This window comes from Ochotona curzoniae, unplaced genomic scaffold (assembly GCF_017591425.1).
Source record: "Ochotona curzoniae isolate NIBS_2020 unplaced genomic scaffold, NIBS_Ocur_1.0 contig_2723, whole genome shotgun sequence".
Lineage (NCBI taxonomy): Eukaryota > Metazoa > Chordata > Mammalia > Lagomorpha > Ochotonidae > Ochotona > Ochotona curzoniae.
This window is the reverse complement of record NW_024465573.1, coordinates 878,407-937,272: the sequence shown is the minus strand read 5'-3', so window position 1 is coordinate 937,272 and position 58,866 is coordinate 878,407. Positions and strand designations below refer to the sequence as shown.

General features: G+C 39.2%; 1 protein-coding gene across 4 annotated transcripts; it reads left to right on the top strand.

Moving 5' to 3' along the window:
* The first annotated feature begins 1,029 nt into the window (after positions 1-1,029).
* CCDC15 (coiled-coil domain containing 15) lies at positions 1,030-57,171 on the top strand. Of its 4 annotated transcripts, none has more exons than XM_040976768.1 (13): positions 1,030-1,527; positions 4,269-4,418; positions 4,915-5,106; positions 13,179-13,292; positions 24,478-24,600; positions 25,265-26,209; positions 27,080-27,199; positions 29,265-29,387; positions 37,732-37,818; positions 38,834-38,937; positions 54,885-55,061; positions 55,376-55,524; positions 56,642-57,171. In XM_040976768.1, exons 1-13 carry the CDS (start codon positions 1,348-1,350, stop codon positions 56,761-56,763), a joined length of 2,586 nt encoding a protein of 861 aa, XP_040832702.1. In that variant the 5' UTR covers positions 1,030-1,347; the 3' UTR covers positions 56,764-57,171. The 4 variants fall into 4 exon arrangements, with proteins under 4 accessions (XP_040832702.1, XP_040832701.1, XP_040832704.1 ...); XM_040976767.1 differs by having other exon boundaries at positions 27,077-27,199; XM_040976770.1 differs by lacking the exon at positions 4,915-5,106 and having other exon boundaries at positions 27,077-27,199.
* Positions 57,172-58,866: the final 1,695 nt, after the last annotated feature.

Below are 58,866 nucleotides of genomic sequence, written 5' to 3'. Positions count from 1 at the left end.
AGACTACATTGACCTTGGTCCCCAGTGAAGTCTCCAGGAAAAGCATCTTGAAGAAACCTTCTTCAACATCCAACATTTCCCCAACCTTGCATTCTTTTTCTGCTTTGACAACACAACGCGCATCAATATCAGACATATGCATTGAGGTTTATTTGGTTACTTCCTTTTACTATATTGTAAAGTTCCAGGAGCACAGCAGATTTGTTCTATTCACTTACGTATATCTCCAGTGCCAACAACACTGTGTTATATAGAAAGGCTAAAACAGGGGCTGGCACAGGTAGGTGGCAAGCTAATCCAAGCCTTGCGGTGTCAGTATCCCATACGGGCCCTGATTCGTGTCTCTGGCAGCTCCATTTCTGATCCAGCCCCCTGCTTGTGGCCTGGGAAAGCAGTGGAGGACGATCCAAAGCCTTGGGACCCTGTACCCAAGTGGGAGTCCTGCAGGAAGCTCCCGGAAAAAACGGCTCAGCTCCGGCCACTGTGGCCATTTGCGGAGTGGACCAGAGGATGGCAAAGCTCTTTGTAACTTTCAAACAAACGTGTATATATTAAAAAACTCAAAATAATAGTCGTTGATTCAGTGGGTATCCCACAGGGATAATGAAAAATCCCTGGATTACAGCGGAATTTAGAGTAGAAAGGCTACGATGTTCAAAAATATGCATACGTTCGACACAGCGATGTAGGCGTAAGCAGTTGCACAAATGGATCCGTGCCATTAATCTTAATTTTTCCTCTAAGAAGCCTGTGGTGTCCACCTTCCTGTGGCTTGTTCCGTGCTTCATTTAACCGAGACCCACGGTCCGCTGCTCATTTGCTCACTAGAGCATTTGGGATGGTGCCAGCGTCGACACCCTCCGCGGCTTCAGGAAACTCACTCTCCCCGACCCGCGGTCGGACAGGAAGCGGCAGTGACGCACACCTGGAGCCTGCAATCCCGCCCCTCGGGCCTGTCGGGACCCGGGATTCGGCTCGGGGCCCGGAAGGGGCGGGCCGAGACCGCCCAGCGGACTGTGGCGGTTCCCCTGAAGCTGTTACCTTAGCGCCGGAGTCGCTGGGAGCTGTGGCGAGCAGCCGACTGTCCGCCGCTGTGCCAGCCTGTGTGTCGCTCGTCGGTGCCCACCTCGGTGTGCCCGCTCCTGGCGCCGCGCTGAGCCTTCTCTGCAGGGAAGGAGTGGTGGCTTGTGCGTCTTCCCGCTTCCTTCCCTCCCTTCCCCTTCTCTCCAGATTCCTTGCTTTTCCACTCCTCGCCAGGGGTCTGCCTCTTCCAGGACTTACTTTCTTTGGAAGATCTTAAGGCTTTTGTTTTCGTTTTTCCTCCCTTCCCTCCTGATTAGGAGTCAGATGCCAGGAAATATGGCGCCCCTCAAGAAGCCTCCAGATGCCACAAGGTTGCCCCTTGCCTTAAACCCGCGTAAGAGCAAGGCCATCCTGGCAGTGCTGGCCGAGAGGAACCAGGCCGTAGTACCAGTTGGAGCTTGGGTGGAACCCGCTGTCCCAGACAGTTCCGACATCCCAGCCTATGTGAGTGTCAGATGGACCACTTCCCCGAGCTCTGAGCCTCCTCTAGTCCGTGACGTGAAAAGCCGAACCTCTGCCCATGCGCTTTCTATTCTGACATAAGTAAACAAAAACTAAAAAAAAGCCATGGGATTATTAAAACCGGTCTTTTGACAGTGTTTGTTGAATGAGTACGTGATGACATTTGAGAGCTTTTTCAGAGGTTTGTAGAAAAAGAGAATTAAAAACGAAGTTTATTTTGATAAAAAAAAAATTGAGATCTATGCATAGTTTTGGATAATATGCATTTTCCGTGAACTTCTTCAATAGTCTGTGGTGGACCTTAAAGAATGGTGATGCAATCAATGCAAAAGATGGGTGGTAGTATTTCAAATAGAGGGAGTTTTTTGCAGTGTTAACATGAGCATGTTTTCACAATGATCCTCCTGTTTCAGTTACGTGGGGACAGTTTTGTAAGTTTTGACAGTCTTTCTTCAAATTTTCTTGGGACATTTGCCATCCTGTTTTATGGTAGGTGGCTTATAGATGTATATTTTCTGATAGATTGTGAACATCGTGAGCATTTGGAACAAATCTAACAAAAAATCTTTACATCGTTACTTTTATCTTGAATAAATGCTGCCTGATAAGTGGAGACAGTAAATATGGAATGCATAGAATGTGTGAAGAAGGTTTACCCCCACCCTGCCGATTTCCAGAAAGGCTTTTGAGAGTCTTAGTAGGATATAAGGAAGTGCTCAGAATATGATGCTTCCTCAAGAAAGAAAGGTGGGATTTTTGGTTTGATGCAGTCTGACAGAGTTTAGTGAAATATTTGGATAATTAGAGAAGATGATTCTCAAAGGGAGATGGGGACAGCAGGAAGTAGAGGATTCTAAGGGGAGTTGGGTTGGAATGGAAGTAGAGCAATGTATTAGAACTGGTTTTGAAGTCGAAGTAGCCGACTGTAGGAAGTGCAAAACTTTGGAAAAGATTAACTTGTTGTAATATTTTCAGGTGAATTCCATGACTAAGTTGTGTCATGAAATAGACACTGAATAGAGCCTGTGACTGTGATAATTTAGGCATGAATTATGATAACAAAACTTCCTTGGTGGCCAAAAATTGGGGGAAAAGACCATAGAAAACAGTGGGTAAAGAGGGACTGAAAAAGGGTGAGTGCCAAGAAATACCCCACAAGACGCATTCATATTTGGCACACAGATATTTTTGGCTCTTAAGTTACTAATTTTAAGTTACAGTTTTTAATTGCTTAAGTTATGACATATTTATAATGTTAGTGCAATCAAAATATCTAAATTTGGCATCGTTAAGTTTTTTCTGATGTTTCTCTACATTATAACTCACATGTGTATAACACGTCTTATTTTCTGAAAAAACTGTGGTCGTTTTGAACTGGGGGAGTTTAAGTATCAGGTGCTTATTGCTTCAGCTTATCTAATGTGGGAGTCTGAGAAAGGACTGTGTGAGCACACAAATGCCAGGAAACTTGATGCTCTGAAAGGAGGGGAGAGCGTCTTTAGAGACTCTTGCATGAACTAAGTGTTTGTTTCATTACCTGTGAATTACCTAACATGAGGTCTTGGCTTCTTGTGAGAAGCACTTCATTTTGTTACCTCCTTGACAGCCACTAGGGTGTGAAAAAGGCTGTGAGAGTGAGGCTGGTGCTGTAGCACAGTAGGCTAAGCCTCTTTTTGAAGTGCTGACATCCTACGTGGGCACCAGTTTGGGTCCGGGCTGCTCCACTTCTGTTTCCCGCTAATGTCCTAAAAAAGCAGTGGAGGATGGCCCAACTCCTTAGGTCCCAGCACCCACATGGGAAATCTGGAAGAAGCTCCTGGCTTCAGACTGGCCCAGCTCTGGGCCATTCAAATAAATTAATAATAAATCTTGAAAAAAAATGGCTTGAGACTGGTGTGATGAGTCACCAGGCTAACCCTCCACATGCAGCTTTGACATCTGTATGAGCACCGATTCTAGTCCTGGCTCTCTATTTCTAGTCCAGCTCCCTGCCTGTGATCTGGAAAAGCAGTAGTGACTGACTCAGGTTCTTGGGATCCTGCACGCACAGGGGGAACCCAGAAGAAACTCCTGGTCCCATTAGGGCTCGGCTCCAGCTGGTGTGGCCATTTGGGGAGTGAACTGGTAGATGGAAGATCCCCGTCTCTGTCTCTCCTCCTATCTAAATCTGGTTTTCAAATAAAATAAATTTAAGAAAAAAATTGTTTTTAAGATTTGTTTTTATTTTTATTGGAAAGGCTGATATACAGAGAGGAGGAGAGACAGAGAAAAATCTTCTGTCCAATGATTCACTCCCCAAGTGGCCGAAAAGGCGGGACCTGAGCCAATTTGAAGCCAGAGGGCAGGAGCTTTTTCTGGGTCTCCCATGTGTGTGCAGGGTGCCAAGGCTTTGGGCTGTCCTCTGCTGCCTGTCCAGGCCACAAGCAGGGAGCTGGATAGGAAGCAGAGCTGCTAGGATTAGAACCACCATCCATATGGAATCCTGGCATGTTCAAGGCAAGGACTATGACTGCTATGCTATTGCGCTGGGCCCTTTAAAAAATCTTGACAGGCTATACACCACACTGTTGGTAATGATTGCTTCTCTATATTTTTTGGGGGTCTCTTACTCTTCTGGTTAATAGAACTGAATTTTTTTTTTTCAGAACTGTACCCTTACTGCTGTGTTTTAACAATTGCCCCAAGGGACAAAACGACTTGTTTTCTGTCTTTTGTCTTTAAAGACTTCAGCCCGTGTGATCGAAGAAGAACTGAAGGAAAAACTAAGAAAGAAACAAGAAGCTCTAAAACGTTTCCAGAGACAAGTCAAACACAGAGTAAACCAACAGATTAGGCTGAGGAAAAAGCAACAGCTTCTGAAGTCGCGTGAGGTAGTAAGTTGAAAAATGGGGCCGACTGAAGACGGGTGTGAGCTATGAGGCCCACCCAGGAAGTAACACAGTTAATTCCGTGCTTTCTCTAATCTAGGAAGGCAGTGGGTTTTCATTTAGGGGAGCTTTTATTCTTATTTCGTTCGGACTATTTTGTTTAAAGTAAAACCAGGATTTTTGGATCTAGAGTTGACTCTATTAGGTTGGTGACTTTGGGCTGATTTCTTAACTTTCCTTATTATAGTCTGTCTCTTTGACTCTAACATGGCAATATGATATTTGTTTCATTGGGTTGTGTGACAATTAGGTGAGAAAACCTGAAATATTAGCAGATAGTAGGCACCTGGTAAATGTTAATTTCTCGGCCAGCTGAAGCGTTCCCTCTACCTAATTGAAACATCTTTTTGACTACTTAGTAGAGGCCTTGTTTGATTGCACTGACTTGGAGAGGGATCTTACCACCCTTCCTGAACCCCCATCGCCTTCCTCCTTCATGTAGGCAGAAAAAGAAGGTTCCATGGCCATGCAGTCTTCACATCCAGCATGCTTCACTCCTAAATCGACAAGTATTTTTCCTAAACATTTGAATGCTGTTGTTGGAAGTCCTGGCTTAGTTCCCTCCCAGGTACTTGGAGATGGGCTACAAGATGCTGAGAATGGCAGTGAATTATTCCAGCAACAAGCCCAGGCAGTGAGTACATACTGGTTTGATTTTATGTCTATGCTTTTTTTTTTTCTATCCTCTAAACTAAAAATGTGGGGGATTGCAAGATAATATTTAATTTTTTTGTATGTATATATCACGATTTGCACTTTTGGGAGTAAGGCAATTTTAGAGGCATCTAAGGAAAAATGCCAACATATTAGAGAATTTAGAACTTATTACAAAGTATTTCCTGGAAACAGATTTTCCCAATTTTACTGAAGTTTCATTTCAGATGTCAGTATCAACTAGTAGCATACAGACAGAGCTAAACCTTTGTTGAAGAGAATTCTGGTACACATAAGGGTCCTTTTGTTTATTATTTTTCTTTGACTCTTTCTCTTATTTATTTTAATTTGATTACCACAGTGGATGGATCTATACTTAAAGGTCAGGTAATAATATAGCAAAACTTCATATCTGTAGAATTTTGGGAAGAATATAACTTTTATTCGCTGATTTGTGCTATAGGCCAAATATTTTAGAAAGTAACCACTGCGAGGAGACTCATCCACTCGGATCACTTGTTGCATGCATTGGCGTGTCAGCAAGTTGACCTTGTGGGTTCATGGGGAGGAGATGCGACCGAAAATCAATGGGGAACAGTGTTCTCTTGGGCAACTGACAAAGTTTATTTCCAGGGTTCCCGTTTACATACATTTAGCAAAGCAACACTTCAAACATAGTTCTGCTCAGACATTGGTTACAGTGATCAGGTTTGATATGCAGCTCGTGTCACAGGTGTGTAAGCAGGGAGTTCCAGGAAAGCTACCAAGGTACCAGGATCACAGCGCCATTGGTGTGAGAGATTGATGGGGAGCACTAACTTGAGCTGGGATAGTAGGCTAACTAAGCACAGATGTTCTCCATGTATCAGGGGAGCATGAAGGCACATCCAAGGACTCACTGAGTGTGAGAGTGCACTCTGGGTGAGAGGCCCTCCACCTCCTCTGTCCTGGAGCCTCTTCTCAACAGGATCCCGCAGGCCTGCGCTGTGCCAGCTACCTCGTTGGATGTATTCTGACACATGTCACTCCTTAATCTCTGAGCCAGTGCTGAATTGATGAACTCTTCAGCTCTCCTTGGGTCGTGTTCTTTACCTTATTCAAAAACATTGTTGGGCCTGGCACGGTAGCCTAGTGGCTAACGTCCTCGCCTTGCACATGCCAGGATCCCATATAGGCACCAGTTTATATCCCAGCTGCTTCACTTCCCATCTAGCTCCCTGCCTGTGGTCTGAACAGGCAGTAGAGGACGGCCCAAAGCCTTGGGATCCTGTACCCACATGGGAGACCTGGAAGAAGCTCCTGGCTTCAGATTGCTGTAGCTCCAGCCATTGTGGACACTTGGAAATGAACCAGCAGACAAAAGATCTTTCTCTCTGTATCTCATTCTTTCTGTATATCTGCCTTTATAATAATAATAAAAAAAATCTTTAAAAAATATATTCCTAGGGATAGGAGGGGAAGAGAAAGAAAGTGGGATATGATGATGATGTTTTATTGCCTAAACTAACATGGTTGGTTATAATTCAACTGGTCTGTTATTATAAATAGGAAAGCTTTGGGAGCATATGTTATCAATTGAAATACTGATAATATTTTTGTCTTTTTCCACAAGTTTGTCTTTTTCTTATTATTTGATTTGTAGCAATCTTTTTTTTTTAGATTATATATTGGTCAGGAAATATTTATTGAGCTAGGCACTGCAAAAAGTAGAAGGGGATACAACATTGACTAAAATGGACACAGTCTTTTCCTTCCTGTGACTTTAAGTGATAAATTGAGGACTTTACTTCATCTGTGTAGGAATGAGTAGAACTCGCCAGCCAGCAGATATCTGAATATGCATGTTAAACAGTGTGGAGATTCTAAAGAAGTGTGAAATAATTCTATGGGTTTGTATTTCCAGGGAGAGATAAAGATAATAAATCCACAAACTAGAGAATAGTATAGAGACATTTACTGTGTTTCACGGAAAAAGTTGTTCTCTGGGAGTTTAGAAATTTTAAAATTCCAGCAAAAAGGTAGAGGAAGAATTTATGGGAGAAAACAGAATTTAAACTGTACAGTTTGAATTGGTAAGTTGAACTAGTAAATTTGGAAAAATATTGAGATCAACTTGATTAAAAGCCTAAAATTTGCAATGAATTTGATATATTTGAGAATGAGTAATAGAGCCTTTCTAATTGATAATTTCTAAGAGAGTAACAAAATATGACTACACAGGTGAGAGTAAATTGGGTTGCAAAAGCCCTTAAATGTTCAATTTTTTTTAATTGTAAAGTCATATATATATAGAGAAGAGGAGAGACAGAGAGAAAGATCTTCCATTCACTGATTCACTCCCGAAGCAGCTGCAATGGCTGGAACTGCGCCAAACCGAAGCCAAGGGCCTGGAGCTTCTTCCAGGTCTCCCAGGCAGGTACAGGGTCTCAATGCTTTGGGCTGTCCTCGACTGCTTTCCCGGGCAATAAGCAGGGAGCTGTTGGGGAGCAGGGCTGCTGGAATTAGAATCAGCACACATATGGGAACTCAGCGCGTTCAAGGCGAGGGCTTTAGCTGCTAGGCCACTGTTCCAAAAAGCCTTAAATGTTATACCTTGTTTTTCTGTTGCTTTTAGTTCTGTTTGTTTGTTTTTACCTTTGGTCAAAGCTGAACTGATTTTTAACTCTTTAACCTTCATATGCTGCTAGCTACCTAATAGATTGTTTTAATCATACCAGTTCTGTTAGTTTTTATCCACTAGATGTCACTGTGACACTAGACAGTGATGCAGTTCCATGGTGACCATAATTGTCTTGTTGAATATAAGTGAACTTTGCAGTTTTCTTGTGTGCTAGAGCTGTAGAAATATGAAATCTTAGAGGTAGAAAAGTCTTAAAAGATCGTTTGACACAATGAAATACTTAATGTTGAAATAACTTGACATTTGGAATGTTATTAAAAATATTTTAGGGCCCAGCGCAGTGACGCAGTGGTTAAGGTCCTCTCCTTGCACGCCCAGGATCCCATATGGGCGCCGGTTCTATCCCGGTAGCCCCGCTTCCCTTCCAGCTCCCTACCTGTGGCCCGGAAAGCAGTCGAGGACAGCCCAGAGCTTTGGGATCCTGAACCCATGTGGGAGACCCAGAAGAGGCTCCTGGCTTCAGATCGGCATAGTATCGACCCATTGCGCTCACTTGGGGAGTGAATCATCAGACGGAAGATCTTCCTCTCTGTATATCCGCCTTTCCAATAAAAAAAAAATAATAAAAATAAATCTTTAAAAAAAAATTTTAGGGCCCGGCGCCGTGGCGCAAGTGGTTAAAGGTCCTCTCCTTGCACGCCCAGGATCCCATATGGGCGCCGGTTCTAATCCCAGCAGCCCCGCTTCCCTTCCAGCTCCCTGCCTGTGGCCTGGGAAAGCAGTCGAGGACGGCCCAAAGCTTTGGGACCCTGCACCCGCGTGGGAGACCCGGAAGAGGCTCCTGGCTTCGGATCGGCATAGCGTTGGCCGTTGCGCTCACTTGGGGAGTGAATCATTGGACGGAAGATCTTCCTCTCTGTCTCTCCTCTCTGTATATCTGCCTTTCCAATGAAAAAATAATAATAAAAATAAATCTTTAAAAAAAAAAATTTTTAAAGATGAGGTAAAGTAGGGAGCTACAGATTGGGCAGGGTTGGTTAGGAGTTGAAAATGTTAAAGCTCCTTAATATGTCCATGAAGGTTCATTATGTAATATTTTGTCTGCTTTTGTACATGAAATTTTCATATGTTTAAACTTTTTAAAAATTTATTTATTTTTATTGCAAAGTCAGATATATAGAGAGAGGAGGAGAGATAGAGAGGAAGATCTTCCATCTGATGATTCACTCCCCAAGTGACTGCAATGGCCGGTGCTGTGCTGATCTGAAGGCAGGAACCATTTCAGGTCTCCCACACGGATGCAGGGTCCCAAGGCCTTGGGCCATCCTTGACTGCTTTCCAAGGCCAAAAGCAGGGAGCTGGATGGGAAGTGGAGCTGCTGGGATACGAACTGGTGCCCATATGGGAATATGGGATTCTGGCATGTTCAAGGTGAGGACTTTAGCCACTAGGCTATCGTGCTGGGCCCATGTTTAAACTTTGGTTAAACATTTAATAAAAGACACTGTCTTGTTCAACCTTTCTTTATTTTCATTCTATGTCTGTAGATCGTCATCTTACTTCTGCTGAAACACTTCTGCTTTTAGGTGATTTCATTGGTTTCTTGTAGTTGCTTCATATGTGGAAGACGTGGAATTAAAACTGTTTTCTTCAATATATTGAGTCAAAAAGTTCCTCCCTACACATGACCTTAATTTTAACCCCATCAAGTATTAAACAATAAAATCCATCTTAGAGCACTTCAAGTATTTAATTATGGTTATCATTTTTTTTTGGAGTTTCTATATTCCCAATGCCTTGATTGGTTTCTCCCAAATGCTATTCAGTTTTTCATTGCTCTTAAATATGGTTCCCCAAACTAAACATGATACTGCATTTCAAATGGGATTTGTCTAGGATTTCTCTTATTCTCTTCTATCCAGCGCTCTGCCCTCCAACACTCGGTGTTACTTGTTCACAGATGAGGCAAGAGGTAGGCATTGTGGCACAGAGGCTTAGGCCACCACTTCTGATACCCACGTCCCATTTTGAAATGTTGGTTTGAGTCCCAGCTGCTCTGTTTTAATTCCAGTTTCCTGGTGATGTGAATGGGAACCTAGTGGATGATAGCCTGAGCACTTGGTCCCTGCTGGCCCCTTGGAGACCCAGGTAGAGTTCCAGGCTCCTGGGATCAGCCTCAGCTCTCGGGTGTTTTGGCGAGTCAACCAGTAGATGAGAAATCTGTCTTTCCCCACCCCCTCCCTTTTCTTACCCCTTCCCTACCCTCTCTGTGCACTTTTCAAATAACTGAAAAGATCAGTCTTTTAAAAACAAAGACTGGATAAATCAAGTACTTAAAATTAGGAGTTAGAATCATAGAACTGAAAGTCTTAGATTTATTTGATTTATTTGAAAGAGTTAGAGAAGAAGAAACAGATATTGCCTTTGTTAATTCACTGTCCAAATGGCTGCAACAAGTAGGCAATAGCCGTGCTGAAGCCAGGTGCAAGAAGTGTCATGTGTGTCTTCCACATGGGTGCTAGCCACCCAGTGCTTGGACTGTTCCGTAACAGTGTCATAGTATATATCATTGCTAAACTTTTTCCTATGTGTGTGTTTGTGCTTTAATTTTTTTTAGCTTCGTTTTAAATTCTTCTGTTTCATTTATTTGAAAGGCAAAGAGAGAAAGACCTTCCATCTGTTGGTTCACTCCTCAAATATCTCTAGCAGCTAGGAGCTTAGACCTCAATCCAGGTTTCCCATGTGGGTAGCAGATGCTACAAGTACTGAGCCATCATCTACTGCCTCCCAGGGAATGCCGTAGTAGGAAGCTGGAATCAGAAGCAGAGCTGGGACTTGAACCAGGCACTCTAAGATGGGATGTGAGCATCCCAAGTGACATCTGAAACACTGCACCAGATGCCTGCACCCAGGTGTTGGCTTTGGGTTTTAAGGTTCAAATCTCAAAATTCATTTTAAAAGGACATCAGAGGTAATTAATAATACATAGCTGTACAAAATGGACCTTTATTTTGTGTATGAATTGTGCCAGGAGCTGTATTTATGAGTATTTGATATCCTACCATAGCTGTCAACCCAGCTAACTCTAAGGTTAGGAGGAAGCTACCAGAGGCTGCCCTTTACTAGGGCTTGGAAGAAGGGCAGTTTTTCTTTAAAGGTCCTTTTATTAGTACATTTGGGTATAGCTCTAGAGTTCAGTACAAATGAAATTGTGTTGGCAGTAGTTTTCCTCCTGGAGGGAAGAAAATGTAGGCTTGAGGTGACATTGTGGTACAGCACTTTAAGCTGCTACCTGGGATGCCCACATCCCATGTCCAAGTGCTAGTTTTAGTCTCAGCTATTCTGCTTCTGATCTAGCTTCTTGGAAATGCAGTGGATCGTGGTTCAACTACTTGAGTGCCTGTCACCTGTGTGGGAGATTCGGCTAGATTCCCTGGCTTTTGCTGTGTCTGTTTGGCAAATGACCACTGAATGGAACTAGATATCTCTCTCTCTGTCTGTGTTTCTCTCTTCTCCTGTCACTTTGCCTTTCAAATAAATAAATAAGTAAAAACTTTTAAAAAGAAAAATATAGGCCTGCGTTCTCTAGGACATTCCTGGGTTCTGACATTATATATGTATCTATTTGTATATATATAATCTGAGAATCCCTGCATCTACATGCTTACGTGAAGAAGTGACTTGATCTTAATTTTTATCATTGTTTTTTAAAGATTTATTTATTTTGAAAGAGTAATTAGATAGAAGGAGAAAGAGAGCAAGAGAGAATAGACTTTGCATCAGTTGGTTCACTGCCCAAATGACCACAATGGCTGGGGGTGGGTCAGGCGAAAGCCAGGAGTGAGGAAGTCCGCCTGGCTTTCCCACTGAGTGATAGTGACTCAAGGACTGGGCCATCTTCCCCTGCTTTGCTGAGCTCATGAGCAGCAAGGAGCTAGATCAGAAGTAGAGCAGCCGCCAGCACTTGAATGGGTACTCCAATGGATGCCAGTGTCACAATGTGCCTTACCCTATTGGGTCACAACACCAGCCACTCTATGTAACTTCAAGTGCATGTATATCTCTTGGCACTGTATTATAACTCTGTCTTCACACTCTGCAACCCTTTTTAGTGTAAAAAAAATAGCAGTGTTTCAAGTTAATTTCTTTAGCTAGGTGTATAGACCCCTAGAAGCAAGGACAAAGGACAGCTGATGTATTGCCAGAAAATGGGGCTGGTAATAAGAGATAGTGTTTTTATTCCTAGCTTATTAGTGGTCTAAATCATAAAGTATTTATTACTTAGATTTGTAAGTCATAGTCATCATTTCCCTTCAAGGAACAGGTTATGTCATTAAACTTTTAGTGACTGCCTGTGGTCCTAGTTTTGCCATCATTTCACTGAGTAGTTTCAAGATGTGCTTTTCTTTTACACAATGTAGCACTTATCCTAAAATATGGTAGCTATCTTTCCTTTTCCCTAAATAGGGCATTTTGGAGCAGATATTTTTTTTGAGAAAGATCTATTTATGTAGTTGAAAGGCAAAATGTCAGAGAGGGAGAGACATAGAGAGCCTCTGTTTTGCTAATTGACATGTCAGTGGCTGCAGCAGCTGGGATTTGGACAGGCCAAAGTCAAGAACCAAGAACCCCATCCAGGCCCCCCATGTAGGCAGCAGGAACCCAAGTACTTGGACTATCTGCTGCCTCCCAGGCTCATTAGCAAAAAAGTTGGGTTGAAGAAGAGATAGGATTTGGTCCTAGGCGTGCCAGTAAGAATGTGTGGGTCCTAAGTGGTAGCTTAACCTGCCACATAAAACACTCACCTTAAAATACTTAATTTTAATAGTTATTGCCAGATGTTATTTTGAGTGGAAACAGAAGGGTTGGTTCTGTTGGGATGTTTAGAGTCTATGTTCTAAGTTAGTAAGGAAGGAGAATCCAAGAATGTTTAAATAACTGATCTTCAGATTTTGGAGTGGAATGGTGATTCATGAAAATGGGAAAAAGAGTTTAAGAGAAACTGGGAAGAGAATCTGGTAATACAGAATTACTGAAAGCAATTAACTGTGCAGAGACTAGCTTAAGAAATAACTCCTTACAGAAAACATAAATAGAAGATAAGGAATATATCTGTTTAATGATTACCTAGTACATTAATTCAGACTTTAAGTTCTGATATTTTTGTGTACATACTTTATGAGCAAAACATTTAAATATCAGCTGTTAAGTACAGTACAGTGTCTTATGATAATAATGTTGTAAAACAATCAGCGGATCAAAGTCTTCTTGGCAGGTAATCCTCTTGTCGTAAGCCTGGATTTTGCCTGTTTTTTTTTTTTTTTTTTTTTTTTTTAAACAACAGGGACCTGTTCTGTTGGAACATTGAGTGCTCTTCGTATTAAGGCTTTAACTTATTTTTGTTTGCTTTTTTCCCCTCCTTTCTCTGGCAGCTTCATCAGAACATGAAATTGGCACATCAACGGCTGGCATCCTTTAAAACTGTGCCTATAAAAAAGACATCGGTATTTCCAGATGGTAAGAGGAAAAACATTCTTACTCAAGAGGTAAATTAATTTCTAGTACACCATTTAAAAAACACAGATAAGAATAAAAAAATTTATATCTTACTATAATTAGAATTGTAAAATAATTAGAAATAACCTTAATATTCAATAGTAAGGAATGCTTGAGTTGTTATACACAGCAATTGTAAAAGACCTTGATTTTTCAAAGAAAATCTGAAGACAAGGTAAAGTATCCCTGTTGTAAAGTGAAAAAAGTAGACAATGAATTAATACATGATATGGTTAAGTAAAATTCCAGAATGTATTCGGCAAATATTTATGGAGTATTTCTAATTGTCAGACATAATGATACAAGTAGGACTTAGAGTAGCATGAAGACAAAGATAGGGAGAATCAGGCTGGTGGCATAAGGTGCAGACATGTTCGGAATGACAGAATCATTAGGGTGAAGCACCCTTATAGGATAAGATAGGAGTCAGGCAGTTGGCAGGGGTACCTGGAGACCCCCTGGACACAGGGAAGTGGCAGTGACAGCGAAGCAGTGTTATAGAGAACAGAAAACCCAGCAGCAACCCGTGAATAGCAGAATCTAGTGGAGGCCACAGATTGGCGCTTGCGGCAGCCAGGTGGGAGCTTGGGTTTGCACAGGGAGCTCAGAAGGTGAAGGCAGACTGAGATCAGTCAATCCCGCCAAATAGTTTGGCCCAGAAATGAGTAGGTAATGAGCAGCAAACTCTGCAGGACAGACCATTGGCAAGATGAAGCTCACAACACAGAGATTGGGCGTGTGGTCAACAGCAGAGTTCAGGGACGGTCTGGAGTAGGCTTGATCTAATCAGTCACACTGAGCTGAGCCCAGGGAGAAAGCAGTACCAGTCCCACATCCTGCAGGGTCTGAGTGGTCCCCAGATATGATGGCCAATAGCCCTGGATCTGTGTTGGTGCCCGCCAGGTGCCAGCTTGCTCAGAGATTAGAAGGAGCAGTGGCAAATTGCACATGTGCTAAATCAGTAGTGCTCGGAAGCCATTTTCACGGGACCAAGCACTCTTAGATTGAAGGGAGGACAGTTGAGCTGTGCAAGGGCTAAACTGGGGTCAAGATTATTTCCAGCTTAGAGCACTCACAGGCTCCTCAGAAAAAGCAGTTGCATGGTGGCACTCTGCAGACTCTGTCCTTGGTTACTCTGGGAGGTTCTGAAGGTTAGCAGCCAACATGTGTGGACAAGATCAACCCTGCTGTCAAACCGTTATTTGGGACAGTTGGATTCCTAATCCAGGGCGCTGATTGAACGTAAAAATTAAATTGTAGATCTGTAGGTAATGCATCTTAGAAACCAGCACTAAGGAGAAGAACCTGCCAACCAGAATATAAATGTCAAAAGTGAAAAGAAGAGAAAGAGGCACAATGAGAATTACCAAAGACTCCCTGGTAAAGGAGCAAATCCTGTACCACCCTCAGAGTTAACTGACGAAGACATTGAGAAAATGCTGGACACAGAATTCAGAAAACTCATTATGAAGCTACTGACCAACAATGAGAAGCCACACAGGAAATAAATATGCCACACAGGAAATAAATCAAATGAAATCTGATATTTTAGAAGTTAAGAATACAGTGGAGCAAATTAAAAGTGAGTCTCAAAAATAGAATGAATGAAACAAATAAAGAATCTCAGAATTGGAAGATATTTCTTGTCACCAGGGGGAAGCAAACGATAAGCTGGAAGCAGAGCTAGGCCAAGCTAAAAAAAAAGTATCCAAGAATTGAAAGATATGATTAAAAGACCCAACATAATTTTGGGAGTTCAAGAAGGCACAGAAAGAGAAGCTAGATTTAAAAGGTTTATTCAGTGAAATAATAAATGAAAATTTTCCTAATCTTCAGAAATAATTGAAAAATGATATACAGGAGGGTCACAGAACTTCCAACAGAGTTAATCAAAAGCGAATGTCATGATGACACATGATAATCAAGCTCTCTTCAGTTGAACATATGGAAAAGATTCCTTAAGTGTGCATGTAAAAACAATCAACTGACCTGTAGAGGAACCCTAATCAAACTCACATCTGACCTCTCAGAGGAAACGCTACAGGCCAGGAGAGAATAGAGTGACACACTCCAGGTTCTAACAGGGAAATATTTTCAGTGCAGAATAACATATCCTACAAAACTCTCCTTTGTCTTTGAAAATGAAATAAAATTCTTCCACAATAAAGTAAAACTTCAGGAATTCGCTTCTTCTAAACCTGCCCTACCAATAATACTGAAAGACGTTCTTGTGAAAGAAAAAAGGAATAGCAGCTACCAAAACCAAAGGCAAATGTGAAGAACATCCCACTAAAAGGCTAACAGAGGCAATCAAAAAATAACCCATTGCTAAAATGATAGGACCAAACTACTACCTATCCATATTAACATTGAATGTAACTGGCTTAAACTCATCAATCAAACACCATAGATTAGAGGACTGAATCAAAAACAAAACCCATCTATACCCTGCTTACAGGAGAGACATCTCACCAACAAAGGTCAGAAGAAACAAAAGGATGGGAAAAGATATTCAAAACAAATGGTAAGGAAAAACATGCAAATATAGTCATATCAGATGATATAAGAGATTAAAAAAAACTTTAAAAGAGATGAAGAAAGATACCATAGACTGATCAAAGAATCCATTAGCAAGAGGAGGGTTCCATAATAAATATATATGTGCTAAATGCCAAGGCATCTAGCCACGGTGAAACAAACACTAATGGACTTAAAGGGAGAAATATACTTCAATATGATCATACGGAGGACCTTAATATCCCGTTAACGTCAATGGTCAGATCAAAGAGACAGAAACTCAGCAAAGAAACAACAGAACTCACCCAAACTCTAGAGCAAATGAACTTAGTTGTTATCTACCAAACCTTTCATGCTATAGAGAATATGCTTTTTTTCTTCAGTACATGAAATCTCCAGAATTGACTATGTTATGGGCCACAAAACAAGCCTCAATAAATTTTTTTTCTTTGATCTTTTTTTTTTAATTTCGTTTTATGACAGTTTCATAAGCTCTGGGATTCCCCCAACTCCTCTCCATGCCCTCCCCCCATGTTGCATTCCTCCACATTGTTACAGTAGTACAGTTCATATCCAGTCATGATTCCTTCATTGCGAGCATGTACTGTGCATAGAGTCCAGCCTCTTATTGTCCAGATAAATTGAGCAGTTTTCTTGGGAGACCATTCCTGGTCTGAAAGTAGAATGGGCAGAAAATCATCCCCTCCAATGAAAAGCCACTACACAACTTCAACAATAATTTACAACATCATGGAGTTAGTTGACATGATATTGAGTGACCAATATGTTAGAAAATGCAAGTTCTTAATCACATCCTGTGACTAGTTCATTGACATTTCAATTTTAGTCTATACACAATTGGCTGCTATACACCTTAAAATGGTTATAGGGTACTGTTCAGCTGTCTCGTGTCTGTTTTCATTTTTATATTTAGCAGCTTATAGTATTGAAGCATGATTTTTACTGAACTTGGCAAATTTTAGGATAGTCAAAACATGCATCTTCTAGACCATCATGGAGTGAAGCTAGAGACCAAGAAGTCAAATTACACAGGAAGACCTGCAGACACATGGAGACTGAATAATATGTTACTAAATGAGCAGTAGGTTAGAGAAGAAATCAAAGGAGAAATTTTAAAATTGCTCTAAAGAAATGAAGGCATTAATACAATGTATCAAAACTTATGGGACACTATCAAGGCAGTATAAATAGTAAAGTTTATTTCAAGCAATACATATGTGAAGAAACTAGAAAGGCATTGAGAAAATGAGCTAACCTTATAGTTGAAGGAACTAGAAAAACAACAGCAAAGCAATCCCAAGTTTAATAGGAAAAAAAGAAATCATCAAAGTATGAGAGGAAATAAACCAACTAGAGTCCAAAAGAACTATACGTAAAACCAATGAATCAAAGAGCTGGTTCTTTGAGAAAATGAACAAAATAGACTTCCCACTAACTCAACCAATGAAACAAAGGAGGGAGAAGATATGCATCAATAGCATAAGAGATGAGAAAGGAATTAGAACAACAGATACCTTGTACATACAGAGAATTATTAGGAACTATTACAAGCAACTGTATGTGAGCAAATCAGAAGACCTAGAAGAGATGGATAGATTTTTGGACACATACAATCCACCAAAATTGAATCAAGAATCAGTTAACAATCTAAATAGTCCTATAGCATGGATTGAGATTGAATCAGCAATTAAAACCCTCCCAATCAAGAAAAGCCCTGGACCAGATGACTTCACTGTTGAATTCTACCAAATGTTTCAACAGGAACTTACCCCAATCCTACACAAGCTTTTCCAAACAATAGAAAGGGAGGCGATTCTTTCAAACTCTTTTTATGAAGCCAATATCACCTTAATAGCAAAACCAGATAGAGAAACAACAGAAAAAGATAGCTATAGAGCAATATGCTTGATGAACATAGTCACAAAGATCCTAAACAAAATACTAGCCAACAGGATCCAATAGAACATCAGACAGTCATTCACCCAGACCAGGTGAGATTCATCTCAGGCATGCAGGGATGATGCAACATTCACAAATCAATACATGTGATACATCACATCCACCAAATGAAAAATAAAAACCGTATGATCACCTCAATCAATGCAGAGAAGGCACTTGGTAAAATCCAACACCACTTCATGCTGAAACTCCTGAGCCAGATAGGTATAGAAGCCACATTCTACAGCACAATCAAAGCAATTTACCAAAAACCCAATGCCAGCATCATACTAAATGGGGAAAGACTGGAAGCCTTTCCACTAAAATCTGGAACTAGACAGGGATGTCCACTGTCACCACTACTCTTCATTATAGTATTGGAAGTCCTAGCCAGAGCCATTAGACACGAAAAAGGAATTAAAGGAATCCAAATTGGAAAAGGAAAACAAATTATCTCTATATGTAGATGACATGATTCTCTGCACAGGAGAACCAAAAGACTCAGGCAAGAGACTCATGGAACTCATAAGAGACTTTGGCAGGGTAGCAGGATACAAAATTAATGAACACAGATAGATGGCACTAATGTACACAAATAATTCCATGGCTGAGAAAGAAATTTTAAGTACAGTTCCCTTTAAAATAGTGGAGAAGAATCTTAAATACCTAGGAATTAAGCTAACTAAATATGTAGAAGACCTCTGTGATGAAAACTATAAAATATTAAAGAAATAGAAGAAGACTTTGAAAATGAAGAAACTGACCATGTTCCTGGACTGGCAGGATCAACATAATCAAAATGTCCATATGACCAAAACTAATATACAGATTCAATGCAATCCCAATAAAAATCCCGACAACATTCTCAGAATTAGAAAAGAAGATACAAAAGTTCATCTGGAAACACAAGAGACTACAAATAGCCAAAGCTATCCTGGAGAATAAAAATCAGTCTGGAGGAATCACAATTTCAGACGTCAAGACATACTATAAAACAATGGTTATCAAAACAGTCTGATACTGGTACAGAAACAGAGAAGAAAATTAATGGAACAGAATAGAAATACCAGAAGGCAGCCTACACATGTGTAGCCAACTATTCTTTGATAAGGAAACTGAAAACAATCCAGACAAAAAGCCTGGTCTATTCAACAAATGCTGTTGGGACAACTGGATCATAGCTTGCAGAATAGAGAAGCAAGACCCAAACCTGTCACATTATACAAAAAAATCAGCTTTAAATGGTGCAAGGACCTAAATCTACACCCAGAAACCATCAAACTATTAAAGGAAAACATAGGAAATAATTTCCAAGAAATAGGAGTGGGTTAAGTCATCTTAGAAAAGATGCCAAAAGCATAGGCAGTCAAAGACAAAATAAACAAATGGGACTACATCAAACTAAAAAGCTTTTGTACAGCAAAGGAAACTATTAACAAATAAGGAAGAAGTTTATACTAACTATTTGGATATTATTTTGGTGGTTTTTATTTTCTTTTGCTTTTAAAATTTTCTGCAACTACATATTTTACTTTCTAATAAAAAAAAATCCAGTACTGTTATTTTTTTTAAAAAAGAAAATTTGGGGATTCAAAATCTAAGATTAGAATTGATAAATGGAACCTAGCTGTGGAGCTAGAATATTTACACCCACAATGGTAAAATGACGTTGTTGGAGTGCCTGTTTATTTTGTTACTCATAAATTTGGATGCCAAATTCATGTGTTTTCCTGTGTTCATATGATTTTGGTATTAATTTTAAGTTTTGATAGGCAGCATCTAGTAAAATAAACTTTTTAACTTTTGGGGGCATTATTGACTGTCTCTTAGTTCTTTCAAAGTTTTATTTCCTAATTGATACATTCCATTGTGTTCCCCTGGGTTATGTTTTTTTTTTTTTAAAGATTTATTTATTTACTGGAAAGGCAGATATACAGAGAGGAGGAGAGACAGAGGAAGATCTTCCGTCCGATGATTCACTCCCCAAGTGAGCACAACGGCCAGTGCTATGCCGATGCAAAGCCAGGGTCCAGGAACTTCTTCCAGGTTTCCCACATGGGTAAAGGGTCCCAAAGCTTTGGGCCGTCCTCGACTGCTTTCCCAGGCCACAATCAGGGAGCTGGATGGGAAGTGGAGCTGCCGGGACTAGAACCAGCGCCCATATGGGATTCTGGTGCGTTCAAGGCGAGGCCTTTAACTGCTAGGCCATGCCGCCAGGCCTGCCTGGGTTATGTTTTACAGTCATGTGTTGCTTAATGAAGGAAAGACACTCAAGGAAATGTATATTGGACCATTTTGTCAGTTTGTAAATATCATGTAGTTTACTTACAGTCTAAGGGCTACCAAGTCAGTAGGTGTTAAGAATCCAGTGGGACCACTATGGGACCACTGTTGTGAATGTTGACTAAAACGTTGTTCGGCAGTGCTTGATTACATTTTATTTTCATTACATGTCTGAACATTTGTCAAATATTAAACTGTGTCTCTTTAGCAGTAATTAAGAATTATCGAGTTCAGTTTTGGAAAATAAGTGGACATTTTGTGTGTCCATAATATCCAGCCCATCCTAAATGCATTATTTATGGGTGCCTTTTTGTAGCATTGTCTTATTGTCTTGAGATGGGGTTTCTTTGGTATTTAAAATTTTCTTAATAATTTCTTTATGTACTGTGGATTTGGCAGTTTTATAGTTTGGGCTAATTGACTGACTGTAAGATATTGTTAGAAAGTTTGATTGGATGCTTTCTAAATACTCCAGAACAGAAGGGGTTATCATGCTGGTGAGTGATCTGCTGGAGTGTTTGGAACATACTCAGATCTTTCAATTGGTGTTTTTCCAGGAAGAGTACTGTTCACAGGTCTGACTGAAATAATTATCCAGCAGAAGAGAGGATTAACTCTGACATAACATCTTTGTATAAGCCAATTTTTTTTACGTCAGAGATGCCATTTAAGAATAATTTATGATAATGATGATAGTGTATTCAAATTGACTGCTTGCTTTCACAGAATATAGTGTTGTTTTGTGTGTGTCTGTGTTTGTGTGTAAGGTAACAGAGATGCATCTCCATAATTGGGAATGAGCTGAGAAAGTAGTGAAATTTTCTCATCAGTTTTATCAAGTCTTTCCCTCCAGTCTGCTCAGTTGGTGTCACCTGCTGGAGTTAGAAGCAGAGTTGGGATTCAATCCAAGATACCCCAAGTGGTGCCTTACGCAATGATCCGCATGCTTACCCTTATTTGTTCCTTTTTACGTGCTAAGATCATTCTAGATATCCTCATAAAAACTTAGCTTAATGTCATGACAATATTACTTTCCCTAGTCCATTAATATTTGCATTGATTTTTCCCTCAAAAAGCACTTTCTAGGAAACCAGGATTCATCAGGACAAAGAGAGGCGAGTTCCGCTTTAAGGGTCTTTTAACTACTGTATATATGAGAGCTTTATGGAAAATCAGGGAGGGAAATGCAAAGAGGAAAGAGGAAAACCGATGGTTTGTTAGAACTATTCACAGCTAATTTAGGAAATAATTAAGGGTTAAGATTATAATGTATGGGGTTTTTTTTTTTTAGCCAGCTTTATTGAGACATACATCATATATCACACAATTCAAAGTATCCAATTGAGTGATTCCTAGCATACTCAGAATTGTGTGACTTTCCTCAGAATTTAATTTAGAGCATTTTCTTTGTTCTGAAAAAAGAAACCGCATTCTCATAAGAATCTGTTACTCCACATTCCTACCCTTCCCCTAACCCAGTCCAAGGTAACAATTAGTTTACTTTTTGTCTTTTTATTTATATATTTGGAAAGGAGAATGACAGAACACACAGACACATAGAATGTTATCTTCTGTCTGCTGACTCACTGCCCAAATGAATGCAATACCTAGAACTGGCCCGGACTGGTAAGAGCCTGGATCTCCATCTAGGTCTCCCCTGTGGGTGGTAGTGACCTAGGGATTCAGACCACCCTCACTGCTTTGCCAGACACATTAGCAGGAACCAGTGGAAGCGAGCAGCTGAGTACTCCAACTGTTGCCGCAATCTCAGTGCAGGCGTAACAGCTTAACTATCTGCACCACAACATTGACTCCCACTTTTTATCTTTATGGCTTTTCCTATTCTGGGTATTCCAAGTGAATGGAGTCATTTACTATGTGGCCTTTTGTGATTATCTTCTTTAACTCTGCCTGTTTTCAACGTTTATCTGCCTTGCAGTATGCAGTGCTTCGTTTCTCTTTTTGTCAAACAATGCTCCATTATATTTCACATTTTATCTCTTTATTCATCATTTGGTCGATATTTGAGCAAGTTCCACCTCTTGGCTTTTGTGAATAATTGGTGCTGTGTGTAATTGCATATACATTTCTGTGTGAACACTTATTTCTTTTGAATAGATATATGGGAGTGAAATTTCTGTGTCCCTCTGCGTTGCACATTATGAAAAACTGTTAACCTGTGTTTCTTTCGCAGTATACAATGATTCCATTTTCCCTACATCTTCTCCAACATGTTATTGTTGGTCTTTTGGTTATAGTTATTCTTGTGAGTAATGAAGTGGTATTGCACTATACTTTTACACTTGATCTTAGCCAAAAGGCTGAGAAGCGATCATGCACTTTTGATGTGCATTTTACTGAGGGCATTGATGGTCTTGTTTCTTCATATAGTTATTGCTCAATTTTACTTCTTACAGAGGAAGTACTGTTTAAATGCTTTGCCTGTGTTTTTGTAGTTATTGTTTTTTTAGTGAGGTTATTTGTCTTTAATCATTGAGTTGTGTAAGTGTTCTTTATGTGTCCTGCGTAGAAATCTCTTACCAGATTGCTTGATACTTATTTCTTCTTTTCTGTGGATTTTTGTTTCATTTTATTAATGGTATAATTTATAGCACAAATCTTTTAATTTGGTATATTTGATAATTTTCTTTTGTTGTTTATACATTTCATGCAGTATCTGCTAACCATTGCTTAACCCAAGTTAATGAAATTTGATTCTGATATATTCTAAGAATTTAAACATTTCAGTTTTAACTTTGGGTCTGTTAATTATTTTTTTAAGACTTATTTATTTTTTTGGAAAGGTAGATTTACAGAGAGAAAGAGAGACAGAAAGATCTTCCATCCACTGGTTTGCTCCCCAGGTGGTTGCAGTGGCTGGCACTGAACTGATCTGAAGCTGGGAGCCTTTTCCAGATTTCTCACAAGGGTACAGGGTTCCAAGGACTTGGGCCATCCTCTGCTGCTTTCCCAGGTCACAGCAGGGAGCTGGATAGGAAGTGGAACAGCTAAGACATGAACTGGCGCCCTTATGGTGTGCCAGCGCTTACAGATAGAGGATTAGCTTGTTGAGACACTATGCCTGCCCCACCTTACTTTTTTTTAAAAGTTACTTTTTATGTAAGGAATGGAGGAGTGATTCTACATGTTGTTACCATGTTCTCTCAATACTGCTTCTTGAAAAGACTGTTTTTTCTCCACTGAGTTGTCTTGCTGAAAATACTGTTACTGAAAATCAGTTGGCTAGAAAAATTAGTTTGTTTCTGACCTCTCAGTTCTATATATATTCTGCATGTCACACTGTCCTGAAGTGGGTTTGAAATTGGGAAGAATGAGATCTTGTTTGTCTTCTCGGTTTAGATTTTAATTTCAGAGTAGTATAAAACTTACAAAACAGAAATTGTGAGGTAATTCAACGAGTTCCCCTCTAACCCTCACCCACCTTCCCTTATTATTAACACCTTTTATTAGTAGTATATATACTAATCACAATTAATGAATCAAACCTAGCTTCTACTGTTTAATAACCCAAACTTTCTCTATTCCTTCCAGACTTTAGTATTCAAGACTATCCAAGTTGAGAGTTGGTGTTTTTGTTTGCTGTTTTGTTTTTAGCTTCTGTATATAAGGAAAAATAACAATTGTTTTGCATCTGGCTTATTCACCTTAACATGATGTCTTCCCGTTCTACCCTTTTTGTCGCAGTGACAGTTTCGTTCCCCTTTATGGCTGAATAGTATTTCATTGTGTTTAGATGCCACATTTTCTTTATCAGTTCATCTGATGATGAACACCGTGGCTGATTCCAGATCTTGACTCTTGTGAACAGTACTGTCATAGACATGGTACATTGATTTCATGCTTTTTGGATATATACTAAAAAATGGGATTACTGGATCATAGGAGTTTCTTAAGAAATCGCCATACTGTTATCTATAATGGCTTTTCTAATTTATATTCCTATCAGCAGTATGTAAGGATACCCCTTTAGCCATTCTGACGGGGATGGTTAATGGTACCAAGAATTTTTGTTTTGTTTTGTTTTTCTTTTAAAAAATGTTTTCCATGTCAGGGTCTCTCCATATCATCTTAATGTCTAGGTTATTAATTTTTGAGGGAAAAAAGGCCAGCTGATATTTCAATCAGTTTGGGTGATATTGCCATCCATACATTATGTCTATTTATGAACATGGGGTATTTTTTTCAGGTATTTTATCTTTAATTTCTTTCACTAGTATTTTATAGTTTTAGTCTACAACCTATTACCATAAAACTTTAATTCTACTTCACTTGCTATCCTGATAAGGTTCTGTTAGAGTGTCTTGAAGTCTAGCATTATATTGAAATTACATTGTTTCTACCAGTAATAAATACATTTTCTGTTTTTTTTTAATTTTTCTTTTTAATTTTCTTTAGGAACTTGACCATGAAGAAGTTTCATCAGTTAAAACAAATGAGGAAGGAAGGGAAGATTTGTTTCAGGTGGACCAGCAAGAATTTGTTTCTGAAGACAAGGATGTGTCTTGTAGCAGAGTTCAGGTAAAACAAAAGGAAAATTTATTGTGACTTGGGCTAGGGGGTCACTGATGCTGTTGTACTTGTTTGGGATCATAGATGTGGGTTCTTGTCTGGATTAATTGAACATACAACAAGAAGATGCTTAACGGAGAAATGATTTTATTAATCTGTGCATCATCCACTCTTTCAGAATGACACACTTTGTCTAACAAAACATAGAGTTTTATACCTAGAAATAACTTGGGTGTCATACAAAGCTTTAATTAATTAATAATTAATACATGAAGCTAGCAATTCTTAGAATAGGGAGAAGACATTAACACAGAGTCTTGGTATACTTTGATTAGTTACTTGTAACTCATGTAAAACAGGAAGAAAAGATAGTATTGAGGCCAGGGACACTCTCTTTTGTTATTTTTAACCAGAGGGAGGCACAAAGAAGAGACAGCACAGGAAGTTTGGTCTGCTGCTTGGTGTTCCAAGGTTAATCACAACCCAGGTATTCCTAGCTTGCGAATAGCTCCTTTGTCCCTTGACCGATGCACTCAACTTCTTCAGTTCTGTTAAGTAGGTAAAGATTATAACATTTTATTTTATAAATTTCTTTGACAACAGTATTGTTTTAGGAATTTTGAGTGTTGTTACTATGTGACATTGTATATTTAATGTTTGTATTCACTTTTAGAAAGTCAAATTTAAAAATGTTATGATGGAACAGGAAGAGCAAATTGAACTACATCCTCAGAGCTTTCACCATATTCCACAAGACCAGGATCATCAAGAAACCAAAGGTGGACTACCAGAATCTCAGAGTGACTTAAAAGAAGTTCACAGTGTTGACTTGGAAGCTCAGGACGGTGAGCCTCTTACTCAGGCTGTTGACCTGGGGATTCAAGCTGTTGAGCTAAAAAAACAGACTATTCCACTGGAAGGACAGATTGTTCAGACAGATACTCAGAGTAATATGTTGGAAGCCCAGAGTGTTGGGCTAGAAGATGTGAGTATTGAGTTGCAAACTCAAAATTTTTTACCGTCAAACCAGACTTTTCTAGCCAAAGACCAGAGCATTCTACCTGTACATCATGACCAGAATTTTCTATTTGAAGACCAGGATATTTTACCCAACTGTCAGAACCAAGATTTTCCATCCAGAGGCTTATGTGTTTTCCCCAAAAACCAGAATATTCTCCTGAAATGTCAGAACCAGGATTTTCTACCCAAAGACCAGAGTGTTTTCTCCAAGGACCAGGCAATTTTACCCAGTTGTGCTGACCAAGAGTTTCTACCTGGAGATCCATGTGTGCTGCTCAAAGACCAGAATATTTTACTGGACTGTCAAGAGCAGAACTTTCTACCTAAAGATGACCATGTTCCCTTCAGAAAGCAGAAGCTTCCACCCAAATGGCAAGTACAGGATTTTCTACCTAAAGATCAGAATTTTCTATCTGGAGATCAGCATTTTCTACCTACTAACCAGAATATCCCATCCAAATATTTGGACCAGAACTTTCTACCCAAAGACTGGAGTATTTTGCCCAAAGATTATCAAGTTCTCCCCAGTCACCAGAATTTTCTATCTGGAGATCATCGTGTTATTCACAATACCCAGAATATTCCATCCAAATATCAGGTAAAATACATAGTTGGAAGGGACTACAAGAAGAAGAAATAAGCTACTTTTGCTTGTAGAGTGGAATTTACTAAATCTAACTGTGGGATTAACTAAATCTAATTGTGTCAAATTTGGAGTGTCATAGTTAGGAAGTACAGTTTCCTGATTGATTTCTCAATACTCCAGGGATTTTTACTAAGTGTTCAAGTATTGTCAGCAGCACGTTGTTGATATCTCAACAATTTACTTGCTAAAGATTGTCTTTATTAGGAAAATTATTTCTGGCAGGCATCATCTGCTTTAACAACAGAAAGATAGAAAAAGGAGGGGCCTACCAAGACCCAGCAGTATCTTACAAGTCCTAAGGATGGCCTTCCATCAGATCGGTTAGAACAAAAGAAAGGAGAAGGGGATTAACACAAGGAAATTGCTTAGTGCTGTGGCTAGATTTTTGAGGAATTTTTGTTTAATCAGATGCCCAATTTTTTTCTGACCTAAACTACTGAATTTTCACCAAAGCCTACAGTCTTGGTCACTCACCATTATTAACTAAACAAATGACATTTTGTGATTGTTCTTTTTAGAAAGCAAACTTGCTGGCATCAGTTTTTTCAGAGGAAGGATGGTAGAAAGGGGCTTCATCAGGGACCAGATAGAACGGAAAAAGGTCAGAGACCAGCAGGAAATTAATTGTTTAGAGTTTATTTTGGAGCTCTTAAAGAGTGTTCTCAACTAAACTTTAGAACTGATATAAATAAGATTTTTTGTTTTGTTCCAAATATTTCCTGTTATTCTGAGTATTAAAAAAAAAGAAGCTTAGAATAACAGAATACTGTTACTTTCATTCCCACCAGATCATTAAAGTTTGTTGTTTTTCTCTTTGAGAAGGTACACTGTAAGGAAACAAACCCTGATGTGGCAGATGAGAAAGGGAGAGAAGACTTTTCTCTGAAGGACTATCAGTGTCAGCCTCCTAAACTCCAGTTCCAGGACCTCCTCAGAGACCCGGTAGGCAGAATCAAAAAAAGATTGAAGAAGCAACAGATTAAGAAACTGAATTTTATTTATACATTCTTGGTAACTCATAATTGGAATGTTAGAATCAGAAACTTTGAAGTTGATGTAAAAATGAGTATCTTTTATTCCTTTTCACATTAGTGGGAAAGTAGTTTTAAGTTCTATTGAGACAGAAACACTGCTTCAAGAAGAGTGGATACAGATTGTTAAACCCTAAATGAGTAATTTTCTGCTAGGGATCCCCCCTCCCCTTTTTTCTGTTGTCCTTTGCAACTAATGATACAAGACTGCTCTAATGGACTATGTAATAATGGACTTTATGAGTCAAATTAAGTGAATGCTCATAGGCTGTTATATCATGTTTATGTCTGCTGCGTTGGGCTGAAAACATAGGATCCTCATTCATGTCAAAATACATCAGAATATTCTTACCTGGTACCAGTTCCTAGGAGTTCTCAATGAAGCCTACAGCTGTGTGATTAATATATCGCCCTGGATAAGCAATTTGCTTTCGGTTTTTGTTATCCCTTTAGAACACGTTTCCGCAGCATCCCTCATGTTTTATAAGAAAAGAGAGAGAATTACCCCTTGAATATTATCGATGTGCTCCACCTCAAGTTCAGCACCTAGCCTTCCCCACAAAAAGAGACAGAATTGAATACAGAAGAAAAGCTATACATTTTCTAGTAGGACAGTGAGACTGAATTACTGAAGAGTAAGGCCAGAGCTTGTTAAGCTAGCTTGTTTGTGTGGTACCTAGAATAAAGGCCTCCAGAGTTGGGCTAAAAGCAAAATATGCTTGGGTCATCTGCTACTGCTTTTCCCAGGTGGTTAGCAGAGGAGGCTGGATTGGAAGTAGAGCAGCCAGGACATTAACTGGCATCTTTATGAGATGACAGTGTCACAGGCCATGGTTTTACCTGACCACAATGCCAGCCCCTTAAATAATCTTAAATAGAACAGAAAATGTTACAGTTGAGTGATGAATGTTTGAAATTCATTATGCTATTCCCTGTGTTCCATTATCCTCATTTATTATTATTCTGAGTTTGCCACTGAAGTGTGTAATATTATTACTAGCTTATGATTTCTACCTAGACAGTTTATATCTTATTGTTTTAGAGCAAGTGTATCTAGTAAACCTCATCTTTTGAGAAATTGGAGACTGCAAGAGAAATTGCTTCAGGAGTGCTGTCAGTATGTTTCACCCAGTATTCACAACCTAGTCTTTTCCTGAAGATAAGTGTAGTGGAATGTGGTGAACAGTGGAGAGTAAATTACTTAGGGTTTGGCTCAAGATCTACTGAGCGTTGGGATAATTGCCTCCGGAGTTAGTGTTAATGTCAGTAATAAAAGGCAAAGAATTTAGTGTCTTCTTGTTCTGGCATATATCCCACTTACTGAAAGGACTTCAGGCCTGTTCACAGAAGCTTTAAGTACTGTCACCACTGATCTGATGCTCCTGATTGGAAAATTGGTGTTCAATGTTCATGTTGCCTTCTAGTACACAGACTATGGGCAGGCATCAGCTGATAGAACAGATGAGAAAGGTAGAAATGAGTTATTTCTGGAATGTCATGGTTGTATTTCATGTGAAATCCAGTGTCCAGGCTCTGCCTGAGTGCAGGGAGAACAGAGCAAAGCGTAAGCTACAAAAAGTAAAACAGTTGGTTTGGGTTCATCTTACCAGGTCTGTGTTATTAACTAAGGTGATGATAATAGTATTAGCTTTTAGCAGTAGTGCTAGTAATATGAATAGTGGCTTATATTCATTGAGCACTTACCTTAGCCAAAATGATTTCAGAATTTTATGTAGATTCTCATTTAATTCTCGCAATAACCCTAGGAGACAGATATGATTGTTATTTTGTGAATAAAATCTAAGGTTGCTTTGTAGGTAGAGTTAAAATACATAATAGTGACATGAAATATAATGTCTGCTTTGATGTGGTGATGTGTCAGAGCCTTGTGAGCGATCATTGAAGCAAACCTACAATATTATCACTAGTGTTATGTCACCGCTCACATGATTTGATAGTACCTTTTTATCTTTTAGAGCTTATCCTTTAGGGTGCAGGTGTCTGTTGAGACAGCTGAAAGGTGGCGAGATGATTTGCTTCTGAATAGCCATCAGCATCCTCCTCGGAGGCCCCAGAGAGATGCTTCCCACAGAAAAAAGGTAAAGCAGACTGCAGAAGATGGCAAATACAATTCAGACCGGATTCTAGACTCCTGCTCATCCCCTGCTTAATGGCAGGATCAAACGGCAGATTTTTGCGTCTGACGCTAGCCTAGTGTCTGAAGTCCTCACCCTGGCCACAATGGGATCCCATGTGGGTGCCAGTTCTAATCCTGGCAGCCCCGCTTCCCATCCTGCTCCCTGCCTGGGAAAACAGTAGAGGATGGGCCAAAGTCTTGGGACCTTGTACCCACGTGGGCAGCCCAGAAGAGGCTCCTGGGTCAGATCAGAGCTCAGCTCTTGGCTGTTGCGGTCAGTTGAAGAGTGAATCATCGGGCAGAAGATCTTCCTCTCTGTCTCTTCTCCTCTCTGTATATCTGACTTTCCAGATCAGTAAATCAGTGTTTTTTTTTTTTTTTAAAAAAGGCAGAATTTTAATTTTAATTTTACAATATCCAAATCCTGTCCTGATCTCAGGTGATTTTAGAACTCTCAGTGAAACCTCAGGTATTGTTGGGAGTACCTGTTGCCTCTTTAGGAAACTGTGGCTATCACCTTTTATGGTGAGAAGATATGTGAAATCTTCACCCTGCGGCCAGTCTGGAGTCTGGATCTTCATCAGTGACCTCATGGAGCACAAGATTGCATTACCAGGAAATCAGTGAGACTGGGCTGAGGCTTTTTAAGATTTTTACTTAGGGCTTGGGGCATTCTGTTAAGATAAGAGCCATAAAAGAAAAGGTTATCTTGGCCTATTAAAATGTATCCTGGGCTTGCTTAACTGAACACCAGTTTATTCCTACTAAAGCTTAACATCTTATGTAATTTAAAAAACAAGGCTTCAGGCAGTTAGAGCGTGTGAAAGTGATAAACAGAAATTTCCTCACATCTTCTGCTGGAGCATAAAGAAAAGCAGGTGGTATCAGAAATTAGGATTTGGACTGAAGTTCAAGGATCAAAGTGTGACTTTCAGTTTGGGTTTATAAAGTTGATCAAAAGCTTAACTGTCATGTTTTATTCTGTGTTGTCATTTCTATATCCTGAACCATGCCTGGCTCTTTTCCTACCTCAGGTTTTTTGTATATGTTTGTTCCCCTGGATTGTCTTCCCCTTTTTTCTTCAAAATGTTGTCCTTACTTATCCTTCAGATTTCAGCTTAAATGACATTTCCTAGGAAAAGGCTATCTTGATGGGGCCTGGCGTGGTGCCCTAGTGGCTGAAGTCCTTGCCTTGCATGTACCGGGTCCCATGTGGATGCTGGTTCATGTCCTGGCTGCCCCACTTTCCATCCATCTCCCTGCTTTCCATCTCTCTGCATCCATCTCCCTGCTTGTGGCCTGGGAAAACAGTAGAGGATGGCCCAATGCCTTGGAACAGTGCACCCATGTGGGAGACCTGGAGCAAACTCTTGGCTCCTGGCTTTGGATCAGCTCAGCTCCTTTGTAGCCACTTGGGGAGTGAACCAGAAGATGGAAGATCTTTCTCTCTGTCTCTTCTCTCTCTGTAAGTCTTCCTCGGTATAGTGCTGAAGTGGTATCTACCAATTCTAGACACAAAAATTTTTGCGACACGCCTGATAGAGAACATATAGATGTTGGTTTAGCTTTAGTCAGGCTTAGCATGAGCTACGGTGTTCTTAGCTGTGAACTCAATGTTAATGGGTCAACCACGTATGTTAAAGAATGTGTTTTCTTATAGAAATATCATAAAATAAGGAAATGTTTTAAATCTGACTTTCCAATTAAAAAAATAAATATTTTTTTCAAAATCTTGATCAACTTAGCACAGACAGCCTTTTCTGTTTCTGTTTTTCTCTGTCCTTGCTTCCTGTCTGTTTTCTTCTCAGTGCAAGTGTTTTCCCCCATATCTTATATGCTGTCTTTCTACTCTGTGGATAGTGTCCTTTGATGTGAAAAAGTTTTTTATTTTAAGGTAGCCTGATTTATCTATTTGTTTCTTTAATTACTTGTGCTTTTGGTATCATATTAAAGAAATCATTGCCAATTCCAGTGTCATGAAACATATTTCCTGTGTTTTTCATTTAAATCTTTGATACTTTCTGGGTTAATTTTGTAGATGATATATGACAAGGGCCCAATTTCGTTGTTTTGCTTTTGTTAATCCAGAGTCCCCATCCGCATCTGCTGATAAGACTGTCCTTTCCTCATCAAATGGTTCTGACTGATGCAAAAGCATGTGATGTGCCAGTGTTTGCTCTACGTTCTGTCCCATCGGCATGTGTCTGTCTGTATGTACTACGTTGTTTTGATTACTGTAGCTTTGTAATAAGTTTTGAAACCAGGAAGAGTGAAACTTGTAGCTTAAAATACACCTGGTTTTGCTGTTTAGATTCTCTTGAGATCTCTTAGGAATTTTAGAATGCATTTTTCTAGGTAGGCAAAAATAGTGCCATTTGGATTTTGGAAGCAATTGTATTCAGCCTGTGGCTTGCTTTGGGTGGTGGTAGGCCTTGGAGAATGACATCCCCAGGCGAGTCTCACAAGGCAAGTGTCTTTAACGCTCTGTCCTCCTTTCTGCTATTTCCTTTCTCCCTTCAGAAGGCAAGACATTGAAACTAGAATTTCTCCTTTGCGAGGTGGGTCACAGAGAGTAGGAAACCTTTTCTTGTTTTTTTTTTTTTTTTTTTTTTTTTTAAAGATTTATTTATTTTAATTGGAAATGCAGATGTATAGAGAGGAGGAGAGACAGAGAGGAAGACCTTCCATCTGATGATTCACTCCCCAAGTAACCGCAACGGTCGGTGCTGTGCCAATCCGAAGTCAGGAGCCAGGAACTTCTTTCCGGGTATCCCACATGGGTGCAAGGTCCAAAGGCTTTGGGCTGTCCTCAACTGCTTTCCTAGGCCACAAACAGGGAGCTGGATAGGAAGTGGAGCTGCCGAGATTAGAACTGGCGCCTATGTAGGATCCTGGGCGTTCCAGGCGAGGACCTTAACCGCTATGCTATTGCGCCAGCCCTACCTTTTCTTGTTGTATGATATTTCTATAAGAAAACACATTCTTTAGTATATGTGGTTGACCCATTAGCATTGAGTTCACAGCTAAGAACACCGTAGCTCATGCTAAGCCTGACTAAAGCTAACCCAACATCTGTACATTCTCCATCAGACGTGTCACCACCTTTTTTGTGTCTAGAATTGATAAATACCATTTCAGCACTATATCGAGGTTCATTTTAAATGATGAAATCACTAACAAAACACTCCCAATTGCAAAAAAAAAAAAAAAAAGAAAACACACCTTGATGTAAATAGACTACAAAAGTACTTTTGTTTATGAGAGCTAAAACAAAGGTAGAGCATTACCATGTTTGATCACAGCTGGCAGCATGCACTGTGTGACTCAGATTTCTCATGGTTCTGTGCTGTGTCTGCAAAGGACTGTATGAATGTTGTGAATATTCAGATTGCACATAAATGTTAATGATAAGCATGATTGCAGATATGGAAAATGGAGCTAATGAACTAATGAAGATTGACTATTAATTCATATACCATATAATTGTTCTAGTTCAGGTACATGATTCTGTGTTTTTAATATATTCACAGGGTTGTGCAAGGATTGCCACAATTTCAGAACTTTTTTTTTAAAGCATTTCATTTTTTTTAAGATTTATTTTTATTATTTTTTTATTGGAAAGGCAGATATACAAAGAGGAGAGACAGAGAGGAAGATCTTCCGTCCGATGATTCACTCCCCAAGTGAGCACAACGGCCGATACTATGCCGATCCGAAGCCAGGAGCCTCTTCCGGGTCTCCCACACGGTGCAGGGTCCTAAAGCCTTGGGCCGTCCTCGACTGCTTTCCCGGGCCACAAGCAGGGAGCTGGAAGGGAAGCGGGGCTTCCGGGATTAGAACTAGTGCCCATGTGGGATCCCGGGCGTGCAAGGCAAGGACCTTAACCACTGCGCCACCACGCCAGGCCCCACAATTTCAGAACTTTTAAAAAATACTTATTTATTTGTGTGTTTGTTTTTTTATTGGAAAAACAGGTATACAGAGCCAGGAGTTTCTTCAGGGCCTCCCACAATATTTACAGTGTCTCAAGACTTTGTGCTGTCCTCGACTGCTTTCCCATGCCACCAGCAGGGAGCTGGATAGAAAGCAAGGCCAACGGGACATGAACTAGTGACCATATGGGATCCTGGCGTGTGCAAGGCAAAGACTTTAGCCACTAGGTTACTATGCCAGGCGAAATTAGAGAACTTTTTTATCACCCCTAAAAGGACCTTTTCCCAGCGTCAGCCAGTCCTCATTTCTCCAAAGTACCATCTCCAGCTCTGCAACTACTAGATTGTTTTGTCTTTGTCGATTTGTCTATTATAGACATACAGTAATTAGATCATAGAATATGTAGCTTTCTGTGACTGATTTCTTTATTTGGCATGTTTTCAGAGTTCATTGATGTAGCGTGCAGCAGTGCTTCCTTCGAATGCATTGCTAACTAATATTATACGCGCAGCACATTTTACTGGTCATTTTAACAAACGACGGACATTTAGCCTATCTCTGCTTTTTGACTGTTAGGAATAATGCTGCTGTGAACATTTCTGTGTAAGTTTTTCTCTGGACATATTTTTTCATTTCTCTTGGGTATAGATACCTAGTAATGAGAAGGCCGGGACATGTGCTGACTCTGTGTTCAAACATATAAACTAGCAGATTATATTGCAGGGTGGCTTTGCCATTTTTCATTCCCACCAACAGTGTAAAAGGTTCAGGTTTCTCTACATTCTCACCAGAACCTGTTATCTTTACTTTAAATTATTCCCTCCCAAGTGAAATTAGCAGTACCTTTCTATACTTTTGATTTGTATTTTTCCTGATGACTAAAGTGTTCAGCACTTTGCAAGTGTTTATTAACCATGTGTATATCTTCTTAGGAGAATAGTCATTTCTAATTTCTAATTGTGTGGGTTTTTTTGTTTTGATTATAGAATTATAAGAGTTCTTAATATTTTTTGCACACAGGCTCTATACAAGCCATATCTTAGGATTTTACTCCCTATTTTAGAGGTTGTTTTTTTACTTCCTTGATATTATCCATTGTAGTACAGAAGTTATAAACTTTTGAAAGTATGTTTTCATTTGATAACTTTGTCTGCAAAAGAGAAAGCTGTTTTCCAACTGCTGGTTCCCTCCCCAAATGCCTGCAGCAACCAGGGCCGGGCAAGGCTACTACCAAGAACCTGGAATTCCATCTAGACCTGTGTGGGCGGCATGGCCCCTCCAAGGATGCATTAGCAGGAAGCTGTATCAGAAGCAGAGTAGTCAAGACTTCAGCTAGCACTCTGATTTGGGATAAGGGTATCCCAAGCCACACCTTAGCCTATTTCACCACACATCCACCCTACATTTTAAATTTTTTTACAGAGTCCAAATTGCATTTTCTTTTTCATCTTACACATTTGGTATAGTCTTAAAGACAGAAGGGGCTAGTGCAGTGCTATAGCAAGCTAATCCTCTGCCTGCTAGCGTCAACATCCCATTGTGGATGCCAGTTCATGTCCTGCCTACTCTATTTCCAATCTAGCTCTCTGATTATAACCTGGGAAAACAGCAGAGAATGGCTTAAAGACTTGGGTCTTGTACCCATGTGGGAGACCTAGAAGAAGCTCTTCGCTCCTGGCTTCAGATCTGCTAAGTTCTGGCACTTGTAGCCATTTGGAAAATGAACCAGCAGATGGAAGACTTCTTTTTCTGTTTATTTTCTCTCTGTAAAATCTGCCTTTCAAATAAAAAAGTAAATCTTTAAAATCCACACATACTCACAAGCAAAACCCCATTATCTAATCCAAGGTTCTGAATACATACTCTGTTTCTCTAAGGATCTTATCTCTCTCAAATTTAGGTTGTGGTATACTTTTATGTTTTTGTTTTTGCTGTGAGGAAATGGCCTAATTCCATTGTTTGTATGTGGATGACCAATATTTCAGCGCTGCTTGTTAAGAGTGTTCTTCACTACTGAATTGCCTTGATGCTGTGACAAAAAAATCACAGGGCAACAGTGCCACAGGCTTACGTCCTACTTCTGAATTCTGTTTCATTGATCTGTGTATGTATTCTTTTTTTTTTTATGAAAAGGACCAATTTATTTATTTATTTCAAATTTTTAAAATATATTTTGACAATCTTTACATAGTTAATTAGGGTAAAAAGGGTCAAGGGCTACAGGAAAGTGGGTAAGACTATTATTTTTTCCATATTGTTTCCTTCATGTTTAAAGGAGGGTATTAAGGGAGAAGGCCCACCCAATTTCCCACCCTCCCCAGGTCCCAGATGTAGGGTTTGCTCTGAGGTTCTTGCTCAGGTGGTTTTGATATTTCAACAGTTTTGAATCGCTGCCGATCTTGCCACTCCAAGCACTATGAGGTCCTTGTGGATTCCAGTGATTGACATAGTCCATCATAGAGTCTCTGTTTGCCCCGTATTTCACTGCCAAGACATAGCTGAGATGGTTGGTTGACTTGTTCTGTCTTCTCTCTTTTCATGGTTAGGGTTCTGAGTCCAGCATTTTGATTGGGGAGATCTCCAATGAAACTTTGTCTGAGGTGTTCTCGGATCTGATTCTTGTATGTGCTAGCAAGTACAGGGCCTGGCACAGTCTATCGCCCTGATCAGCTGGTGGTTGCAATTGCTGGGTTGGTTCTGTTTTCTTAAGCCAGTGAACCTGTCTTGAAATTAAGAAAAGTGATTCCTCAAACTATGTTCTTTTAAAAAAATTATTTATTTTTATTGGAAAGTCAAATTTAGAGTGAAGGAGAAACAGAAAAATCTTCCATCTGCTGGTTAACTCCTCTGCTGCAACAATTGGTGCTGAGCTGGTCCAATGCCAGGAGCCATGAGCTTCTTCTGGGTCTCCCATGCAGGTGCAGGGTCCCAAGGCTTTGGGCCATCCTCAACTGCTTTTCTAGGTCAAATGCAGGGAACTGGAAGGGAAGTGGAGCAGCTGGGACATGAACCAGCACCCTTATGAGATTGGTGCATGCAAGGTGAAGATTTTAGCCATTAGGCTATCATACCAGGCTCCCTCAAACCGTGTTCTTTTTCAATATTGTCCTAACTATTCCTTAGCATTTTCGTAGGAATTTTAAGATCCTATTGTCAATTTCTGCAAGGAAATCAACTGTGGTGAAATTGAATTAAATATCCTAATTAAAACATTGACTGCCATATTAATATGAGATCTTCCAATTTGTGAATATTGGGATATCCTTCTGTTTATCTGTATCTTTAATTTCTTTCAACAGTGTCTCTTAGATTTTATAAAATTTTTGCTTTCTTCATTAGATTTATCCCTTAATTGTTTTACTGTTTTTTGATGGCTTTGTCAGTGAAAATTTTTTCTTAATTTCGTTTCTAAGGTGGTCCATAAGAGTTATGGAAGTAAAATTCTTTTATGTATTGGTCTTGTATTTTACAGTTTTGCTGAAAAATATATAAATTTTAAAGTTACTTACTATTTGAAAGGCAGAATTAGAGACAAAGAGAGTGACTTTGTCATTCCCTAAATGTCCGTGACAGCTAGAGCTTGACTAGACTGAAGCCAAGAAGTTGGGATTCTATCCAGGTCTCCCACATGAATGGCAGGAGCCAGAGTACTTGGGGCCTCGACTGCGTTCTAGACACAGAGAGCTGAATTAAAAGTGAAACTGGAACTGAAAGTGAAACTAGAGCTGAAGCTCATCTGGGATGTTGATGTTGCAGGCTGTTACTTAACCCTGGCCCTGCTAAATAACTTTTAAACTGAAGAAATTAAAGAAAGCTGTTACCTTTTATTTCTACAAGTTGGAAATACATAGTTTAACCCATATAATGTCCAAGTATATTTACCAGGTTATGTGATAAGGCTAGTTAATGTGGGGAACATTAGCTCCAGTTTCCTCTGACATGTAAGTTGTTTGATATGTTTTTAGATTCTAATACTCTATGCTTAACACCTATCAAGACAGTTACATAGACTGAAAGTGGCCATAGATTTGAGATATTAAGGGATCTGGCTTTAGAGCCTGTACTCGATTCCAAACACTCCTGGGGGCAGAGTGATTTTACAGTAGTCACTTCAGAAGAACTTTTTAGTTATTTGTTCATTTTTATTTTTGAAATGAATTATTCAAACACCAAAAACAATTGGCATTAATTCCTTCTGATACTGCTTCCTTTCATAATTTTTTTTTTTTGCTTTTTTTCAGATATTTGTTGTTTGGTTCTTTATCTGTTGCTTAAGTTTGCAAGCAAAGAGAATTAATGTTAAAAATATCTAAAGGGTTCACAAGGATAGCATCTGATAACTTTGTTGCTGTATGTGACTGGATTTTCAACAGGTTTGTAACAACTGTCAGTCAAGATGGGAATCCCGGGCTCCACTGGCATTTCGGCCTGGAGTAGATCAAGAAGAGGACAAGAAGGAAGTATGTGATGATAATGTTTTCAGATACCAGTATTTCTGTTGTAGCCTGTATGAAATGAGGAACATTTGGTTACCTCTTGGCACACTAAGAACTGATACCACAGATGCTAAGAAGTTGATGGAAACATTGTAATGTGGTGGACTTTTCCAAATTCTTAGGGTTGTTGTGAACTCAGATCTTAGGCTAGTGCATTTTTCCTGCTGATGTCAACTTAAGATTGGCTAGCCCATCAGTCCCTCCTTTAACCCAACAGTTCTTAACCCTGGCTATGCATCAATATCATATATGAAACTTTTTTATTGTTGTTGTTGTTTTTCAAAATACAGACATGTGGACTCAACTAGATATATTGAGTTGGTGAGTAAAAAGGAAGTTTTAGAGCATTTATGCTTATAGAAGGTAACATTCTTGATTCTGGTACATTCTCAATATTGAGAACTGCTACTTAGATTTTTAATAATTATTTTTTAAAAAGCATATCTTGTATCCTGAAGTGAGTGTAAATAAATCCAGAGATACGGATGGATCACTGTGTAACAGCATTTGCTTTTATGATACTTGCTGCATTTAAGAATACGATGTCCTGATATACTGTAGCCCTCCTGCCCTCCTCTCTGCCATTGAAAAGTTGAAGTGATTATTGTTCTGCTATAAATACCTCTCACATTCTTTTGGTGGCCCTGCTTTTATGGCACTTACCACTTGGGAACACAGAGTAAATATAATACATATCTTATCATATACAGTACAATCATTTCCTCAAGTACTATTGACAAGAGATTGTACTAAGGGCAAGCTAAATGAGTACTTCTTTCTCTGCTTTGTGGGTGAACACCTAATTGCTATGTTCTTAAAAATATAAAGTTCTTGCATGGGATATTATCTTGAGTCACCATAGTCAGAGGTAAATCAAGGACATAGTCCATGTTACATGACTTTTTTATCTATCCCAAAAGAGTTCCTCAGAAAAGTCCTGAGAGTAGAAAGTGAATAATTTTAAACCTCTTTTCTTTAGCGTCAAAGGCAGTACCTGAGACATAGGCGACTTTTCATGGATATTGAGAGAGAGCAAGTTAAAGAACAAAAAAGGCAAAAAGAACAAAAGAAGAAAATTGAAAAGTAAGTTCTTGGATCCTCATTGTAAGCCTTAAATGACCGGGTAAGAGATTTGGGGAGTTAAATTTTAAAAATAATCAGTTTTCCTTATTTTTCCCCCCTAAAGAATTTATTTATTTCCTTAAAAGGCAGAGTAACAAAGAGATTAAGAGAGAGAGAGAGAGATCTCCCATATGCTGGTTTACCATGCAAATGGTTGCAGTATGCCAGGCTGGAGCCAGGGGCCAGGAACTTCATCAGCCTGGTCTCCCACATGGGTGGTAGGAGCCCAACCACTTGGGCCATCCTCTGCTGTCTTGCCAGACACATTAGCAGGAAGCTGTATCAAAAGCAGCACTGTGATAAGGGATGCCAGCATTGCAAGTAACAGCTTAACCTGTTGTGCTATAAAGCTGATCCCCAGTAGTTTAGCCTTTTAAACCATATGGGAAGCAACTATTTTGATACTAATAGAATACTGAAAGATAGTGAATACTTACCTTGTTTGTTTAATTAGAAAAAAGATTTATTTTTTTGAAAGGTAAAGTTACGGAAAGAAGGGGAGAGAGGAGAAAAGAGGGAGGGAAGGGGAGAGAAAAGAGACCTTCCATTCACTTACTCCCCAAATGGCTGTGACAGCCAGGACTGGGCCAAGCAGCAGCCAGGAGCCCAGAACTTCATACAGGTCTCCCACGTGGTTGTAGATGCCTAAGCACTTGGGCTACCTTCTGCTTCCTCAGGTGTTGATTAAACAGGGCACTGGGTTGGAAATGGAGCAGTCGGAACTCTCATTGATGCCCGTTTGGGATACAAACACTGACCCATTCATTTCATAAATAAATCTTGTTTTTGAGAGTTTTTGAGTTCACAGAAAAAGTGAGCAAAAATTACAGACTTCCCATGTAACCTCCTGCACCCATACAGACAGCCTTCCTATCACCATCCTCCTCACAATTTATTATAGTTAATAAGCATATTAATATATTATTATGCAAAATCTGTAGTTGACATGCGGGTTCGCTTCTTGGTATTTTGCCTAAAATGGGTTGGGACAAAATATGGATGTGTCCACAGTTGTAGTGTCATACGCAGTAGCTTCACTGCCCTGAAAATGCTCCATTTTTGGCATCCTTCCTCCTTATCCTCAGACCCCCAGAAGAGAGTTTCTCTTTCTGCTGTCTCCATGCTTTTCCCTTTTCAGGATGTCATATGAAGTGGTTTTGATTTGCCTGTGAAAGTGCAGCTATGGCAGTACTTTTTGTAATACAATTTTCTTCATTGTATTGCCTTTGCTACTTTTTTTGAAGAGTGATTTACTATATTGTATGCTTCTATATTTGAGTTCCTTATTCTGTTCTGTTGATCTGTTTTTCTACCTCTTCACAAATATTACACTGTTGATTATTTAGCTTTATAATAAGTCTTGAATTTGGATGGTTTCAGTCCTCTAACGCTGCTTTTTTAAAAAATGATACAGTGCCATAGGCTCTGGGATTTCCCTTACCACCCACCCCCCATTTCCCTTTCTCCCCAGCTGATCTTCCCTATATTATTACAATAGTGTAGTCCTTCATAAATAGTTGTAAGTCTGTAATTCTGCTATTTAAATGTATCCTGACATTGTGGGTATGGGCAATAGCAGAGAATTCAACATCCTAATGTCAAGTTTCATTGGGAGTCCATCTTCGATTTGAAAATGAAAGTAGAGACACATACTGTATTGTATCCTCACATCTGGATATGATAGTCTCTATTACACACTTACCATAAAAACAAAATCAACAACAGAAAGAAAAATAGAAATTTACAACACTATGAAGTTAAATAACATGTTACTGAATGATTTATATGTTGCTGAAGAAATGAAAAAAATCAAGAACTTTATTGAAGAAAATGATGCTGCTGTATGACCTATGAGTCAGTGAAGAATTTAAGAAGAGTAAAATACTTTTTTGAAGAGATGAAAATGAAAACAAGAATGTCAAAACTCATGAAATGTAGCAAAAAGAGTACTGAAAGGGCTATTGATCTTGTATTTTGCATGAAGGTTGCCTTATTTCAGAGAGTACATATGGTGTTTGTCCTTTTGGGATCGACTTATTTCTCTGAGTTTCATTGGGACCATTTGGTTGCAAATAGTAGAATTTCATTATTTTTAATGGCTAAGTACTATTCCATGGAGTAAATGTACCCGTTTTTTTATCCACTCCTCTTTTGACTAACATCTGTCTGAGTTGTTTTCCTGTCTTTGCTATTGTAGATGTGGTGTCGCAAATATAGGATTACAGAACACCTTGTCATATGCAGATTTCACTTCTTTTGGAAATATTCCCATAAGTGGGATAGCTGGGTCATGTAGCATGTCGATTTTCAGTTCTCTTAGCATTCTCCATACTGACTTGCACAGTGGTTGTACTAGCTTAAACTCCCAGCAGCAGTGGAGGAGGATCCTTTCTTCCCACAACAGTGCCAGCAGGTGTTGTTTGTGGAGTTCTGAATATAGGTCAGTCTCACTGGAGGTAGATGGAGCCTCAATGTGGTTTTCATTGGTATTTCCCTGAGAACTGGGGAACCTGATCATTTTTTCATATGTCTGTTAGCTAATTGAATTTGTTCTTTTGAAAAAAATGCCTGTTCAAGGGCCCGGCGCAGTGGCCTACTGGCTAAAATCCTCACCTTGAATGTGCCGGGATCCCATGTGGGTGCCAGTTCTAATCCCAGCAGCTCCATTTCCCATCCAGCTCCCTGCTTGTGGCATGGGAAAGCAGTGGAGGATGGTCCAAGGCCTTGGGATCCTGAACCCACATGGGAGACCTAGAGGAAGTTCCCGGCTCCTGGCTTTAGATCAGTGCGGCACTGGCTATTGCAGTCACTTGGGGAATCATTGGATGGAAGATCTTCTTTTCTGTCTCTCCTCCTCTCTATATATCTGCCTTTCCAATAAATCATAAATAAATAAATAAGTAAACAGAAAAATGCCTGTTCATTCCATTTGCCCATGTATTTTGTTTTGCTGTCATTGAATGTCTTAAGCTATTTGTGAATCTTGGATATTAGTCTCCTGTCAGTTGTGTAGTATGTGATAGTTTTCTCCCATCTCATTGGTTGCTTCTTCACTTTATTGATTTTTTCCTTTGCTGTACAGAAGCTTTTTTAGTTTGACATAGTCTCATTGGTTTATTTTGGCTTTGACTGCCTGTGCTTTTGGTGACCTTCCTAAGAAGTCTTTCCCAACTCCTATATCTTGGAGAGTGCTTCCTATGTTTTCCTCTAAAATTTTGATAATTTCTGGGTACAGTTTTCTGGGAATTTGGGGTTGTGTTGAATCTGTAGCTTAAACTGGGAAGAAATTACATCTTGACCGTATTGTCTTTTCCCATTTATGATCCTGGTGTATCTGTCCATTTATTTAAGTCTTCTTTCATTTCTTTCATCAAAGTTTTTATAATTCTTGAGATTTTTATATAGATGACTATGTCATCTATGAACAATTTTATCTTTTTTTTTTTTTTTTTTTAAACTCCAAATCATTTTAAAGATTTATTTTTTATTATTTTTTATTGGAAAGGCGGATATACAGAGAGGAGAGACAGAGAGGAAGATCTTCCATCCGATGATTCACTTCCCCAAGTGAGCCGCAACGGGCCGATACTATGCCGATCCGAAGCCAGGAGCCTCTTCCGGGTCTCCCACGCGGGTGCAGGGTCCCAAAGCTTTGGGCCGTCCTCAACTGCTTTCCCAGGCCACAGGCAGGGAGCTGGAAGGGAAGCGGGGCTGCCGGGATTAGAACCGGCGCCCATATGGGATCCCGGGCGTGCAAGGCGAGGACTTAACCACTTGCGCCACGGCGCCGGGCCCAATTTTATCTTTTTTTCTAAGTGCAGTAACTTAGACTTCCAGTGATTCCATTCAAATAGTTAGTAAGTTTTCCTTTTTCTTATCAGTGATTATATCTGTACCAGAAATATTCTTTAGATAGAAGAGTTCTGGTACAGTTATTCTCAGTATAGTAACTGTGGCAAAGTAAGTAATTATTGTGTTCCTTTCACATGTGTTTTATTTATAATTCATTCATGAGATCATTCAACCAAGCATGCCTTTAAAAGTTATTGGACTGAACTAGAGTACAAATGCAGAGTTAAAATACCTTGTATATAAATATTTGAAAGTCATAAACAAAACAAAAAATTGTTAAATTAAGAATATTCCAGGGGTCAGTATGGTGGCATATCAGACTAATCCTCTAACCTACATGGGTACCAGTTCATGTCCGGGCTGCACCACTTGCCATCTAGCTCCCTGCTTATGGTCTGTAAGGCAGTGGAGGATGGCTCAAGTACTTGGGCCCTGTAACATATAGGAAACCAGAAGAAACTCCTGGATCCAAGCTTTGGATTGATTCCGCTCTGGCTGCTACAGGCATTTAGGGAGTGAAGCAAAGGTTGGAAGAACTCGAAAGTTCTCCTTCTCTGTAAAATCTGCCTTTCAAATAAAAATGAATGAATTTTTAAAAAATAATATTCTGTTCTCCCTTAAATGTGATTTCATAGTGGCTTAGAAGACCAGTTTCAGACTTGTAAGTATTAGAATATGAGTTACATGCAGAAACATGGAAGCATGGGGGTTCACAGCCCCTAACGTTTCTCGTTTTGCTTTCTGCCATTGGCCTATTTTGTACTGTAAATTTTATACTGTACTCAAAATTTACATGTTTCTGCATGCAACTCATATTCTAATACTAGATATCTTGCTTCGTAAGTAGCCACCTCTTACTATCCAATTGAAACTAAGTACACACATCAGAGAAGCAATCTGCTCACAGACAGACAAACATGGGAAACAGAATTGTCTAAATTACTCTGAAAATAGTCTTCAAAAGTTGAACCAAAGGGGTGCCAGCACTATGACTCAACAGACGAAGCTGCCTGCTAGCTCTGGCATCCCATTTGGGTACTGGTTCATGTCCCAGATGCTTGACTTCCCATCCAGGTTCCTGCTTATGTCCTGAGTAGGTAGTGGAGGATGGCTCAAGTTCTTGGGTCCCTGCACCCACATGGCAGACCCAGAAGAAGAAGTTCCTGACTTCAGATCAGCCCATCTTTGGCCATAGTAGCCATCTGAAACAAAACCAGACAAGCAGATGCAAGAACACATTCTCTCTCTCTTTCTCTAAGTCTGTCTTTCACATAAAAGAAATAAAAAGTTGATATAAAGAATTACTTGAGTCTGGGGTCTGGAGCAGAGCCTACAGTGTGCACAGGCTCCAGACTGTCCTCTGAGGGGTGCACATTTGACCTAGCAGGTAAACTTCTAGTTGAGATGCCTGCTTCTCATATCAGAGTCAAGTCCTGCCTGTGTCCCTGCTAGTATGCATTACACAAGCAGGCAAGTGATACAGATTATGTAGTTTGACCCTTGCCGCCCGTGTGGGAGACCTGGATCATGTTTCTGTTTTCCAGGTTTAGTGTGGCCCAACACCAGTCATTACAAGCATTTGGGGAGTGAGTAAGAACTCTCTTTCTCTCTTTTGCTCTCTATGTCTTTCAAAATAATGATAATTAATACAAAAACCCTTTTTGAATATCCAGCCTAAGACAGGAACTCCATTTTTATCCAGGTTTAAGAGTGAAATTTAATTTACTCAGAAAACATTCATTTAGCATTTTTTTTTACATCACAGGCACTTTTTGTGATATGAAATACATTAAATATAGTGCCTATTCTTGAACTCAATCCAAGTTGGGAGAGGGAGCGGAAAACAAGCGTGTGCAAATAAGCAGTAGAGTTGGTACCATCGCAGAAATGACTAGAGTGTTTCTAGAATGCAGAGGAGATCACTGAGTCTGTCTGCAGAGTTAGAGAAATTATTGCATTTCATTTGGACTGGGGTAGATAAAATATCTATTTGTTGGGGAAGAGGTTAAGGCTGGTGTGTTAAAAAAAAAAAAGGTAGAATGAGAATAGAAGGAAATAGCAAAACAGCTCCTGAGTTTCGTGGTTTATAGAAGCATTTATGTCATCTTGTTAGGGACTTATCAACATCAAAGTAAATATTCATTGATAACCTACTATCTGAACAGGTACTGTATGTTCAGAAATTAAAACTTGAATGTGTGGTAGGATAAGTTTGAATATACCATGTATTTTCTGTGTAATCTTAAGTGAGTTATTTCATCTCTGAGATTTTAATACCCTTAATTATAAAATGAGAGTTATTTGATACCTGTTTTCCAACTTAGCAACACTGAGCACATTTGTAATTTAATAAAATCAGAATAAAATTTATCTGTAACTACAGTGATATGGACAGTGCTGGAATATAGCAATGCTAATGATGGCGATGACCAAGAGAACAATTAGTGAAGGCCACATAAATGAAAACGGAGACACAATTTTTAGAATGATGAAAGACAAGGCAAGGATAATATGGGGAAGTCAAGAAAGGCTTTGAGATGAGTAATGATCAATTTTGATCTTAAAGAATGAATTGGATTGTTCCATATGGCCAGGAAACTTAGTATAAAAGCTTTAGATATGCCTGGGAAATAGTGTGAAAAGTTAAGGTGGTCTTTGGCAGGAGTATGGGAATAAGAATGACATACTTAATAATATTTAAGATGTGGAGACCATAGGCTTGATGAACAGTTGGCTTGGGTGTTGAGAGGAGTCAGGGTAGTTGTTACTCTTACATGCCGTTAGCGTAACTAGGGGATACCGGGAGAATATACTTGAAGGAAGCTAGTGAGTTCAGTTTTGCATCATGAGTTTTTGGGAGCCTAAGGATTAGTAAAGGAGGGATGACTTACATACTTTTGAAAATAAAGAAATCTGGTTCTGACAAGAATGGGAACTAAAGATTTCTTTAGGAGTTTTCAGTATATATTTCAACATGAATTTGGACTAGGTGCATTACTACTTCTGCAAAATCAAAGATAAGCAGAGCTCTGGGTGGTCTTACAGAACCTAAGTTACAAAATTGGAGACTCAGATGTTTGATCCATTTTTTCTTGAAAATATTTCCAAAGTCTATTGGATTTAGACAGTGACTCCTGCACTCTTTCAGGCAGAGAAGTGTGAACTCTTCCTTGCCCTAGGTACCATTCCTTAAAACCTTGAAACATTTTTAAAGCAATATCCAGCATTCAATCAAAAATGTTCAAATATATCAGACATATACATATACATATCAGAATCCAAAAGAAAGAATGGAGCAACAGAAATAGACTCACAGATGTTGGTATTAGCAAACACTTTAAAATAAATAATTGATATGCTCAAATAAATTGAAGAGATGTAGAAATAAATGAAAATAGAATTTTATCAGAATTGAAATTTATAAATAAAAATAACAGAAAGTATGGAATTGAAAACAATTCAATTTTTATAAAGTGAGGGACTACTTCAGACTCAGAATAACTTGGACAGAAATAAGACAGAAACTTAGGAACAGATATTGATAAGAATGTAAAACTACTATAATATATTTATTGTGTAAGTAGAAAAGCCCATGACCTTTATGGAAAACTGTTTATTATTAACTTATATAGATGAGTATAAACATATCCTAAGATACTGTAACTCACATATATTTTCTCACAAAAAATTATTAAAACTGATAATCTGGGCCCTGCGCGGTGGCACAAGTGGTTAAGTCCTCGCCTTGCACGCCCTGGATCCCATATGGGCGCCGGTTCTAATCCTGGCAGCCCCGCTTCCCTTCCAGCTCCCTGCCTGTGGCCTGGGAAAGCAGTCCAGGACGGCCCAAAGCTTTGGGAACCTGCACCCGTGTGGGAGACCCGGAGGAGGCTCCTGGCTTCGGATCGGCATAGTATCGGCCCGTTGCGGCTCACTTGGGGAGTGAATCATCGGACGGAAGATCTTCCTCTCTGTCTCTCCTCTCTGTATATCCGCCTTTCCAATAAAAAATAATAAAATTAAATCTTTAAAAAAAAACCTGATAATCTATTAGTTTCAACCATCCTTGGAATAGTTCCAAATTAGCTATATTCTGGGTTACCTTCAGAGCATACCTTTGACTATACTTGTATTAAGCCAGAAGTCAGTGGGCAGTACATTTCTGAAGAATTCTAGGGAAAAGTTAAAATTACAACGGGAATTAGGAAATCGCTAAGGAATAATAATGAAGAAAAAATATATCAAAACTTGTAGGAAGCAACTAAAACAGTAGTTAGAAAACTATTAGGGCTTGATTGCAATTATTAGAAAAAGAAAAAAAACCTCAGAGCCAGTGTTTTAGCTTTCTAGTATATTAGAAATTTACAAAAACTACAAATCAGAAAGGAGAAGTCATAGAAATGCAGAAATTAATGAAATAGGAAATGTGTACAACAAAGAAAACCAATGAAGCCAAAGTTAATTCTTTAAAAATTTAGTTTTGCTAGCAGCGTATTTTTTATTAATCAATAGAAAGAAAAGAGGGGCCCACTGTGGTAGGCTAGTGGCTAAAATCCTCACCTTGCATGCACCAGGATCCCATATGGCACCGGTTTGTGCTTTGGCTGCTCCACTTCCCATCCAGTTCCTTGCTGTGGCCTGGGAAAGCAGTAGGGGACAGCTCAAACCCTTGGCACCCTGTACGTGCATGGGAGACGCTGAAGAAGCTCCAGGCTCCTGGCTTTAGATCGGATCAACTCTAGCCATTGTGTCCACGTGGGAAGAGAACCAACTGATGGAACATCTTTCTCTTTCTCACCTTTTCTTTGTATATCTGACCTTTCCAATAAAAATAAATAAATTGAAAAAAAAAAAAAAAAAGAAAACCCAAGTTACCAATATTTGGACTGGAGAAGAGACCAATAATACAGAGCCTACAATATTAAGTGATAAAAAAAAGGTATTACAAACAACTTGGCACTGAAAAATATGGCATTTTGATTAAATACATAAAATTTATTTTTAAAAACCAGCTAAAAAATATTACAGGAAAAAAAGATATGAATAATCCTGTATCACTTAAACATACTAAATCAGTTTTTTTAAATCTCCAAAAGAAAGATTCAGCAGGCCTAGGCTCATGTTTTCTTGGAAAAATTGTTTTTAAAAATTTAACAGGGAAAACACCACTAGGTTCTGCATATACTCCTCTAGCGAATGGAAAACAGGAAATAATCCCCAAATAAATATAGATTCCAACATAACCCTAAGCCAACCTGACAAGACATTACAAGAAAGTAGCATTACTCAATTTCTTAAAAATGAGCACATATGAAAAAATCCCAAGTAAATTATTAGTACAGCACCCTGACAGAGGCCTGTGTCCCTGGGTCTCTGACCTTCTGCCTGTAACCTCAGGGAGATATTAAAGAATTGGGGTAAATCTTTGGGTCCACTGATTAAACTACTGCTTGGGATGCCCATATCCCATTTGGAGTGCCTGGGCTTACCTCATGGCTCCATCTTGGAAGGGCCTGGGAAGCAGCAGGTGGTTGGGTCCCTGCCCCCCAAGTTTTGACCTGTCTCTTCCCTAGGTGTTGTGGGCATCAAAGGAGTGAACTGATAGATGGAAGATACCTCTCTCTACCTTTCAAATAAAAATATATGTGTGTGTAAATATATAAATACATATGTATGTGTGTGTATATATATATATGTACATATATTCACACTTGCACATTTAAATAATTGTTTTTAGGTACTAAAATAAATGATTGTTTAATCCTTTGTATATTGCTAAATGTTTCTATTTTATATCAGTATTACCATTTTTTATCATAGTGACTTTGGGAGCCTAACCCCATGTATCAGTAATATAAGGCAGCCCTTATAAATATCATTTGTTTTGAAGTTGCTGTATTAGAACTCTTCGGATTTCTGCATGGCAGTTCCCGGTGCCAGTGACTCCTTCTTTTGTGTGTTTTTATTTTCATGTGCTTTTCCCTTTCCTGAGGTATGTAGTGATACTATTGTCAGAAAATAACCCAGCAAAACCTGCCACAATGAAGTACACATGTGTGTTAAACTTAGGTGGGTAGGGCTTGGGGGGAAAAACCTTATAAATTTGCTTGGTAAAGCTTTTAGGTAGAAAACTGTTTAAATATTTCAACAAGGTCTTCTTAATGTTTTTTAGAACCATAGTTTTATCTTCTTTCTCAGTGTAGACTCTCAGGAAATTCATTCTTACATCTAGGCTAGACTTATAATAATTCAGCTTTCAGCCATAATTATGATCTGATTGGCATAAAAAATCTTTCAGTTTGGTATTGTGCATGTATAAGCATTTTGGGTCAAAGACAGAAAGGGAATGTAGTTCAGTTCATTCAAAGGAAGCGAATGCACCCCTCTGTGAGTACTTTAAATCTCCTCAGCAACATGCCTAGGATCTGGCATAGTCAGTGGGAAACTTTCCTTTAGCAGAACTACTGACCTTTGAAAGTTTTGTGTTTGGTTTTGTTTTCTTTAAGACTTTTGTGTTATTGCCATTTTCTGCTGGATAATATGAAGCCCTCTGTTTTACAAATGGTATCAAAAGGCTTAGTTTTGTTAGAATAGTTGACAAATAGTCGAAACTTGGGTTTTGTTTTTTCCATGTGGGGAAAAACGTATTATTTACGCCTCCTTTGCATGGTGATTATATGATTTGACGTGAAAGATAAAACCACTTTGGCAGCATTCTAAAATAGCCAGACATCTGTCTTGCAAACAGGAATTGATAACTGCTTAACTTCATCCAGTTATGATAAAATTGAATAATAATCTCTACTATTAACTATGTGACTTTGGGAAAGTTTCCTGTATAACCCTGTTTCTGAAAATAGGATAATATCATGTATACTGCATAAAGTTGTGGTAAGAATCAAATGTGGTAACATATAAATGTGTTTAGCACAGAATTTGGCACATAGTGTATGTTCAGTAAGTGTTAGGAGCTACTGTTATCATTAGAAGAAAAGTACAAGAGCACAGAAACGGTAGAAAGAAAAATTGGGGTTATGGATGGCAGAAAAAAAGGCTGACTGTCTGTGGGAAATTGAGAAGGATAGAAGCAGTGTGCGACAAAATGGGAATTGGATTGGGAAAAGAGAAAACAGGAATTCTGGCGCATGAAAGAATATGAACCGTCTGAGTTTAATGTGATCTGAGTTACATGAATGACAAGAAGTAAGCCTTAAGAAATAAGGAAAGGTAATATCTTGAAGAGCTTAGTATGTCATGAGGAATTTGGACTTTATCCTCAAAACATTTAGGAGCCCAGTTAGAGATATTGTAGGGAATAGATAAGATAACTAAGACTAGATGTTAAGGAAGTTGTTGAAATAATACAGTTAGAGAAGAGGGTGAATTTATTATTTTTTGAAAATATTATCATATATTAAGGTTTTCACTGTGTTAATGAACAGATTAATGTCTCGTTTAATCAATACAACCGTCCCACTAAGTAGCAGAAGCTATTGAAGGAACAGTCACAGTGTGCTGGGTATAATAGTGACTGCTTTAGAAGCATTATTCATTCTGATAACTATATAAGGAAGGTTTTTACTATTTTCAATTCAGAGATGAAAAATGAGCCCTGAAGAGGTTATGTAATTTGCCTAATGTTACTAACATTGCCCAACCACACTTAGCAAACGGATTTCTCACCTAACCTCTTTGAAGCCTGTGACACATAAGACAAGACCAAGACAAGACCAAGGGGGAGAAGGCAACCTCACAAACGTGTGAGAACTGATGCATTTTTTTCAGAGGGAAGTTTCAGGTTAAGTCCCTGATTTATGGGCTGAGGCACCAGGTCAACAGAGTAATATCAAATAGATTTAATAGAAGATGGAGATGGAGAAGATAGTTTAGATTGGGGCATATCAGACTGGAGGTGCTTACGGGAAATTCAAGTAGAGATTCCAATAGAGAATGATAAGTCACTGTAGGCAGTGACTTCTAAAATCACCAAGAACTAAGAACGAAGAGAGAGAGAAAAGTTGAACAGAGAAACAAAATAGCAGGCAAAGATTTAGACTGGGCTAGATTGAGCATTAATACTATTATATCAAGAAGACAAAATACTTCCACCTTCATTGAAAAGTTATTTTTCTTTTTTTTAAAATAGAAATGTTATTTTGTTTTTTAAAAAAATATTTTTTTTTTAATTGGAAAGATAGATATGCCGAGAGGAGGAGAGACAGAGAGAAAGATCTTCCATTCGATGGTTCATTCCCCAAGTGACTGCAATGGCTGGAGCTGAGCCAATCCAAAGCGAAAATCCAGAAGCTTCCTCTGGGTCTCCCATATGGGTGCAGGGTCCCAAAGCTTTGGGCTAGTCTCGACTGCTTTCCCAGATCACAAGCAGGGAGCTGGATGGGAAGTGGAGCTGCCAGGATTAGAACCGGCGCCCATATGGGATCCCAGTGTTTTCAAGGTGAGGACTTTAGCCGCTACACTATTGTGCCAGGCACAGAGAAGTTATTTTTCTCATAGAACATCATTCCATCCTAAAATAAGTAAGCGTATTAATTGCTCTTAGAAGCAAAATTTCTTTTATTTCAAATGTTTTATCTGTGCTTGCTCTGTCTTTGTTATTGGTCTAGGTCTGTGTTTCAGACAGCTTTGTACAGGATTAGGGGTAAGGCTGTACAGTGTGAGTTACAGGAAGAGTTTCTGAGTTGTTGACGTGATAAGGGTTATAAATAGTTTTTGTTCACTATTGCTCTGTTTTCAAGATTCTCATTTAAATTGTAAACATTGATATCTACTTATTTAATTGTACAAATAGCCAATATAGCAAGTTTTTTAAACCATTCTTTTATAGTCTTACTCTTTTTTTGAGAATCTGATACTGGTTTCAGAATACAATTCAGCATAGCCAAAAAGCCATTGTAATAGTACTGCCTTGGGAAAACATATATTGACAAAATTAATTTCTGACTTAGTCCAGCTTCTATTGTATGTCATTACAAGGTGTACTTACCCAAGAAGCCTTGCAACATTAGAAAATAATAGAACTTGTTGTGTAGTAGCAGTTTATATCCAATTTTTCAGTTGCACACTATCATTTTTAATTTTTATGTCTTCCGAATCTGCTGTTTGACACTTGTTCTTAACCTGAGAATGTGATCCAAGATGTGAATTCTTTTCCAAGGAAATGCCTGTAAGACATCAAGTGCAACTGTCAAATTGGCAGGTAGACAAGTAGGTAAGAATCTCAAGCACACAATGGAGCTATAGTGATATGAGTGACAGGTGTCACTCACAGCAGCTGAGGTGTAGCACAAACATGAAGTGACCTCGCAGAAGCTCTACAGAAGGAAGAAGAAATGGCCTCTGATTGACTTAAGGGACACTGTGATGTAGAGAAGATGGCCTTGTAAGCCAGGAGAGGCTAGTGTAGGCAGGCACGTGTGGAAATTCAGGGAGAAGATTGTGTTGCAGGCTGAGGAAGAGAGGACTGTGAAGGAGGGTGGTCAGCAGTGCTGTGTCTGAGCAGGCAGATAAAATGAAAGCTGAAGAATGCTGCCTCAGTGCTTCTCAGCCTTCCCTTTGTAACTGTTCCTTTATGGAACCTTCTAAGACATTTTTTCCCCACCATCAAAATTTACTATTAGTATAAAATACATTTTTGTTTGTGTGCTATGACTTTTTGGAGGGTTGCAAGCAATTGTAATAGCTAAGGTTTTTTCAGCTTAGGAATAAGATTGCCCCTTTGAGAATATGTATGCTAAGTGGATCAAATGACTTTCAGGCTGCCAGCTGCCTTAGAGGAGTTATTTTGGTGGCGTGATGGCTCTTAAAGCCATTGTGGACTGGATGAGCAACTAGAAAGTCTGAACAACTCTCTCACATGATGTTTGACTGTGAAGTGAGGAGAGGGGGAAGAGCTGATTTCATAATTTCTAGTGATATCATATTATTAAGACCTAAAGTATTAACTCTTGAAAAACAGGGTTGATGTATTTCCTGAGCTTTTAGTTTACAATTACACAGAATAATTGGTACAGAGAATTATAGTAATGAATACTTCAGATTGAAATTATTTAGGCTACTATTTTATAGTACCCACACCTGATGCGTATTTTGAACTTGATGTTCATATTTTCTGTTGTCTTTTCACTTGGCTCCATTTACATTGCATCAATAAAATCTGTTTTATTTCTTTGCAGGAAGATCTTACAGTATTTGCTTTTTTTGCCAAGTAGTTACTGGATTTAACCAACAAATGTCCTCAAATACTTAATGCTTACTTGATATTACTGGTTTTCTTTGGAATATGCTCTCTTTAGGTAGGTAGATCCCTAGCAAGGTGTACTTCTTCCTACTTTCTTAAAAACAGCATACTTTAAGAGAGCAAAGTGACATTTGTTTATGATCTGTTTCAGTGCCTATGGCTTTTCTGCACATTGCATTGCTCAGATTCCTGGAACGGTGCCCTAAATGCCCTTAAATCTTGATCATATCCCGGTGCCCAAATTGCCATGGTCAGATTTCTCACCTCTACTCCATTACAACTTTATTTTGCATTTGAGTTTCAATCATACCATAAAACGTTTTATGTTGAGAAATACTTAGTTTATGTTTATTGTTGTAGCTCAGCAAAGATTGGCAAATGTGGGAGAACACTTTTAAGAAAATGCTTCTTTACAGTGTCCTGTGGGGGGCCTGGCATAGTAGCCTGGCAGTAAGTCCTCGCCTTGCATGTGCTGGGATCCCATATGGGCTCCGGTTCTAATCCCAGTGGCCCTGCTTCCAATCCACCTACTTGCTTGTGATCTAGGAAAGCAGTTGAGGATGGCCTTGGGAGCCTGTACCCACGTGTGAGTCCTGGAAGAGGCTGTAGACTTCTAGGCTCCAGGCTTTGGATCGGCACAGCTCTGGCCATTGCAGCCACTTGGGGAGTGAATCAACAGACAGATCATTTTCCTCTCTACTCTCCTCCTCTCTGTATGTCTGCCTTTCCAATAAAAATAAAATAAATCTTTAAAAATAAATAAATAAATAAATGAAGTGGCCTGTGGGGTTAGCACAATTGCTCAGCTGACTAAAATTCTGCCCTTTGGTGCTGACATTCCTTATTATGGTCACTGATTCGTGTCCTGCTTGCTCCACTTCTGATCCAACTCCCTTATGGCCTGGGAAAGTAGTGGAGATGGCCTAAAGCCATCTTCTGATTGCTTTACTTCTGTGGAGATGGCCTAAAGCCTTGGGACCCTGCACCCACATGGGAGACTGGGAAGAAGTTCCTGGCTCTCAGTCTCAGATTAGCTCAGTCTAGATGTTGTGACTATTTGGGGAATGAACCAGCAGATGAAAGACCTTTCCTATGTAAAATTTACCTTTCAAATAAAAATAAATACATCTTTAAATAAATAAATAAATACAGTGGCTTAGTCTCTCAGTTAGAGGTAGCCACCATTAGCTGTCAGAATATGAATGAATTTGGTTCCATGACCAGCACATTTTTGTTTTTCTGGTGTCTGATCTTTCAGGTTTTGTGGAATGGCTTCTAGATCTTACCTTATCCTGTCTTGATTGAACAAAACGAAAGGCTCTAAAAATGCCTGAGATAGCCTGAGTTTACATAGTACACATTATTTTGCATATTCATAGTCATGGTTTTGGATATTCATAGTCAAAGATTGGCCAGGCCAATTGGTTAGGCCCCTGCTGGTGTTTTCTTGCTGGCAGTGCCAAAGGGACACAGAGGATCATATGACAAGACAGGAAGCACTTGGGTGTCTGTAAGTCGGTGATCTGTTATGTGAAGCCACCGGGACCCTGCCATGAGGGTGCCATTGTAATGAAGTAGTTTTAATTCCTTCTACTCTACCACTTAACTCCATCATTGACTACATTTCCACCCTCTTCTTACCAGCAGGAATTTTTGAAGATACTGTTGAGATCTTAAACTGATTCCTCGACTTGCTTGTTTCTGTAAATGTCTTGAGTTACATGAACTTCACAGCTAATCTGAAATAGATTTTACAATTTTTATGACATCCTGAACCATGTTGCAATTTTCTTCTCAGAATTAAGAAAAAGAGAGAGCAAGAACGTTATGCTGAAGAGCAGAGGCTCCTAAAAATGGACCTCCACAGAGAGCCATGTCCAGAGGAAAAGGTGACTGAGACGCTAGGCCAGTTACAACTTGGAGAGAAGAAAGAAGCCAGAGAAAAGCAGCTACAGAGAGAAAAGGAGGATTTAAGGTAATTTGACAAGTTCTACGTGAAGTTCTCGCTCTAGAGAGACTCAGTAAGCAGTCGGTGTTCTTGTTGTCCTTAAAAAGAATTAACTGTATCACCTTAGAGTTTTCCTCACTTAGACATAACTTTACCAGATTTCTGGATCACATTAGTACCTCTCAAGAGTACACTACATTCTTCCCAGTGCCCTTTCCCAGCATAGAAATGGAGAACTGAGGCACAAGTGTGAAACAGTTCCAACAGTTAGGTCTTGTAAAATCAGGATTCTTGCCATTTCCTCGTAGTTCACTAGGCCTGATCATGCTGTATTTTTATAGATATGTGGAAGCTTTACGAGCCCAGGTCCAGGAGAAAATGCAGTTATACAAAATTACTTTACCCCCATTGTGCTCTTGTGGTCCTGATTTTTGGGATGCCCATCCTGATACCTGCGCCAACAGTTGTGTCTTCTATAAAAACCACAGAGGTAGGTTTCTTGGCAAATGGTAAAAGTAATAGTAATTTAGCTTTTTGAGTGCTTACTGAATATCAAAGATTATTTTAAACTCTTTGTAATACAGCATTATGAGACAATGAGCATAATAATAGTTATATTTCTGAGATGTGTTATCTTCTTGTCCTGATTTATTCTTGGGAAATATTTCCAGCTGCTAGTGCTATAGAGAGATATGGATTCCAGGTCCCTCCTTTTAAGACTATTAGAGTTTGCTTTGTATAGCTGTCTAAGTTAGGACTCTCTTCAGCTGCATTCCTTGCTATCCAAGTACTTCCCTGGTACCTAACACCGATTCACTACTGTGTATTTCCACATTGCACTGCCAGTTGTTCTAGGCTACACTGAGAAAAAAAGAGCAACAGTATAAATTGTATCAGGAATCCCAGTTAGAGAAATTAAAATCCATATTGTCACTATTGTTTCTGTTTCTTGTTTATCTTTAAATACGTTCGTTTACATAGTGTAGGCATTAAGTTTACCACATGTGTACACTGAAAATACTGCCAGCTAGACGTTTTCCTAGCACCTCTTCTTTCAGTCTCCTGAGCTTCATTTTTAAATACACACATCTTGCATTTCCTTGTTCTAGAACCTCTGGGACCGTCTGTTGCAGCACCAAAAGCAAGGCATATTCAGTGTGTGTTCCTCTCTGATCCCAGGTCATACTCTAACCATATCAAACTTGCTGTTCCCAGTGAGTGCCTTATTTGAAAATCAGTCTGCACCTCACACACTAAGCTTTCTACTTACAATGTCTGCTTTGTTTCACTCAGATTAATCCTTAAATTACCACTCTGGAAATCTTTTCCGTCCTCTTCTGGATAGTTCTTATTCATTACAGCTTTGTTCTGGAATGATATTTTTTCAAGTATTATATTCAGTTCATTATTCTTATGTTTATCCTCTCCATTATCTTTCATGTCCTCACAAAATACTTGTTATATAATAAGCGTTCAACAAACATCTTTTCAGTAGAAAAATTTAATGTGAAACTCCGAGTGGAGAAGCAGTACTCGTAGGGAAGAAGGTTAAGAGAATTGTTTAGAATTTGTTCTCCATTTATCACTGTGCAAACCTTTACTTGCAGCGTATCATCGGGCACTACGTTCAGTCATCAGTTCCCGTGACACCTCCGAGGGAAACTCAGCTCTTCGAATTGCCATTCATAATTTTGTTTCGGCACACAAACGGACTTTGAAAAATCTATAAATAAGACTCTGAAATCAACTCATTCTATTTCAGCCTTCATTTAAAAAAAAATCAACCCTAAAGGATTCTTTAGGAAATGGGAAGATGGAGAATCTGAGAAGAAATGCTATTCCATGTAGTAACTATCTCTAATTAGATCAGCGATTGCTTCAGCTCCTGCCTCACAGAATGTCACACAACCGTGTAAGTTGATCTGCAAACCTTTGGTGTGAACCACGTAGAGCCTGCTGTTTTAAAAAGTGATCAGACAAGATCTCCTACTTTGCTCTATCAGAAGAAGCCGTGAGAAATCTTTGAGATTGTCTCATTGGTGAGCTTTCCAGAACTGTGTGTGTGAGTCTTGACAACATTGCAAATGTCTAGATAAAGCAAAGAATGCAATGAAATGAATTTCTGAATGTCACTGACCACCTATTGCCATTAATGTTTCTAGTTGTGTTAAATCATTAGAGGTGAGAAGAATCGCAATTTGATGCACAATTTTGTCTCAGAATTTTCTCTCTCTGTTTAAAAATGTTAATCGCCTTTTTCCTCATTCAGTGCAGTTGAACACAGAGCTTTTTAGATGTACAATTTTTTAAATTGCAAACATAAAAACAAATAAACCTCTGTCTCTAGTATCTTCTGTGTGAAATAATTGGGAGTGATACTTGAAAAAGTGAATCTAAATTCAAAGGCCTGCTTCCTTCCCCCACCTTAAAAAAAATCTGGCAGGGTCTGGCACTGTAGCCTAGTGGCTAATGTCCTCGCATGTACCAGGATCCCATTTGGGTACCAGTTCTAATCTTGGCTGCTCCACTTCCCATCCAGTTCCTGCTTGTGGCCTGGGAAAGCAGTCAAGGAGGGCCCAAAGTCTTGGCACCATATGGGAGACCTGGAGGAAGTTCCTGGCTCCTGGCTTCGGATCAGCTCAGCTCTAGCTGTTGCCACCACTTGGGGAGTGAACCAACGGATGGAAGATCTTCCTCACTGTCTCCTCTCAGTATATCTAGCTTTCCAATAAAAAATAAATAAATCTTTAAAAACAAAATCTAGTGGGGCAGATATTTAGCCTAACAGTGAAGGTGCCTGGATCCTAAGCTCTGCCTCTCAAACAAATTAAACATTAAAAATCTTATGAATGACATGCCTACAGAGCAAATTGCAGTAGTTGGTATGAATTTGTTAGTTCTACATATTTTACAATACAAAATATGAGAAGGTTTAATATTAGGAAATCAAGACACACACTGAGTTTCTTTTTCTGCTTTATGTAATCTACAGTGCTGAAAAATCACTTAGTTTGTGTCCCCAAAATGCCTCAACATCTAGCCGGGTCATTGAAAATTACCTATTGACTGGTTATTAAACCAGATTAATTTTTCAGCCAGTCAAAATATTTAGAGAAACTATATATCTAATTTAGCCTTTAAGCGCTGTGTTTTTTATAGTTCTGTTGTGATATCATCAATATATCTTATATAATTTACCCACATAAAATATAAAATTCAGTGTTAACAGAGTCACATAGTTATACAACACTACCAAATTTTAAAACAATTGCCACTATTCTTAAAAGAAGCCTCCATGATCCAGTATATATCCAAAATGATTGAGAATTGCATAATGAACAATATTTGCACACTTCTGCTTGTAGTAATACTATTCACAGTAGCCAAGAGGTAGAAGCAACCTCAGTGAGTGAATGAGTCAGATTTGGCACATACTTAGAGTACTACTGTGCTGACAGAAGTAATCCTGTTATCAGCTACAAAGTTATGCTAAATTAAATCAAGCAGTCAGGAAAGGGTAACTATATAATTCTGTTCACTGAGAGTCGTAGAGTCAGAAAAAAGAATGATGGTTTCCAGCAGCTAAGGGTATGTAAATTTAATAGAGATTCCGTTTCACAGGATGAAAAAGTTCTGGAGAGCTGTTTCACATCTATGTAGACACACTTTATACTACTGTTTACTGGAGCCTGCACTGTACCGCAGTAGGTTAAGCTATCACTTGTAACACTGGCATTCCATATGAGTGCTGGTTCAAGTCCTGGCTGCTCCCCTTCCAATCCAGCTCCAGGCAGAGGAAAGCAGTAAAAGATGGTTCAAGTAATCTGAACCC

What these genes read in the sequence shown, in the direction of transcription:
- CCDC15 (XM_040976767.1), top strand. Translation starts at nt 1,348, where the DNA reads ATGCCAGGAAATATGGCGCCCCTCAAGAAGCCTCCAGATGCCACAAGG. An exon ending in AGAGAAAAGGAGGATTTAAG is followed by an intron (nt 55,062 to 55,375) that starts GTAATTTGACAA and finishes GTATTTTTATAG; the next exon opens with ATATGTGGAAGCTTTACGAG. An exon ending in CTTCTATAAAAACCACAGAG is followed by an intron (nt 55,525 to 56,641) that starts GTAGGTTTCTTG and finishes CTTTACTTGCAG; the next exon opens with CGTATCATCGGGCACTACGT.